Here is a 72,089-nt window from a genome sequence, read left to right as displayed (position 1 = left end):
TTGGTCTTTTCTTTTGCCATATAAAATTACTCAAATCCCTTTGCCATAGTTTAAAAAAATTGTCTTTGATTATAATTGGGAGAGTCTGAAATAGAAATAGAAGTTTGGGAGAACCACCATTTTTATAGCTGCCACTTTCCCTAGTAGGGACAGATTACATTTTTTCCATTTTTCCAATTTTGCTTTGATTTCTTTCCATACTTTTTTGTAGTTGTTATCAAATAGTTCACCCAACTTACTGGAAATTGTTATTCCTAAATATTTCGCTTTCCTCTCCACTTTTATTTCTAACTTTTTCTGCAGTATTTTTTCTTTATTTACTGACATATTTTTTGTTAACATCGTAGATTTTTCTTTATTCAATTTGCATCCTGATATTTCTCCAAATTTTTCTAATGTTTCCAATAAGTCTTTTGCACTGTTACAAGGATCATTTAAGAAAACAACTAAGTCGTCAGCAAAGGCTCTGACTTTGTAGGTGCATCTCTTTATTCTTACGCCTTGTATGGCATTGTTATTTTTGATCCTTTTAATCAGTCTCTCGATCGTGATAATAAATAATAGGGGGGAAAGCGGGCAGCCCTGTCTAGTTCCTCTGTTAATTTTAATAAAATTTGTTTTTTCCCCATTTATTATAATTTTGGCTTTTTGCTCACTATAAATTTGTTTAATCCATCCTATGAAGTTTGCACCCAATTTCATTTTTTCTAGAATTTCAAAGATTGTTTTCCAATTTACCGTATCAAATGCTTTTTCCAGGTCTAATAGAAGAAGGCCTAATTCTCTTTCATTATGTTTTTCATAGAATTCAATTACATTCAAAACCAATCTTGTGTTGTCTCTTAATTGTCTTTGGGGTAGGAATCCTTTTTGATCTTTATCAATACAGTCCTTTAGAAAAATTTTTAATCTGGTTGCCAAAATAGCTGAGAAAATTTTATAATCTATATTAAGAAGTGAAATCGGTCTATAATTTTTAACTACATTTGCATCTTTCCCTTCTTTCGGAATTAGTGTTATATCTGCCTTCTTCCATGTTTCAGGTACACCTTCTTTTATGATAGAATTTAACAATTTTTGCAGGGGTCCACTTAATTCTTCTTTAAATGTTTTGTAAAAAAGGGGAGTAAATCCATCAGGTCCTGGTGCTTTGCCATTTTTTAAGTTATCGATTGCAGTCCTAACTTCCATATTACTAATTGGTTTGTTTAAATCTTCTAATTGATTTTTACTTAATTTTATAAATTCATCTTTTTCATCATCTAAGTAGATTTGGATTTTATTAGTATCTATTTCCTGTTCTTTATACAGTTCTGAAAAGAATTGAAGAAAAACATTTTTATATCCTCTTGTTTAGATACTATTTCACCTTCTACTTTTAATTCAGTTATTATTTTCTTATTTTGCTTCTTTCTTAGCATTTCTGCTAATCCCTTGCCTATTTTATTAGCTTGATCAAAGCTTCTTTGTTTTAGAGTTTTTAGTTTTTTACTGATTTCAATTGTGTCTCCGCTTATTTTCTGTTTCTTTAATAAATTTATTTCCTCTAGTATTTTCAAATCCCCTAAATGCAATTCAAGTTCCTTTTCTTTAATGGCTAATAGGTTTGATATTCTCTGTTCTTTTTCTTTTTCTTTTTTATTCAGATAAGCTTCCTGATTTATTAAAAAGCCCCTCGCTACTGCTTTTCCCGCGTCCCAAACAGTTTTGATTTTCATATCTTGAGTAATATTTTCTTTGAAGTAGTTAATTAGCACTTCCTTTGTTTTTTCTATAACTTCCCTGTTCTGTATTACAAAATCTTTCATTCTCCAATTGCGTGTTATAATTTTTGGTGAAAGGGTTGCTAACACTGAGTTGTGGTCAGAGATCGTTCTCGGTTGGGTTTCTACTGTTTTGATAAGGCTACATAGTGAGACTGGCATCCATATCATATCTATACGGGAGAGGGATTGGTGTCTATTTCAGTAGAATGTGAATCCGTGTTCCTTATTTTCTCCTATTCTCCATACATCTTTCAAATCATAGCTTTTTATCAAATCGAAGAAGGATTGTGGGAGTGTACCTTGATTACTTTTTATTTCTTTTTCAGATTTTTTGTCCATGGAGGAATTTACTACTCCATTAAAATCTCCCATTAATATTACTTTATCATATTGTAGTTTCTCTATTTCATTATGTATTTTGTAATAGAACAATCCTTTTTTATCTTGGGGACCATAGACTCCAAGGATTAAACATTTCTCATCATTTAGTTTAATTTCTACACCTACATAATGTCCCGCTGGGTCGTTTATTACTTCCTTTGAATAAATATAATTTTTAATATAGATCACTACTCCTTTTTTCCTGTTTTTTAGCTGCCGAAATATAATCTTTCCCTAACTTTCTAGTTCGTAATAATCTTTTCTCTATAAATTTGATATGGGTTTCCTGTAGACATATTACGTCACATTTTAGTTTTTCCAAATTGTGAATTACTTTTTCCCTCTTTTTAGGTGAATTTAATCCTTTTACGTTCCAGGTTATTAGTTTCATTTACTTTATCTAGTTTGCTTCTAAAAGGGAAAAAAAAAAGAAAAAAAAAGAAAAAAAACAATAAACAAACCAAAACACCTTACCCTTTATTTTCCTTAGTCTTCTTTCACAGTTCTTCCCTACTTTCTCCTTCTGATGTGTTTCCTTTCTCTTTTTCCTCTTCTTCCTGTCTTGCTTCACTTTCCTCTTTTCCCGTTGCAAGCTCTGATGGTATTAAGTCTTCTTTTTCTTCTCTCGCGTCTCTATCTTTCTTCTCTCCTGTCGTAGATCGTTTCATCATTTCTTTTTTGAATTCCTTCCGGAAATTTCCTGCTTTCTCCAGCGAATTTAATTTGTATCTTTTCTGATTCCATGTTAGGGAGAGTCCCTCTAGTTCTTCCCATCTAAATGGTATTTTGTATCTCTTCAATTGTTCTGTAAGGAATTGGTCATCCTTCCGTCTTCTGAGAACCTCTGCGGGGATATCTTTGAACACTTGGATCTCTGTTCCGCGAATCACAAATCTCATCTTGAAGTTTTTTTGAAGGAAAGCATCTTTCGTTTGTTTACGTACCCAATATGGGACCACATCTTTTGGGAGTTTCTTCGTTCTCGCAGCACTTGAGCTTATTCTATACATCCTATCGATTTCCCCATGCATTTGTTGCACAGGCATGTCCAAATATTTTGCTAAATATGGTGTTAGGAATTCATATAAATTTTCGTGTGTTTGTTCCGGGAGACCCCTCAGTTTAATACATTTTTCTCTTTGCTTAATTTCTAACTTCAAAAGAGCATCTTGGTCTTCTTGTTGATATTTATTTAAATCCTCTATTTTTTCTTCCATTTTTCTCGTTTTTATGTCTAACTTCTCTATATTTCCTGTTATTTTTTCAATATCTTTGTTGAGCTTGTCCAAATCCTGTCTTATCCTGTTTGCCTCATATTTCAGTTCTTTCTTTGTCTCTTCCCTTGATTCCCTGATTTCCCGTCTCGTTTCTTCTTTTGAATCCCAAATCTCGTTTTTTAACTCCGCATGTAGCCTTTTCATTTCTTCCAACAAATTTAGATTTGAGTCTGAGCTTGAAAGTCTTCTTTGGCTGGACATCGCCGCTGCTTGCATTTGTCTCTCCTTTTCCCTTCGGGTTGTGGCCATTTTCAGGTCCTGCAAAGATCTAGCTCTCCGTTTATACTATTTTATAGTACCTTTATGTCTATATTCCCTCACTCTATTTTAGTTTTTGGATCTGTTTTAATGTTATTTAACTTTTATCAATGAACAATTTTTTTTCTTTCTCCCTTTTTCTAATCAATATGTGGTCAAGATGAGGAAAGTTATTAATGAAAAAAACACACATGCTATGAGAGGCTGCAGCAGTTTGCATTTTCCCAAGCCCACTGGGAAGGCCAAGATTCCACTCTTTCTCCTCTGTTCTCCTCTCTTGCTGAGTTAATTGACTGCAAACTACTTTTTCACTTTGAATTCAGACTGCAGCAATTGAAATAAGCTGTGAACAAAAGGGGAAAGGAAAGACAAAAAAGAAATTGAGACATTTTTAAAGCAACTGAAAATGTGGGATGAGAGAGGATTCATGGGGACTTTTCCCTGCCAAAAAGGGATAGTTGGAGGATAGACATTTCACCACTGGATATATATGTAATATAGTCAGTATTTATTTTAAGAGTCATTGCCACCCTGAAACTCCAAACTTCAGCTTTGATCTAGAAATGTGGTGCCCAACCTTACCATGTTTAGGAAGACAAACCTCTCCCTTCTTGGATCCCAGTCTCTGCTTTTGTGAATGTGGCATTCTGATCCCCAAGACAGATTAATGATGTTATTGAGCAGTTACACAAAACACATTTTCAAGGTTGGTCTCAAGGTGGGCTGCCTATTAGTGAAGCAATCTTGTCTGGCATAATTAGAGATCCAAATAAAAATAGATCATGACCAACATTGAATGAAAGCTATAATTTGGTCTCCAGCCTCTTTTTCACACATGCAGAGTGAGGTCAATCTGGTGTTACAATGTGGAAGCAAGGGTAGATATTTAAATATTCCTTTTATTACACATCATTTGGCTCAGCCAGCATTATTAACATACCTCAGGGACTGCATCAATGTTTTTAAGTAATTATAATAGGTTGTTTGGTGGTAGCAGTTTCTTCCTTGTGAAAAGATCCTGAACCAAAGCAATTGCTTATCAGTCCTTACAAAAAGAGAATGTTTGTATGAGTATGTATGTATTAATAATAGAGAGAAAAAATGTACCTTTAAATTTACCAATATAGGTAAAGGATTTGTATACCTTTGATCTTTTCATTTAATTACCATCAAAACAGAAATGCAGTTGAAAGGAGTGGATAGTTTAAGCAGCAAAATATAGTGGTGAAGAACTTGGTAGCCTAATGGAAATTTCATCAGTCTTTCATGTATAATGATCAAAGTGATCTGCCTTGACCTAGATGATGTTGAATCCTGCTCAGACTCCTGGATGAAGGACTTTGTTCTTTTCTTTTTCTTATTGTTATCAGGATTGCAAGGAACTTCACAGCTGGTTCTCAAAGCACTCATTCTTCACTCGCTTTTGCTAAACTGGATTTAAACCTTAAGTCCTGAAGTGTAGCCAAATAGACTCCACATCCATCTGTGAATGCTCTAAGGCTACCAAGGGGACAGGTAGGTGGGTAACACAGAGAGTTGAAAGCACTTTGAAAAGAGGAATACAGCTTTGAGCATGTACATCCCATTCCCCCCCCCCCCCCCGGTAAATAGGATGCAAGGTTTTTGTGTTGTTTCAAAAACTTGCACAACCTGTCTGACCACTGGGACAGGGGCATAAAAGGTATATATGAACCCATATGTGAGCAATGACGCATTTCACAAAATACTTTCAATCATCTCTATACAAACTACTTTTAATCAGCTCTATACATATGTCCAAGTCTTCTAGACTTATTTTTCCTTATGCCAGCTGATATTTACTTCTGGTATCTCAAGGGTCACTCCCTGTTAAATCAAGATTTTGCCATGCAAAAAGTTCTAAAAGGAGGCACTTCAAGTCATGCGCTGTTCAACCTCCAAGAGTATTATTTCTATCACTGTATCCCATTGACCACACACATGCTGAATGCCCATCCAACAAACTGGACTGCCCTGCACCCAGGTGGAGACTGCAAAAACCAGCTGGAAACCCTGGCATCTACCCTGTCTGCAAGGAACTGCATTCCATACAACCACAATAGCAACAGGGCAGTGGCTCTACCACAAAACCTATATTTGGGGCGGCCTTTCCCCAACGGATCGGGGCCTCAGCTGCCACCACGGCAGCCATGAGGCCCCAATCCGCCACTTTTCCAGGCCGCGGAGAAGTGGCAAAAGGCCGCTTCCCCGTAGCCTGGAAAGGGGTGTCCTTGGGGCTTCAAGCCCCAAGGACATCCCCAACATGGTGGGGAAAGGAAGAAAGGGGCCACTCGGCTGTAAAGGCTGTGCCAGCGACACAAACCCAGAAGGAGCTCCAAAATAGAGCTCCTTCCGGCGCCATGGAAAGGGCGCCACAAGCGCCCTTCCACGGCACCAGGACGTCACGTCTGCACTGCTCCGTTTGGAGGCGGCGCAGACGTGATGTCCTAATGGTGGCACCCATGTAGAATGGGTGTCGCAATTTTTTACGTATCCTGTATGTACTAGGGTTGGGGGCGTCTGAAAGAGACGCCCCTGGGCAACCCTAGTATGTACGGAGTACGTACTAGGGTGCCCATCTATAAAGGGCCCATGTTACCAATTTCAAGCTTTCAAAGGCTGTGAGATACTTTCATCACATTCCTACAACCGGGGCTTGGAAATGTTACAGTACTATCAGAATAGTTGTCAGAGATACAGCCAAAACCTAACTTCTCCAAGCTCTGGTTGCTATCTATCTATATATTTAAAAAGCCTGCATGAGCCTATTTGGGCCCATTCCAAAAGTGTCCATAATAGTGTCTCCATTGCGCATGTGGAAACTGGCATGCAGATTAGAGAAGATGGGCTATACAGACTGCCCCTAAGGCAGCCTCATGCTGCATCCCCAATCTGGCCTCTAGAGAGTCCAAAAAGGAGCCACAAAAAGCTGCTCCTTCTTGTGCCCTCCAAAGGGCACTAAAGCTATGGCAGTGTGACTGCATGGCACCCTTTGGGTGCTTCATCATGTGGATGCAGCGCCGGAGTCGCGCCATGATGCCACACACTGTCTGAAATGGTGCATGGCATCATGATGCCCTGGGGGCAGAGTCAGGGCATCCAGCATCAGGACACTGCTCCTTGACTCTGCCCACAGGCCAGCATAAAGTGTCAGCCTTTACAGGGCCAGAGTTCACAAATTCATCCAACATATCTTGAAACTACAATTCTCCCAGAAAAATATTCTCATCATTTAGAAACCCACCAACCTATCACAAGAACTATAGTCCTTCATCCTGATTCAACTTCATGAAACCAGTATTTTGAATTTTGCTTTTATAGGCCTATATCCAGTTGTTTTTCCCAGCTAAAGGAGATCCTTTGCTGAATTGCTTGCCACATATAAAAAGTTAATTACATCAACAAGTTGACTAATTGGGATTAGAAATTTGATGTAGGCCAGCATCAGCATCAATGTTTTGCCTCCCCCCCCCCTTTTTAAAATGATCAAATCATTGAATGCTGGTAACCGGAAAGAATTCCAACTGGTCCACATTTTAAAGCAACCTAACCAAATTCATACTTCCCAAGTTGGAATGCAGTCATCCTTTATACTGTACTTTGTATTGTGAAAGTTGCAATACAGTTCTCAGTTCAAATTAATTGACTAGAAAAGGTTCATAAAAGGGAAAACATGTAAATTCCCATGCAGTTAAAAAAAAACCTCAAACTGATGTCTGATGGCATATACTTGTGACTGATCACAGGCAAAAACAACACCAATCAGAAATAAACTTATTCATCCATGTGGTGATGGTGTGTACCTTCAAGTCGATTCCAATGTATGGCAACCTAAGGTGAACCTCTCATCGGTTTTTCTTAGCATGATTTGTTCAGAGGAGGTTTGCCATTGCCTTCCCCTGAGAGCATGTGACTTGCCCAAGGTCATTGGTTTCATGGCCAAGCTGGGAATCGGACCCTGGTCTCCAGAGTCAGCCCAACATTCAAACCACTATGCCACACTGGCTTTACTTGTAAAATACCTCTGTCCAGATATTTACCTATTTCAAGCAAATATCAGCAGAGGAAACTGAGTTTCACATTAAGCAAACAGTTCACATTTGTGAAATTGTTTTGTGGACAAAGCTAGAAAACCATATTCACTTCAGCTCTAGCACTAATCTCTGCTTTCATGTGCCTGTAATTGCCACTGAGCTGGTTAAATGGTATTTCCATAAAGCATATCACTGAAGCCAGTGGTTCTCATCATTAGGCAATTTTCATTAATTGTAGGTTTGCCGCTTCACTTTGCTCAGGGTATATTGCTAGCTTCTTCCTGCAAACAAGCAAAAAAGGGGAAAAAAAACCTTTGTAAAATAAAAGGCAGGTACCTCATAGGGATTCAGATGTATCTATTTCCCAGGCAAGTACCCTGCCTAACACTGACATGGCTGTTCAGACTGCTCTGTAAAATATCTTGTTTTCAGATGGTTGAAATAGTTTGCCACTCTAAACAGACTTGCCCATTTTTCAAAAAATGTCATGTGCGTTTATTATTAGATTAGGCTTGAGAAGGTTTAATTTTAGATCTGATGATTTAAGTAGTGCAGTGAAGATTAAATGTGTGGCTTAATTAAAGATGCTGATGTAGTTCAAGTGAATTATAAATCTCATTAAGTGCAATGTCTTGGACAAGTTCAGGAGATGAGCTACAAAGGAACTCCCTCTCTTGATCCTGAAATTATTAGAAAGTGAGTTGAATAACACAGAGAGGCACAGCAATTGGATGAAATTTTACCAACTTTTATTGCAAGATAGCCTACTTTGGGGGTACCTGAATCTGCATTTGTAAATTATTAAATTTAGTTTTACACTGAGAAGTGCACGAGAACAACATACAGTAGGACAGTGCCCTGCAGCTTTGTGGGATTCCAATTCCCATTATCAACAACAAATATGGTCAATGGCCACTTGGCACCCCTGCAGGGTACTGGGCTGGAAAAGAATGCTGTAGTCTGTGGCTAAAGCAATTGGACATGATCTAGATCTCTGGATAGGAGCAGCAACATTATTCAGAATAAAAAAATAAAATAAAAAAATAATAGAAAAGCAATACCTTTATTGACCAGCCAAAGTGCACAAAACACATCATGCAAGCTGAAGAAGCTTCACTGGCTTCTTCATCGGGCAAAAGATGTTTTTAAAAAAATTATACAGGAGAAAGAAAAAAATAAAAACTGATGGTATAGAGTCACAAGCCTATATTTTGTATCAGACAAACTGTAATTCAGTTGGTCTGGAGGGATCTCGATGCAGGAAAAGCTAATCCCTTTTTGGCAATGTGGAAACCAAGACAAAGGACATTAAAATTAAATTCCAGATTAACTGAACTACAAAATGTAGGCCTGTTACTCCAACAGAGTCACCTTTTTTTCTTTCTACTGTATGATTTTTTAGCATCTTTTGGCTGATGGAGAAGCCAGAGGAGCTTCAAAAAACTTGCATGATGTGTTTTGTGCATTTTGGTTGACCAATAAAGATATCACTCTTTTGTGGATTTTTTATTTTGTTTTATTTATTTCATATGGTATGACCAGCCTGGCTACCCCTGAATATATTATTCATAACAGAAACACTTAGAGAACTGGACATCAACTTGAAGGACATTTCCTTCTGATCACCATATCTTTCTTTGCTGCCAACACCACTTTCAAGGAGGAACAAAGCTAGCAGCTACAATAGCTGGACATCAGCTTTTGTGAGGAAACCTTCTCTCTTCTAGGGATTAAGAACATCTAACTGCCAAGTCAGGGTAGCTATTTTCCCATTGCTCCCACTCCAGAGCTAGGGTGCTTCTAGATATTTCTATCCTGCTGATGTATCCAAACACATACCCTTGACTTTCACTACATTTTGTTTCATTACAAACTGGAATTGATATGGATTTCATTGGCATTGTTCCCACTTGATATACACAAGATACTCTATGCTGCGAAAATGCAGTGTTTTTATTCTGTCAGCAAAGTTAAACAAACAAAAAACAATCTGGGCAGCATGGTACCATTCCCAACAGTTAATGGAAACAAAGTGTAAAGGACTGAAAAAGAAGAAATTTTTACTCTGTATTTGTGTGTGTTGAATGACTGTTCTCTTCTCCTGCCCGACATATACCTCAAGGACACTTTTCCAACAGAAAATCAGAATGGGAGAGCAGGTGCTACAGCTCTCTTTTTAATAAAAAAAAAATGAAATAATATTTCAAGAGGTGAAAAATGAATTCATCAGATTTTAACTGGAAAACCCAGCACTGTGTGTGCATTTGCACACCTGCTTTTTTGGAATTTGCTTTAGTAGATTGCAAAGTGAAACTTCAACATGTTTAATTTATTGCCACCTTATTTTTACCCTTTCATATCAGTTTAGTTATTATTATTATTAGTTCTTCTTTTTATTCCTGCAGTATGTACGTTTGCACCCAATCAGACTGCATTTGAGCAAAGAAGATCTTCAGTCATGTGATTTGTGCTCAGGCATGTCCCTTTGGAATGTAGCCTTTGCTCTCTGGACTTTTCTGGCTTACAGTCTTATTACCGTCACCTTGGTAACCCTTAATGAAACTGAGATCACACCATTTGTTACCTCTCCAGTATTTGTTGCAGCATAAATCATAGGGAATCAGTGTCAAGCATATTTCTTACATGCTCTTCTGATGGTGGGGGAAACAAAGGTGCCACTATCTCAACACCTATGTGGACAGTTTTGGCTTTTGGAGCATTCAAAATTCAGAATTTTGGATATGAGATACTCAACCTGTATCAGGATGCTTCAGTAAAATGAGAAAGTTATGTTTCAGTAAATCCATCTTTGGGATAAAAAAGGATAAGCCAAAGAAGTTGAGCTGTATTTAATAACAAGAGCTGCTAAAGATGGCATTTATTGGGGGGGGGGGGGGGGTTTAAACTAGCAACCATTATTGGGGTTGTAATCCTAAGGTTGCTGCTTCCCTAGACAAAGAAAACTAAGGCACGTTACAGACTGCCGGTATGGTTACCTCTTTGATTCTAACTTGCTAAGGTGTCCTTTACTGAAAATGAGGAGACAGGGAGAAGCAGAGGCTGATACAGAAGGTACAGTATGTCTTACATTCCTCAACTTCTGGAAGTGTTAATGCCAGGGAGCATAGGAAATGGGGCTCCCAGTGCCTCCTGGTTGAATCTTTTGATGGTCCAAGAGACACTGGAAATTATGTTTCCTCCAATCCTCAGCTTTAGAGAATGTTCAGTTTGAGCATTTTCTGAACAAAAGTAGGGCCTTGACTGCTCAGCCATTCCTTTTTATCATTAATCCCAAACTTGCAAAGTTAAGTTGGGGAGGAGGGCAAATAGGCCAACAAATTTGCTGCTCTGCAAGATTTTTATATTAATTTTATGGCGCCATACAGACAGGCCAAAATAAAGCTGCTTCGGGTCATTTTGGAGGTATGCTGTTTAAATGATGCATGCATTCTAAGTGTCTAGAAGCCATGCCAAAGCCACACTCCAGTCCTAAGGACTGGAGCGCAGCTTTGGCGCAGCTTCCAGCCTCTTAAGATGTGTGTGCTATTTAAACAGCATACTTCCAAAGTGACCCGATGCAGCTCTATTTTGGCCTGTCTGTATGGGCCCTATATTACAAAGTCTTGGGCCATCCCTACTCATGGAATGAGTGACAGGTTAGTAATCAGTCACCTACCTCAACTGGGATGATTTCAAGAAACTTCTTGGAAGAACGGTCTTTGCCAGTGTACCTTCTGCATCTTATGGATGGATGGAGAGACCATCCATGATTGTTGTTTTTTCTGAGGTTTAAAAAAAAAAGGGGGGGGGTCCTGACAGTTGGAAAATACCATCTGGAAGAATAATAGACCAGTGGGAAATTTACACAGTATCCTCCTTGTGTTTGAATATCCCAAAGTGTTGATGAATTATTATTTTGAAAAGAAAGATGTGAGGCGGGGGGGGGGGGGGGCAAAAAAAAAACTTTTTGGGGTTTCTTGTGTAAGAAACCTGTTTTCTGTCATTTCGCACTTTTAAAAATGTGCTTTTCTCCCCAGAATAATTCCTCCACAACCATAGGCTGCTGGCATACAGGAAGAATTTTGTAGAATATTCATTTTCTTCCCAAAGTGGGAAAAAACTACCATAATTATTTGCCCTCATATGCAAGGATGAAATAATTGAGGATGTGCATCACTACAGCAAAGCAAAAGAAGACTGAGAAAGACAAACGCAGCTCAGGGAGAAGGACATCAGGGTCCTTGAGGAAAAGTCCTTGTTTTTTGAGTCAGTGTCTGTTCATAGTCCTCTAGCTTCTAATACATCCTATGGCAAACAACAGAACCAAGTTGTAGCTCTAAAATACTCTGCAGAAGAAGCTCAGCATAGCCTTTCTTCTTCCTCTGGTTGTTGAAGCAAAACTGAAAGGATTCCAGACTATTTAAACTTGATCTATTGAACTACAGCTCCCTTTCTGGAATGCGCCTATTGAATGTCTACAGCTAGATACGTAAATGAGATCTGCTGGGTTACATTGATCAGATGATGTTACATACCTCTAATTTTGCAAGTATTGATTTTTTTCTTTCACTAGATGGCAGCATTTAGGACATTTGATTTATTTTACACTATATTATTTTAAACGCTTATCTTAATGTTAGATTGAAAAGATTTAAGACACCATTAATGGCATATCAGTATTTTCAGCCTAAACCCTATATACAATCAGCAACCAAGGGATTAAAAAATAGTTCTCAGGGAGAAAAAAAGTTTGGAATATTTTATATCTTATATTTCTCTTTCATAGCCCAAAAGCCCAAAGGAACTAATGTGGGAGTTTAAATATGAAACCACCAACCTATAAGGTTCTTTAAATCCCTGGAAGCATCAACCTTTGTATACTTTCAAACCAGCAAAAACTCCAACCTTTGAAGCTCAACTCAGAAGCCCGAGTCTTTAAATATCTTTAAATACCCAGAAGTAGCAAGACAAGACACAGTTATAATGCGTTTCACCCAGTTTATTCTCTGATCTCACCTACTTTGCTCCTGATTTGCTCTGCTAGAGCTTTAGTTTTGTTACAGAGCACCAAAGGAGCCTTGGTGTGCCTTTAAGAGGAGAAGTCTCAAATGTACACCTGTTTTAGGACTTGAGACAAAATGTAGGAATTCTTGCAGCATGTGAAAATGCTTGTGCATAGCTCCTAATTGCCTTGGGAACAAGATTGTTCCCATCAAAAGGAGAGCTAAGCAGGGAGAGCTTGCCTAAGAGACAGGTTACTAAAGCAACATGACATTAACAGTTTGCAAGCAAAGTATTTATTAAATGTATATTACAAAGTAAGGAACTAAAATGAGAAGTGCAAAATCACTTCTGTATTTAGATGCAAATGGAGGGAATTGGGGAAATAGATTCACCTTTTTTGAGGTTGCCTGGTTATTTATGTGAAATGAGATGAAGCACAGGCAAGCTGTCCTGGGAACAGTAGAGCAGTGGAAGCTAATGACTCTGATCACAGGGGTGTAGCTACAGGAGGACAAAATGAGGGCATTGACCCTCCCCCCAATAAAAATTCTGCCCCAAATGAAATTCTCCTTCTGTCTCCAATTTTCTAATATTGCAGAAAGGGACATCTTGACAATAATTAAACCCTAGAAATTCTTCTGTTTGCTGCATTCACATTCCCTTGGTAATTTTGTCTACCCCTTTTCTTTGGAGGTCTAAACTGTATTTCGAAATCTTCAGCTGAAGTTTTAAGTTACTGCAATACTTGCAATTGTGGGCTGAATGAAAATTTCACTCAGGGAAGACAGAATTCTTATGGGAGGGCAATGCCAACTTCCCACCTCCCTGTAGCTACACCACTGCTTCTGATGCAAGTAGAGCAGGGAATCCACTCCTGGGTTTAGTGCAGATTTGAAAGCAGCTGCTTCCTGTACCCCAGCTTGGTCCAGAAACTAACATAGGCGGGATACACACCGCCATATAGTACGTATAGGATACGTAATAGGGTTAGGAAGGGGCAGTGCTTCCGCACCCCCCTAACCCTAGTACGTATCCTATACGTACAAGATGGCGGCGCACCTTCTACATGGGCGCCGCCATCTTTACGTACTGGACGCACAGCGTCCAGACGTGGCGCGGCGCCTATGACGTCGCGAGTCCGCGCCAGGCGCCTCGCGACGTCATAGAGGCGCCGCAAGAAGAAGCTCCGAAATGGAGCTTCTTTTTTGCTCCGCGCGGGAGTCGCGCGGTTTGGCTGCTGCGGCTCCCGCATGGAGCAAATGGCGGCGGCGGGGGAGCGCCGCAAAGCGGCGGTTTGTACCCCGCCATAGTTCCATTACGATACCACACTACTCTGTTACAGTGCTATTATTCCACTTTAATTGCTATGGCTGCCTCCTGTGGAATTCTGGGGCTGGTAGTTTAATAAAGCCTAAGAGCTCTCAGCTGAGAGTGTCCCTCCCTAAACTGCAAATCCCAGGATTCCACAAGCAGCAGCCATAGCAGGTAAAGTGGAATAATAGCCCTATAACAGTATAATGTGATATTGTCCTCAGAGCAAATTCACAGCATCTGTATGACAAAATCTGTATCACAAATCTCCAAAACATTGTACTCAACAGTTCTAGCAATAGCAATATGCTCAATGAAAACTGTTTCTTGCTTTCATGGATGTAAAGTCATAGGAAATAAAATATGGGTGCTTGATTTCGAAGGACTGAGCAAATTGCCCTAACACTCTTACTCTTTTGTACACACACAAGCACCCAGACTGCCTGGGTCAATGCAATGTAGCATAGATTTTGAATTTAATATGCAACAAAAGACCACTGTAACTTGTGTTCAAGTACAGTGCGCCCATGCCATACGCGGGCGTGCCATACGCGGCTTGAGCATACACACTCAAGCCATGCGGGGCGGCACGTCCCATTCATTTGAATGGGCCTGCGCGCCCGTTGCACCCCACGCGCCGCCACGCCGCCATGCACGAGCCCCATTGGAAACAATGGGGCTCGAGCATAGGCGGAATTCGCCTTACGCGGCGGGATCCGGAACGGATCCCCCGCGTAAGGTGAGGACCGACTGTAATGGACTATTGCAGCTACGAATATCTCAAAACTGGACTCTGCACTATGTGATATTTTTGGACATAGATGAGATCATATATCCTGCTTTTTGCTGAAATACCATAAGAGCCCTTTGCCTAACTAAGGCCCGATACACTGCTTGCAGCATACTAGGGTTAAGGGACCGTGCGGCAACCACACGCTCCCTAACTCTAGTACGGTGAGGCACCATAACAATGGCAGTGCCCCATGTATATAGGCACCACCATTGTTACGTGATGGACGCATAGCATCCACATATCATGCCACGCTTATGATGTCACAATGGCAGTGTAAAAAGAACTTGCTTTCCGCAGGTTCTTTTTCCTCTGCAGGAAAGCTGTGCAGTTTGGTGGCTGCAGCTTCCCTGCGGTGGGGGGGAGGTGCCAGCAGGCCTCCCTTTATGGGAGGTCTGTACCATGCCAATATCTTCTTTTTGGCCAGACAACCACAACATCAGTGTCACTTACCAGATTCTCTAACCACAATGTCTCTATGCTATCTCTAGAAGTATAGGTAATTTGCCCCTGAATACCAGCTGCACAGGAACAATAATGTATGGCAGGGAAAGTCTTCTTACTCCATTCTTACAGACTTCTCATAGGTATCTCACAACTATGGAAAAGAGGAAAATGGACTGAATAGGCCTTTAGTTTGATCTGGAAATGGTCTTCTTGGTTCCCATACATTAAAAGAAGGCTAGTTTTCATAGAAATTAAACAGTAACATGTTTTCTGCCTTGCTCCTAAAATTAGGTGGAAGAGTTAGAATCACAGATTCATAAAATTTTAGAGTAGGAAGAGGTCCAAGAGCCATCTATTCCAGCCTCATTCAGAAAGGCACAACTAAGCACTCCTCAAATATGTCCATCCAAATTCTCTCAAAAGACATAAAAGGAAGGAAAGACTGTCCATTTCACTGTCTAACAGTTCTTTCAGTAAATAAATTCTTTCTGGTGTTTAGATGGAATCTCCTGTAATTTGAATTGGCTGGTTCTTGTTCTAGGGGGCTCTTCTATCACATGGGGCTCTTCTCCTACTAATACAGCCTTGTTTCTATAAATGCTATAATTCAGTGTTTTCATTGTCTATTTTAAAGTTCTATAAATAATCTGTGGTCATTATTTTTGTTTTCTTAATGTTCAGCTGTAAGTCTGCCTTTGTGCTTCCTTTTTTGACTTTCTTCAGTAATTGCTCCAAATTTCTGCAATAGTATGATGTCATCTGCATGTATTAATTATTGATGTTCCTTTCTCCAATCTTATTCCTCCTTTATTTATTGATTTTATGTTCAACCATACTTTTAGAATAAATCTTTACTAAATATTTCCATTTTTAAACCATAAACATTTCAGCCCACCTCATCTATCTCCAAAGGCTATAACAGATATTTTAGTATCCTGCACCTATAATGTGGACTATCTTATAAATAGTTTCTCTCACTTCACATTTCATGTTGCTATAATATGTATTGTACCAGGGACGTAGCCAAGGGGGCGTTCTTGGGGTCCAGACCCCCCCTTCCGTTAGATAAAATGAATGGTGTGTGCTGCTGTGCCGCCACACCCAAGCCCAATTATAATGGTGGCACTTAGTCTGGAACCCCCCCCCCTTCCCTAAATCCTGGCTACGTCCCTGGTTGTACAGTTTCAGCTTTCCTTTCATCTCTGAGCATGTGAACAGCTCAGCATCCTTTTGGCTTGAGCCACAATGCTGCTCCTAGTTGTTCTCTGCTGTACTCCTGTAGCTCATTGAGTGTCTTCTGAGCTGAAAGTATCATCTTCTAACACTATCTCTTGTTTCATTTTGGATTGTCTCATAGAAGACATTCAAAAGGGGTGTGACATGCCTCCTTCTGTGCAGTACTAACAAGTGTAAGCTATGATGCCACTGCCATTGTTTCTGAGAGATCCTCTGCCAGGGTCACCCTCCACTACTGCTGCTGTTCACATTTAATGTAACTTCTCAGCAAAACCCTATTTGATATAGGAAACCCTACCAGCAGCACTGCTACCAGCAGCATAACCTCCTGCCTCACAGAAGCATGCAATTTCACTATCATAGAAAGGTAGTACCATGGTGGATTGGACATGTTTCAACTTGTCAATATCCTTCTTGCACTGTAGTGTCTAGAACTGGACACAACAGGTGAGGTCTGACCAAAGCAGAATAGAGTGTTATGACTACTTCTCTTGATCTGGCCACCATGCTCATGTTGATGCAGAATTTCATTGTCTCTGCTGGCTAACACATCATATTGCTGACTGATTTTGTTCCTTGTTACTATGAGTTCCTTCTTACTATTAAACCTTGCTGCCTATCCCAACAGCTGACATCACTGAAGTAAGAGAAATATTCTTCTTTTCCTTGGCCCAGCTGAGGGGAGAAAATGATGTGGTTCACCTAAGATGTTCTCTTTTCTTTCCAAATCACTATGAACTAAGTGTTATGGTCTAGTTTTTTCCCCTAAGGGTGGAAAACTTTGAAATCAGAGGTGCTAAAGATAAGCATAGCTTGACATATTGCTATCCATTTGGGGAATCAGCACAATGTACCACATGATTCAATACATCTTACATATTCAGATGGGATACCTTGCTTATTAATAGCAACATTCCAGCTGCCAAAAAAGTTCCCAGACATTCCAAAAGGTCACTGGTAGGAGTTTCTGTAAAATCTTGTCAAATATCTGCTTGTCAAACGACATACAACAGAGCAACCTCACTGGGCAATGTTAAGAGTGTTTCATCTCAGGGAAAGAAAGTCAGAATTTTCAATTAGCATCACCATCACCAAGTCATGTGAAAAATAATACAGTGAGACTCAACTTCCTGCCAAGTTTCCCAGACTTTGCCTTTCTCTTGTCATTGCAAAACAGTGCTGCTTTAAGCAAACCTAATGAACTTACATTCCTCTGCTGAGCAGTTCCCAGCATGGGAGTAATGGTTGGGATTTTGCTGATGAAGTCCCTTCCTAAGGAAGCCAAGTTTATGAACAATGAACAGACCAAATTCTCCCTACCATCCCTGTATGGTGTATATAGGCAGCAGCGGGAGGGGGAGAGAGAATGCATTGTAGCCATTTATGTGTCTATGTTTTTGTCATCACATTCTTCAAAGAATATAGGTATTGCTCTGCAGCATAAGTGAACATTTGCATTATATCTCTTGCTTTTAAAGAATGGGAAAACTTCATAACACTATCTGCACTATGGCCCTGTCTGCATGGGCCAAAAGGCCCATCTCCCCACCCCACCCCGTTCTGGCATCACCTACTTGGATGTTGCATGGCCCAAACCTCAGTTCTGGTGTTATTTTAAATATACTTGTTAATCCAGTTCTTCTGGGAAGATCCAGAGCTCTCCTTTCTTGGACCATTGTGGTTGTCTGCATGAGTGTTCCACTGAGCTGCCCAATGTATCTGCCACCACCATGGGTTGTGCACTCTGAGGCCAGAATAAAGCACCCAGCTGGAGACTGGGCACCTTGTTCTGACATCAGAAGCAAGCAACAGTGGTGGATGTAACAGGTGGCTCAGCAGGACACCTATGCAAGCAACCACCATGGTGCAGGAGTGGAGGGCCAGATAACAGGAGGAGGTCAGACCAGCTAGAGGGCTAAGATACTCCGGGCTGCAAGTATCCTTGCCCATGCAGACATGGCCTATGTTGCAACCACAGACATGTCTTGTAGTGTCACAAAGGCAAGTCACAAATCCAATGACATTTCATACACTGAGATATACATTGTCTAAAAGGCCCAAGGATGCAGACTGAAGTAAGAGAGTCTGGTTACAGAAATCAGCAGAAACGTGAGCTGAAATCCTTGCATTAGACTGTTCAAGTCTTATGGACATCTACAGTCAAACTGCACAGGAATGCAGCTAAGAAGGGTACAAAGCAAGCAGCTGAACTGTTATATTGACTGGAGAACAGAACCTGAAAATATTTGAGGGAGTTGTGGTGGAGTAATGCAAATCCCACAATTTACTCACAGTTTAATGCGTATAACCACTGGGCCATTCTGGGATTGTTACAATCCCAGATTGTTAGATTCTGGGAGTTATAATCCAAAAAGTAACTCTTCCAATCTCTGCTGGAGCATAAAGTAGCATGTGAGCAGGATCTCAATACACCAAAGAAAACCAGGGATAGAATATGGCCTGAGATTGCCACAAAAGAAGAGCCATAAAACATAGGAACACAAAGGTGGAAAACATAGAAATCTGATTTGAATCCCTGGAGAGATTAGAGACAATGGTCACTTTGCAAAACTGATCTGATGAAGTGGACTGGACTCCACAAAAGCTTATCAGTTAGTCTTAAAAGTGCTACTGGATGACCTCTTGCCCCAACCCTTCTTTGGCAAAACATTCATTGTCAACACACTGTGTTGTAGGTCATTTTATTTCTTCTTTTTTCAAATCATGTTTTAAGGAAGGAAGGAAGGAAGGAAGGATATAGTTTAAGGGCACAGTTTGCTCAAATAAGTCCTGAAGAAACCATTTGAAGAAGAATCACACACACACATATATAACATTAATAGAGTATTAATAAATATCCATAACATTAATAGAAGGGGAGAAAGAGCTGGGCAGGTGTTGCATGTAAGTTACATTATGTTGACTCACCATTCACTATCTATATAAATCTGACTGATTCAAGACATCTCATCAGAAATCTCAGTCACTTGTGTGTCCTGCCCATCATAATAATCTTTTATTAATGTTCTGAATATTTGATTTAGTGGGTCTGCTCTAGTGGGATTGTTGATAGATTTCCAGGCTTGGTGAGAAGCACCAGAAGCCTATGATCCAACTAGGTGAAGTCCTATTCCATGGTGATGGAATAAAGACTTTATGAACCTTCGTAACACAAGCCACCAGTGGCAGGAATACATTTAAAACAGGGTTGGGAATCATGTAACCCTCCAGATATTGTTGGGCTGCCATTTGTAGCATTCCTCAGGCTTGGCTATGTTGGGTAAGTCTATGGGTGCTTCCTGGAAGATCTGGAGCCCTCTGTTCTGATCCAGACCCAGTGCATCTGCCACTGTTGCAAGTCATTGACTGAGGCCAGAACGAGGCAATCAGCCATGTCATCAAGGCTGTGTAGCTGTTTCTAATCTCAGAGCAAAGTAACCTGTGCTGGGGATGAACACACTGGATAGCTCAAAGGGATGTGCGTGAGATCAGCTGTCTAGCGTCAGAACAAAGGCCTTTGCAACAAGGGAAAGTTGAGGCAACTCCAAGGCCAGAATACTCTGGATTGCCCCTGCCAGCACAGAAAAGACACTCTATGACCATGCCCCTTAGGGACTAGTTCTGTCTTTCACTCGGCTTAGGTTAGCAGAACAGGCTGTTGATTTGATTTTGTATAACTTGTTTTATACCAACAGGATAATTTCACAGTAAACCATGAACTCATGCCTCTGAACAACAGTGCCTTTTAGATGATACACATGTTTACAAGTTTGATCTCTGAAGTTTGATTTACATGGAAAACATATTGTTTGGGACTGCAGTTATCAAGTTATCATTATGCATGTGTGATCCAGATTTTAATAACATAGTGTAACAGCAGGATATGTTGAGGTTGTTGTTTTTTTAAAAAAATAAATTAACTCAAATATGATCTTGTGTTTATGAGGTACAGCAAAACAGCTCTAGGCTATAACTTCCAACTATAGGCAACAGTGGAATTATCAGTAATTAGGGGCATGCTAGGATTTAATTGAAGATTAATATGTAATAAAACATCCTTTTTCAAAACTAAATGGTAAGCAGGTGGTGAGCTGTGATTATACTCATTACTGGCACTTATTAGCTATGAAATATAGTAGGCGATTGACTGTGAAAAGTGCCAAAATGTCTCACTACTTGTGTTTCCAACCTCCATTCCTACTCCAACACCTGTTTGTTTTATTGACCTCTTAAATTCTGCTCTTCTGTTTGAAAGCCTGCTGAGCCAAAAACTGGCAAATCATTTTAAATCACTAGAGGATCATAGCATGTGTTCTATTTAAATCTATGTCCAGGTAAACTATCCAATTTTACTGTGAAAGCAGTATTTATTTCTTTATCAACTGACTGCTTACAAAACCCACATTCATAATGTTTAACTTATTTTGATATAGTTGTCCAGTTCCTATTTAAGATAATGAGATGTCTCCAAATTTTGGTAAAGGGATGCTAAAGATTTCATCTATGCCCCCTCAAAGAGCTCTTCACTCTACATTTTCAAGGATGGGATTAGGTGACCACAGTTATAGCCACCATTATAACTAGTGGTTATATAATCCCATATTGAGCACATGCTGAGTGGCACTACTACAGTGCCATAACCACAGAAGACTGGAGTGTGACTCATAGCAGGTAACCAGCTTTCTACATGCTTCCATTGTCACATGGCAGCATTTTGTGTTACTTAACTCTGTACTAAAAAGGTTGACCTCTCAAAATTACATGAAAGGTAGAAGCACTTCAGGTAACATCATGGGCCTGGGGTTGAAAGAGAAACTCATGCCTAGATTGCATCCCATTTGCCTTACTGTAATGCATTCTATATGGGGCTGTGTTTGAAAACTGTTTAGAAACATCAGTGGGTCCAAAATGCTATTCAGGTGCTGAGTAGGGCAGGTTATAGGGATCAAATAATCCCCATGCTGAAACCACTCCACTACCTGGCACTCTGTTTCCAGGCAGAATCCAAAGTGCTGGTTATGACCCTTAAAGCCCTACATGGCTTGGATCCAGTATTTGAAAATCCCTTATATCCCTATATGAGCCTACCCAAGCTCTAAGATCTGCAGGAGAAAGCTTTCTCTCAGTCCCACCATCATGCCAGCCATGCCTGTTGAAGACATGGGAGAGAGCCTTCTCAGTGGCAACTCCCAAATTGGAAAACTCTCTTCCTCAAGAGGTCTGGGTGGCTCCCTCCCTGCTGTGTTTCTACTGGCAGGTACGTAAAGACCTTTTCATTTAAAGAGGCATTTGGTTTTTAATGTATTACAGCAGATAGAGCTTTTAATGGGGATTGTTTTATATGAGGTTTTTTTAATTGATTCTAATTTTCATTTTTAAATTGTCATTGTTTTTTAAAATAAAATTTTGGTTTAATTGTGTTTTAACTTTTGTATAAAGAGTTTTTAGTTGTATTGTGGTTTTAAAAGGTCTCATGCCACCTTGGATCTTATACTGGGGAAAAGGTGACGTATAAATAATATAAAATAAAATATTTTAATTTAGTCTTTTTCTGCACCATCTGAAGCAACGTCCATCATGTGGTGGGCATGCAGACCTTGGTACCCCTAAGTATGGTTTGTAAAGACCAACAAATCCCTCAGATCCTCCCAAAAAGAGAATTTTAAATTGGGGAGGGCAATTTATGGGCACTTTTCACCTGAAAACCAAGTCAGCTCCCCACTACGTTACATGCAAATGTAGCTGCCTGCAAATGTTTTCCCCAGGCCCTCAGAGCCCCCACAACTCCAGCTCAAAAAATTTCCAAAAGAAAAAATTGCCAAAAGGGTGACTAGAAGTGATGTTTATGTCACTTCTAGTGTGCATAAAAGGCACCGTTGTGGCCTACCAGATAGGCATTGAGGGAGAATTCAACAGACCCCTCCACAATTGCCTATTCCCACAGTTGCTTTCTATCTGTGCTAATAAGTTTCTGAGATGTTCCTCAGACTTTGTGTGGTCTGCCTAAAGGCTTAATCTATGGGTGCCTTTTCTTTGTTCCCTTTCCTTTTGTGCCCTTGGACCCTTTCTGCTTTGTGTCTGGGCCTTGTCCAATTTGCAAAGTCATATATTCATCCTTTAACATGGATTCTTCTGGGACATTCGGTGACAGATGTCTTTATTACCCTGTAATGCCATTTCTTGATGCTGTGACCTATAGGCAGCAAGTTATTGTGACAGTTAGTGGCTTTAACAAAGTGACTTAGAGGTGGAGCTATAGATTTTGAAGTGCCTGATTGATGACTATGTATTGTATATGTATTATCCTACTTGAGAGTATGTATTTTCCCTGGATGAAGATTAACCTTCCATTTTGAAGCCAAGCCCTCCCTCCAGTCCATCTGCCTTGGTCCAGGCCTCGGAGGTAGAGAGGAACTGCTGGACCTCTTACCCTTTCCCTCCACCACTCCCTTCTCCTTCTGTGTCATGTCTTTTTAGATTGTAAGCCCGAGGGCAGGGAACCGTCTAACTAAAAGATTGCATGTACAGCACTGTGTAAATTTACAGCACTTCATTAATAATAATAATAATAATAATAATAATAATAATAATAATGACTTCTGCTGTGAACCCACCAGATATCCTCAGGCAAGGCATCTACTCTCTCTAAGATGTAGACTCTCTTCCCTATATGCAACACAGAGGACAATAATACTGACTGACCTCACCGCAAGTGGGGTTTGGGGGCAGTAGGTGCAATGCTGTCAGAGTAGTACAACAACACTGGACTTTACTGCTACACCTCCCACAGGCTGAACCAGAGTCCAAGACCAGCATCATTCACATGCAATTCAGAGCAACTGAAGGAAGAGGAGGAGTAAAATCCACAGTGGATGCACTGCCCCCTTGGCAGCACATCCATTAGCTGTCCCTAAGCAAAAAATTAAGATATTTTCTCAGTCTGAGCTGACCTCAGACAACCATGTAAGTCCACTTCATAAAGTAGATGGTGCCATCCCTACTGTTGACATCTGGCTTCAATATGCCCATTTGGAGTCAATTCACACGTGTGTCTTCAAGTTGCCTGTCGACTTATGGTTACCCCGTGATTTTCATAGGGTTTTCTTAGGCAATGAATACTCAGAAGTGGAGCATCTTTGTCAGTTCCTTCTTCTGAAATACACCCTGCAGCACCTGGTATTCACACATGCACAAACATTAATGCATACACCTTCTCCATACACAAATGAACACACACGTGTGTGTGTGCTCACACTGTTTAATTAAGCTTGGGAAAATAATATTTTGCTCTGCCTCCTTCTCTCTCTCTCTCTCTCTCTCTCTCTCTTTCTCTTTCTCTCTCTCAAAGTTTTGCCTACCTTTGCCCAAAAGAAGATCTGGCAATTCTACAGAAGTTAATTCAGGTTCATGAGAGATTGTGCCAGAATGAATTTCTTGTTCTTAAAGGTTCCACAAAACTCTACTTTGTTTCAACTACATGTTGTATGTAAAACACGCTGAACACCTTGAAGTGCCATACTAACGGTGAAGTATTGTCTTCTCAGGGATGCAACATCAAAGCCCTCTTGAATGTGAATATTTTTCTTCAGAAGCTATATTTCATTTCAGGTAAAGATAGATTCTAACTGATAAAATAGCTGCCTTCTTCACTAGTCTCCCTTTCTTTAAAACTTTATAGAGTTTAAGTATGACTGGCAAATCCCATAAATATAGGCATGTGGATTTTGTGCTGCTGAGTACAAAGAAGATGGATACTAATATACAGAATACTGTTACCTGATAATAATGAAAAGAAATTAAAATCTTTCAGATTCTGACTACTGTGGAAAATGCAGTTGTACAAGAACATAAATTGCAGGAATTAAAGTGTGTATCTTTATACTCCCACAAATCTTTTGTAGGTAATGAATTGTTTAGAAAATTCAGTTATAGAAAAGGTTTTTGAAAGAGTGCCTGATAGTCTTTTGGAATGTTCTTTAGAGGTTATCGCTGCAAGGCAGGTGGAAGAAAAACAGATGAGTTTAACCCTGTAAGAATAATTATGATGTATTATTAGCAACTAATGGCAATCTAATGAAGTCTTTTCACCAGCAGCACTTCAGACTGCAATCTTTCTCTGTCAGAAGCATGAGGAAAGATATTTGATATGTCTTCTGGAAATTACTTAAGCTAAAGTTAGAGAACACTTTGTGTGCTAGATACAAACTTAGCTGAGCTTACTTTTCATTGAAATAATAGGACTTAAGGCATGTGCCTCTTCATTTTACCCGAACCAAAGATCAACTGTCTTAATTTGGATCCAAGCCTTTGGGATTTCCTAGAATTTAGATGTTAAAACAATCAAAATAGCTCTGATACACAGAACAGGGTTTCTGACAAGCCAACACACCAAATACATGCAAGGGACAATTCACATCTAATTTCTCCAGAGAGATGAGAACTGAAGCTACTAGTTCTAGAATCCTCACTGGAAAATTACTACATACATCACAGTTTAAGGATGCTCCTGTATTGAACTCTGAGGCCCAAATCTCAGGAATGACCAGGAGTGCTTTTGCACAGTTAAAGTTAGTGCACCAACTACTCCCATTCCTGGAGAAGTCAGATCTGGCCACCAGTGGTACATGCCTTGGTTACATCCTGTTTGGATTATTGTAATGTGCTTTACATGTTACTGCCTTTGAAAGGTACTCAGAAACTTCAGTTGGCTCAAAGAGCTGCAGCCAGGTTGTTAACTGGAGCTGGTTACAGAGAGCATACAATTCCCCTGTTGCAACAGATCCATGGCTACCGGTCTGTTTCCAAGCACAATTCAAAGTACTAATTTTGACCTCTAAAGCCCTATAGCTTTAGCCCTATCATCATCATCATCATCATCATCATCATCATCACCACCACATCCATTGGTGAAATGACCATTAGAGCAACAATGGACAGTGAGTCAATAGGTTTCTCAGTGGGGATTGTGGAATAGCTTTTTCCAGTCCATTTTTTAAACCATTCAACCTTACAAATATAACAGATTGAAATGGGAAATAAAAATTGTTAAATACATATCTTTTTCGGCTAATTTTTAATAAAAGAGAGGAAACCTCCAAATACACAGAAATTAGATTATCCAGCCCAAGACACTGTGAGTCATAGCCAACTTCTTTTAAATAGAGTTTGCAAAAGTTACTTTTTGAACCACAGCTCCCACAACTTCCTATTCTCACAACTGAAGGATCCTTGGAGTTGTAATTTAAAAAAAAACATTTCAAGGCTCTGATTTTTTTCCGATTTTAATTAATTTTTAATTAGCATCCAGTGTTTTTCCCTGTTTTTTAATTAAAGAAAAAGAGAATGGCAACATCCAGAGAAGGTTAGACAATGTCATTTAACATTTATTCATATTGTCCATATTTTTCATTTAGATGAAAATCATTAAACATGATAGGGAAATGTGTGTTAAGCATCCATGCATCAGTTTATATGGCCCACTGTTAAAGCATCTCTTTTTTATTGTTGGAAATGTTACACAGAATAGAGCATCCAGCTCAATAGGGTGTCCACTCAAGTATGTGTTTGCTACAAGCATACAGAACAGGAATCAAAGGACTATGTCACACCAGACTTCTAAGGTGCCAAAATCCCATTAGTATAGCTAAGGCAAACATATCTGCTTGGGGACAATTTTTATTGCACAGCTCTTCCAAAGTGCATTGGTGCGGCTTCTGTTCCTGCCTACATCTCCTGCCCACTGGTCCCCATAGCCCTGCCTCCATGCCCTCATCCCTCTCCAGCACACCTTTTAGTCTGTATTTATTTTTAGCACAATTGCAGGATTGTGACAATCCATTAGGTTTTAAGAAAAGAAAAGAAAAGCAGGTGGGAAACAGCCTGCTTGGAAGTAGCAAAGGGGAACAGGAGAGGGAGAAAGGAACATAATCACACCACATGATTACATTCAGAACTGCTTCAGAAGAAACTTATCACACACTCTCAATAGTGAAGAAGAAGCTCAGTTGGAGGACATTGATGGGCTTTGCACTCCAGCAGCTGATGGACTACAAACCAGCAAATCAAAAGGTAAGCCACAGACACTACTATTCTGCTCTAATTCCACATTTGAAACCTGGTGTAATAAAGTCCAAATTCTCAAATCTGTTGTTATTCAAGGGTGTGTTTTAATACAGAATAATCTTTTCATCCTAAAGATGGTTTCTGGGTTCTCTGAGGCACTTGAAGAGACACAAGATGCCTTTCAGCAAAGCAGTAACTAAGGATATTGTGTTTGGAATCTACTTATGGTCTGAGTGAATTAAGTTACATTAGGTTCAAGAGAAAGACTCTTCTCTGTCATTAAAGCAGCTGTACTCTGTCTTCCAGTATCAAAGAAATGCTTTGAATAATGATGGTCCAGTTCCCACAAAGGAAAGCCATTATACACTCGCTTTCACAAAAATTGAACAAGCGATGGGGGAGGATTTCCAGATATTTCTACGCCACAATTTTTTAAGCAAAACAAAAGAATGCATGAAAAGCTTCTACTGTGAATAACAACAAGAAAAACATGTTTCATCTTGTAGCTCCTGCTTCTGTCCAGTTTAGCATAGCCCAGTTATCTGTAGGAAGGAGCAGGAAACAAATCCAAAGCATTAAAGTCTGGATTTTCTTTTTGAACATCATTTTAAAAAATCATATTCCAGATTCAATATATTATGAATTATATTATGGAGACATAAATATACTGGTGTGTTTAAGTATTATTATCTAGACTAGTAAGTCTTCTTGGAATGAATCACCTTTTTCCCCCCCACCTTGCCTGTGTCAACTGAATGTTCACTGTTCACTTCAATACCATGGGACACACACAAACACACAAAACCAAACATACAGACACATGGCAAAAATCACTTAGAGGAAAGCCCACCTCCATCAAGGACTTTCCTGTTCATCCCTGTAAGGAGTGAGCTTAAAGAAATAGAAAAACCATAGCCAGCAGGTAGCTAAGACAGTGCTGTTTTGCAAGGCCTTGAAATTACTTTGGGTCTTTTAACTATCTGGCTTTAAATTATTTTTAAGGAATATTTGTAGTCAATTTTTAAGGGGTTTTTAATGCCTCTCTCTCTCTCTCTCTCTCTCTCCATGTGTTTTCTCTTTTATACATTGCCTTAGCAGCCCTACCAGGCTGAGAGCGATACATAAAGGCTTCAAAAAATAAAAATTAATAAAAAAAATTTGGTCACTTTTGGTTAAGATGCATAATTATTTAGTACAAACATGGCTCCTTTACATTTACTGGAAAGATTACTCAAATGTACACCCCAAGTGAAAAGATTTGAAAGCATTTTGCCATCATTTCCTCAAACTTATTCCCCCTTTTGGCAAAAAAAAAAAAGAGTATTGGGGAGGAGGGGAATAATCATATGTTTAAAAAGTATATTAACACCAAATGGCCAAGATCTTATGTAATCAGGCTTAGTGTAAGAGCTCTGTATGCAGGGCTGTACTACAGCTCCCCTGACACAACCCACAGGACTCACTATTGCATAGTAATACAGTCAGCCCTTCTTATATACAATTTTTTATACATGGATTCAAGCATACACGGTTTGAAAATGTTAAAAAAGGTAGAAATTTCAAATATCAAACCTTGATTTTCCATTTTTTATAAGGGACACCATTTTTCTAGGTCATTATGTTTAATGGGACTTGAGCATACACGGATTTTGTTATATGTGAGGGATCTTGGAACCAAACCCCAGCGTATAACAAGGGTCCAATGTAATTCCCTCTCCTTGACCATTCCATTATGGGTGAAGAGTAAAGGGAATAAGAGAAGTATCTGGCTATGTTCCCATTGCCAGATACAAATCTTTAATTTAACCACCTTAGATTTCCAAGGAACCCTAGTGGATCTTAGCAACAGATATCCCTGGTCTGCATCTGGCCATGTTTCTAATAGCCAGTTACTTCTAGAGTCCCCTCCACTCTCCATCAGCAATGGCATGACCAAGGGGGCAGGGGGGCTACCACAGGACAATGGTGAGTCAGAGTGTTTTGGTCACTGCAATGGCCCAAAAAGACACAGAACTTTATCACATGGGGAAAATCAGAGGTTTAAACAGGCATTATCCAGCAATATTTGTGCGATCACTGGATAATGAATGATTTATTGCTGGTTATTCCTGGGATAAGTCATCTTTAATTATGATCATGTGTGAAAATCTTCACCACAATTGCACCAATATTGCTGGATAATGCCTGTTTGAGCCCTTGATTTTCCCTACATGTGATAAACTCCACATACAAGCTTCAGATGCACTTTTGCCTATGCATATGGCAGCAGATTTTGGATTTTTAAAATGTGTTTGTTTGATCCTACTTTCATTCATTTTGTTGTGTCTAAGACTATGGGAGAAGCTTGGGGCACAGTGCAGTAAGACAGGCCATATGTTACAGCATCTAGGAAAACTTCAAGTAAACAATTTGATTCAACAAGCTCTGAGACAAGACTTAAAGTTTTTATACTCCAGTGCTGAAGCTCCATCATGGACTCTAGCAACTGCTTCCTGAAAAGTCTTAAAGGAAGAACCATCTAGTTTGAATTCTAACACTCTTCTATTTCTCTGAGACCTCATACCAAACATGGTGTTGTCACATGCCTCCTTGGCATGAGTTCCATGGACTGTGGAGCTCTTGCCTACAGGAGTTCTTGTCCAATGCTGTAACTAAACTCAGAATCGATTAATGTTGATCCAAGCTCAAGAGTCTTCCACTCAGAATTCAACTTAGTGGAGTATGACTGCAGGACACATCCCAAAGGTGGGCAGAGCCAAAAGCAAAAGGATGGGACAAAAAATATCATCATCATCATCATCATCATCATCATCATCATCATCATCATTTATTTTTATCCCATCTCTCCACCAGGAACAAGGTGGCTTACAGCAGTGATAAACTATAACAATACAAAGTAAAACCCATTATCCTTCCTCCCAACAATGCATTAAAATTCTTATAGAACAATAATAAAATAACATCTAATCATTAAAATAATCAATTGGTCATATTTTAACATAAAGCCTTTACTGCTAAGCTTTAGGAGAGGTATTTCAACATTTTTAAAATTGGGTAGGGGAGCTAGGAAAAAGCTGGGGGAACCTGGCAAATCACCAAATGATGGTATGAAGAAGGTGCCATGACCATCTGGGGAAACACAGGCATTCCGATTCAGTCTCAAGGCCTGAAGCCTCCCCCACTTCCCATTTTAATAGGAGCACCGATGAGTACTTTAATGTTATTAGTTGGTGCTATATGTCTTCAAGTAAGCTCTGAGTTATGGTGGGTTTTCCTCCATAGGAAGAAAGGGCAAGATTTAGTCAGAGAAGGTTTGCCATTGGCTTCCATTTAGGCTAAGGGAGGGTGACTTGCCCAAGGGGACCCAGTAGGTTTACATGGTTAAGTGGGAATTCAGTCTCTGGTCTCTCAGAGTCCAAGTCCAGCACTCAGACCACTGGCTGTAGTGGTGTGATGGTTCTAGTACTTTGATACTTGTTTGCTATAGTAACAAATATGCTGTCTGAAATAATTATAGTACCAATGTATTCTGTTCTGTTAAGGTGTGCCCGTATGATGGAAAATTCTCGTCCAAGGTATGCATTTGAATCCCATTTTCTCCAGTCACTTTGCATCTTTTAGCAGCAGTTTCATTCACGTTCATCTGTCAAGTCGCTCCAGAAGAGCTGACATGTACTATTTCATTTTCCTATAACATGCTGAATAACACCTGTCTTCCTACTAAATAACCAAAAATACCTGTTTGCAGCAAGCTCAAGAGAGCTCACACTTTCCCTGTCTCTTTTTTTCAAAATGCTAGTCAAGCAATAAGCAAAAGGACAGCATACCAAATATTTAATTTAGCTAGGCAGTAACTCTTGCCTAATGACAGCTCATCTTTATATCCAAGTAACTAATCCAGGTGACACATTCATAATGCAAAGAGAGGCAAACACCTCTGCCTTTAGAAAATGACTCCAACACGGGTATGCATTTATGTATTTATTTATTTTGTCATAGCATATCTTTCTCAGTCTATCCGTCTCTCCCTCTCTCCATCCCCTCCCTCCATTTTTATTTAAAACATCAGAGGAGAGTAATTATGGGTTTTGTTCCAACTGACAACTGACTATTCCCCTTGTGTATTTTGCTGTCATCTGATGGCAACCATGAGTCAAATTTGTTCTCCAAGTGTTCAGTCACTTTTATCAGTGAAACCCATAGTCAGGAAAATGTCACCAAGGATCATTGTATTTTCATAGAGTTCTGGGGAGAGAACTATCATTATAGCATCTAGCATAGATGGCATGGGCATAGGATGCTTTCATTTACAGGGCTGGCACTTAGGTGAAACATCCATACCTAGGTGTAGTTGCGTATCCAGTATCTGATATCTAGGACTATCAAGTCAGTTACTGCCTAGCTAAATTAACTATCTTGGGTGCTGTGATTTCAAGGCCAAAATCTAATACTTAGGGACTTTTCACAGAGGATGAACCTTGGTGATGTTACAAGGAATGGAAACTGCTGAAGTCATTATGCAGGCTACAATAACTGTCAAATACGGTGGCTCAAAGCATGCCATTTAAATCAAAAACACCATGATAACAAATGAGGAAAATACATATACACTGATACTTTTGAAGACAGTTCTCTCACCTTGACATTCCTCCCTTTTGCCTGGGAAGAGGGGGCAGTGGGGAAGAGGGGGATAGACTGTGGTATCTGGGCACCCTGCATAATATCTGTTTCAAGGATGTACCTAATATAGTCTGGTGAGAACAACGTTCCTGGCCCACCAGCCAAAAAGGGGCATTATATCTCAGTCTGCCCCATCCATCCCCACTCCATCAGAAAACAAGAAGCCATCATATGTGTGTAAAGAAGAATCTCTTTTTTCTCTGTGTGGTATTGTGGGGCCCATTTGATTCCTGCCATGGCTGTTTTCCCCTCTTATTTTCATGGTAGGTATGGGAGATCGCCACTGTGTGTGTGTGTGTCAATGAGTGAGTGAGCACTTCAGGGAGGCAGGATCATCAGCCTGGAAGAGCAGTCAGAACAACTACTCTTTTTTTAAAAAAGTGAACAGTGGCAATGCACAGCACTGTTTGTGCTCTTTGCCCCAGGCTATGTCCTTGGTCTATTTTAGGTGGTTAATGACTCACTGCCTTAGTGTGGTCAGGGTTTACAGGGCCAAAATACCAGGATTTTTTGATTAGCAAATGTGATGACACCATCTGCCATCTCTCTCAGGCTTCCATGTTCTCTCTGGCCTGGATGTAAGTGTTAGTCCCAGTGAATAATAGAATTTAAACAAATCTTGACTTGCCAAGTTTCCATTCAGTCAATGGGTCATTTTAGTTGGGACTCAATTTGAATTTAGACTGCTCAGATTCATGTCAGTCCTTATAGTAGCTGGGGTGGGAAATTGATTTTTTCCAACGACGGTATATTGTTCTAGAATTCAAACATATAGCTGTGTTAGTCTGTAGAATCATTATGTAGAGAGATCTTGTGGCACCTTTGAGACTAATTGAAATAAAGAAATTGGTAGCATGAGCTTTCGTAGACCAGTCTACTTCCTCAGATGAAACCTATAAAAGCTCATGCTGCCAACTTCTTTATTTCAGTTAAGGGTGAAACAGATGTTCCCAAAGGGGTGGTGTGATGCTGCCCCAAGAGAACCAGATTGGGCCGCGGCAATGGCACACCGCCACCCCAATCTGGCCAATTTCCACCCCAAATAGGAGCAGGAAAAGGCCACTCCTATTTGAGGCCTTCACTGGCTTTTCACTGGCTTTGGGGCAAGTGGCATCTGAACACCATGCCCCCAAGTCACCCAGAAGCCACCTGGTGTGTAATCACTGGTGTAGCTCCTGGGCAACTTGGGGATGTGGTGTGTCTAAACACCATGCCCCCAAGCCGGCTAGAAGCTGGCTTTACTGGGCCAACTGTTTCAGCACTTAGATTCAAAGGTGCTGCAAGATCTCTTTACATAGAGTAAATTGTTCTGAGTATATTGTAATGGGAGGAATCAGACAGCAGCATCTTGAATGGAAAATGAAAAGCCCTTATCTTTACAAAAGATCTCCTTCTGGTGCAGATGAAGGCTAGAATCCTGATGTAGCACTCAAGTTTTTCAAGGGCCACACAAGAGAAGTAGGAAAGGCAGGCAAACAAATGCCAGCTTGTACCAGCCTCTTTTTCCAATGCCTTCCTTCCTCTCAGCTACTGCATCTGGGGCTATTTCCTCCTGTCACCATTACGTACACTGGCATAGTTATATTAGCATAACCCATAAATAACATTCCAGCCTATAACTGCTAGAACTGAGTTGTTGATATGAGTCAAGACAGTTGATATGCAAACTGTCAAGTTGATATGAGCACTGTCAAGATGGCAACCTACATGCCAGAATTTACCATTATACTACTTCTTAGCAGGACAATAGAAAACTGAAAAAGTATGAAAGAAAGGAGAGAGGTAAGAATTTAATAAATAATTAAGAAGAGACCAAGTTAGGAGATTTAAGGAGCCAGACAAATCAGGATAAAGAGAGTCCAGCATAAAAAATCCTGTTCTTTTCTGTTTAGTATATATAAACTATAATTCAAATCTACCAACACAAGGCAATACTAGTTTCATGTATTCAGCATAATTCCAGCATTGGTAAAAGAGATTATTAAATGGATAATTTTTTTGTCTTTCAGAAATGTGTTATGGATTTATGTAAATAGATGTATAGCTTTATATTTAAAATGCTTCCCAATTAAAGCATTTGTACTGAAGGTGGTCCTTATTCAAAGCATTTGCGTTTTGTATTTGCATAGAAATGCATCATGATTAAACTTTTTGCATTATGCATCCACATTGCTCAGATGGATCTACCCATTTGACTCAGCTCTGTCAATTTGATCAAGCATCCATTTTCAGAAGCAGGGGTAACATAACGGGTAGGGCTGCTGTCTCCATACTAGGAGTCCCAGTCAGCCTGAAGAAAGTTTGAAGTCAAGCGTTTGCAAATTTCTGCTACAAAATAAATGCATGAAAGTCATAATTTTGTGTAAATGCATACTTAAGTATCAGGAGAGGAACAATTCCACAGCATACCATCAATCTGGCTTCATGGTTGTGAGGAAAGGAGATCTCTTTCTGGTTAATCCTAAATTACAGCAGAGCTGAAGGTGGGTTCCACCCTTAGCTACTGTTTTTGAAGCCTAAGGAGGGACCACAACATGGCTGAAATTAAAGGGAGCCAAGCATGAGGCTTGTGGGTTTCATCTGGAGCCAGTGAAATGATAGAACACCTTTCTCACTCCCCCACCCCACCCCACCCAGATAATCCAAGCCCTATTTATCTCCATATATAAATGAATTAGATCTTGAGAGATAGTAGTGACAAGTAATACTGAAGGAACATTCTAAGGGGGCATTCCCACTTGGCAGATAAAACTGATTATATTGGAGTGATTCTGATTCAGATTATGTTCCGGGAATAATTCGAATTTTTACCATTGTTTCCATTACCAAAAGGGGTAAATTACCTTGATTCATTTAAACCTTGTTTTCGTTCCCATTTATTTTAAATCGCTTTATTTTAAAGCGGATTAACTTGCTCCCTGTTCCCATTTGTGTCCACAAGCTGTCAATCAAGTGTGTAGGCTTCAGACATCACAAGTCTTGGGGTTTTGGGGGGGGCAGCCAACGAAAATTGACTGCATCCAAGGCTCTTCTGTTGTGTCTCCCCAGACTAGAAGGAGGCTTGGCAAATCAGATCAAGGAGGAGAAGGCAGCGGGCTTCATTAATGGGGAGAGAATCTTTGGGGAAGAGAGAAGATAAGGCTCGATCCCCTTCCTCAGATCCCTGGGCATCCAGGCTCTCAATTCCCCAAAATCACTTTTCCTCCCCCCTTGCTCCTTGGGCTGTTTGGAGGACAATCAAGCAGGGATGTCCTGCTATGCCCATCCCATAGTTCCTCTGGAATGAGCCTCCTTTCCCAAAATCGCTTTGCCTCCCCCATTGCTCTCTGGGCTGTCTGAGGGGCGTTCAAGCAGGCATGTACTGCAAAGTCCATCTGCTGCTCAGGCAGAGGTGAAAAAAGAAAAAAGAATAGTTTAAAATGGTGTTCAATGGCTCTCCTCACACATTGGTCTATGAATGAGGAGCAGAGGGGAGGTTGCAATCCACCAGCGGAAAGTCTATGCGAATTGAAGAAAATGGCACTGGCGATGCAGAAAGAGAGCAAAGAGGGTGACACCCCCAAGCCAGCCCCTTTAGCACTGCTCCTCCCATCTCCAGGTTCCCGAATCAGACACCCTTTAATTCCCATTCAGATACAGCGAATTGTACCCCGCTTTCAAAAATAACTCGCATTATAAACTACTATTTTTTAAAACCGAATTATAGGCTGATAATCTGGTTTAAACATTTTAATTCAATTCTAATTCGAGATGCTGTGGGAACGAATGAGGGGTAATGGAGATTAAATTTGAGCTTCAGTGGGAACGATGCACCCTAAATTCGGATCATGACCCGCTTTATTGGTAAGTGGGAACGACCCCTAAGGGTACATTGACACTATAGAAATAATGTAGTTTGACAACACTTTAAGTGCTGTAGCTCCATCCTAGGGAATCCTGGGATCTGTCATTTTACAAGGTCTTTAGCCTTCATTGCCAAAGTGTGCTGATGCTTCACAAAACTACAAATCTCAGGATTTTGTAAGATGGTACCATGGCAGTTAAAGTGGCATCAAACACCATTACTTCTACAGTGTAGGTAAGCCCTCAGAGGTAACATTGTTAGAGCACTAAAACCAAATTTGAAAGACAGACTGGGCAAGGTAAGGGCCAGTATCAAAGAGGTCAGCTGTGCCAAACAGCAAAAAGGTTTTCAGAAGATTAGAGCCAGAAGGGTGCCTTCCTTTGAATCCATTTTGCAAACAGTCATCCAAGATCACCTTACTCTTCATATGAGCCAGAGAACATTTACACTTACCTCCTCCCACTCCACATGCAACACAATTATTTGACTCTTTGATATTTGATTCTGTCTTAATATTTTTAATAGTTTGTAGGAGGAAAGGGAAGAAAGGGAAATGGGAAACCTAGTGCTGACCAAGCAGGAATGTGCAACATGTAGTCCTCCAGCCTTACCAAGCACACTATGCAGTGAAAGACATGTGAATTTCAGTACAATAAAATCTGGAGGGCAATAGATGCCCCAACCCCTTGGATATCTCTTATGTCCTTAATATGTTTTGTTATTTGTTTGTTTATTTTATTTTCATATAGTGAGGTTTGTCAAATCATAACATCCTGACCATCTGAGAAGGTAATGCTTGCTACATTGTTTGTTTCTGACCTTATCTTTATTTATCTTATATTTGTTGGGCTGTTTAGTACTCATGTAACACATGAAGTAATAATACTCACACAGACATATAAACTGGAGAAGGAGAGTGTGTCCCTCCAGATACTGCAACTTACAGTATATCAGCCACAGTCAATGGTGAGGGATGATGGGAGTTGCAATCCAACATGTGGAGGGACACATGTTCCCCATCCCTGGCCATCTGTCCGCTTCCCTGCCCCCCTGCAAAGAATTGATATTTGGCTCCCTTTCTAAAATTTACAGCAGATCCATTTCTGCCACATTAGGGTTTCCTAATTTAGGATTAGCATTCTGTGCTTTATGTGTGTGCATGTTCCTTCAAGTCACCTGATGCCTTATGGCGAACTCATGAATTTCATAGTGCTTTAATTAACAAACAAACAAAATCCCTTGGGGTAATCTTACCATGTGAAAGCAACAGTCATCAAAAAGGTATAATGTTAATACTTCATCTGTTTACACATTGTATACATAGAGCCGTTTTAGACGCTCAGTCTCTTCAAGCACTACTTTCCTCATTCCTCAAAGGTCAGTGATTAGTCATGGGCTTCATCCATCATAACCTGCTTCCTATTAGCAAGTGTTGCATCTCACCAACAGTGAAGCAATACAATCCCTTATTTGGCTATGCTTGCCTCTAAAACACGATTTCCTTCCATTGTGTCATTTAAGAGCCAAGAAAGGCAAGCGGGAGTGGGTGGGGGTTGGGGAGGATATGACTTACCAAGTCCAATTGATTCAGTGGGTCTATTGTATTTGAGACTAATAATTGGTTTTAGGCTCAAGTAAGTCCTTCCACTTTCCCCCTTCATTCTCAGTTGTTTGCACTCAGTTAACTCAGACCTTGTCTGTTCTGAACAGAATAGTTTAGGGGCAGCCCAGAGTAACCGTGGAATAAGCACTGGTAAAATGCCGGTAAAACACCAGGGAAATGCATGTGTATAAAAGCCTGATGTGCTTCCCAAAGGGCAGGGAATCATCCCCTCGCCTCTAGTGTCCTTGAATCATTCACTGAACAGCAGTTTCCTATACAGTGAGCCCTTTCTTTACATGGGGGATCCATTCCGGACCTCCCCCCCCCCCCCCATAAAAGAAAAAATGTGTAAGCTCGAGCTCTATTGGAAGTAATGGGGCTTGTGTCCACTGCAGTCAAGCCCCCTCCCCATTACTTCTTCCGGGATGCGTGAGGCTTTTTTCCAGAGCAGCTTCCAGTGTATGAGGGGATGATTCCCTGCCATTTGGGAAGTGTGTTAGGCTTTCATATACATGCACTTCCATGACATTTTAACTGCATTTTACCAGCTGACATGATGTCTGACATGTTCAGCACCAGAACATGGTATGAAAATCTTCTCAGTGGGATGCCTATGCAGACAGCTACGCTGGTACAGAATCAGAGGGCTCCAGGTCTTCCTGGAAGATCTGGAGTAAGAGGTACGTTTTCTAAAATCATTTTAAGAGTGTCATTCCCTGGTTCTGGTGCTGAACATGTCAAACATCATCCGGACTGTTTGCACCAGAATGAGGCCATGCATCATCTGAACCAGAAGGGGAGGGAATGGGCCTTTTGGCCCATGAAGACAAAGCCTCATGAGGGAGAGGGAAGATGACAGCTAGAAGCAGAGTCTTACCCAAAAGCAAAAGGATGAAACTAAAAATACCAGGCTATTTTAGCTTAAGCTCTTACTGCTAAGACCTAGGATAGTGGACTCACACAAAAGCGAACTGCTGCAACCATTCCCAGCTTGTGTGTTATTTCTTGGTGATAATTGTTGCCATCTTGACTACACTCTGAGGTTGGTTGGCTACATGGGCCTCAGTTTTCATCAATGAAATGTTGGAGATTTGCTATTGGCTAGTGGGGGAGGAACAATATGGGAGCCAGTACTATTGAGTGGGGGAATATTGGTGCATCACCCTCACCATCACCCTCACCCTAATATCATCACACTGTTATGACACATAGCCAGATGCATAGAAATCCCTAGTGCATCTACTGGAAATACATAGTTGGTTTGGCGAACTACAGCACATTAACTGAATTCCACAAAGTACAGTGGACCCTTGTTATACGCTGGCTGGGGTTTGGTTCCAAGATCCCCCGTGGATAACAAAAATCTGTGTTTGCTCAAGTCCCATTAAATATAATGACATAGCAAAATGGTGTTCCTTATAAAAAAAATGGAAAATCAAGGTTTAATATTTGAAATTTCTACTTTTTTTAACATTTTCAAACTGTGGATGCTTGAATCTGTATATAAAAAATCCGTGTATAAGAAAGGTTGACTGTATTAAATGTTCTAGGCTCTCTCCAGACAGGCCTTTTAGCACATACCAAGTATGTGCTAGGGTTGCCCCGGAGTATCCTTTACAGACGCTCCTTAACCCTAGCACGTACTCCGTACGTCAAAATGGTGGCACTCTGTACAGATGGGCACCGCCATTTTGATGTGACAGCTGCACCGCATCCAAACAGCATGGTGCGGCTGTGATGTGCTCACACCGCTACAGGGCGCATAGGGCACCCTATTTGCGGCGCTGTAGTAGCTGGGGAGCGCCGCATTCCCGCAGCCACCAAACGGCTACAGGAATGAAGCCAGGGGGAAAGAGGCCGAGCAGCCCCTTTCTCTTCTGGCAGCGGCTCCCTGGGGTGTCCTGGGGCATGAAGTCCCAAGGACACACCTTTCCAGGCTGGGGGGAAGCGGCATTTTGCCGCTTTCCCGAGGCCTGGAAAAGCGACAGATTGGGGCCTCTGGGGCTGCCACTGGGGCTGCTCAGGCCCCGATCCGGTCAGTAAAGAGGCGGGTACAGGCCGCCCCAAAGGGGTGGTTTGTATCCTGCCATGTTTAGCCTTAATTTTAACCTTTCTTTCATCATTTTCTTTGTTCTTCAATAGTTTTCATTTGCATGGATGGGAGAAATGCAGCTCATGAGCCATATGTAACCCCCAGGCCATTTTTGGCATTCTTTAAGAACCACTTCAGAACAACCCCTCCATTGCTTCCCCCAAAATTGCCATTAAAAAAAAAACTAAAAATGGCCCCAGGAATTGATAGTTAGCTATTTTGTCATGATGGGAAAGGGTCCTGTCCTGTTTTAACCACCAGACTCTTGTTCTAACAATGATGCGAACAGCAAGTTGACTTCTTGTTTACTTCCCAGTTGAAAGACAGCCTCCCCTGGACCTGGTGAAAAATTTTAAGGGGTGGGGGCACAGTGAAGAATGCAGGCTTCTGACACCCGCTTTTGCCAGAATATTCTGGAATATTCCATGTGAATGCAGCCCTAGCCTCATCTCCTCCAGTGCCATGGAGGACACACACAATAGTATGGCCTCCTCCAATATTGAAGTTAGAGTTAACTATTCTCCAGTTAGCTTCTATATGGATAAGATGGAGAAATGCCATCTTATCTTACATCTCAGGCAGCCAAATCCTTTTGGTCAGCTTTGATAGACAGTTTTACATTTTTGGACATTTAGATTTATTGCCCTGTGTAAAACATACACAGAGAGATTGATGTCTTTCATCTCTTCTGGGAGAGATGGCAATTCTACAGTGAATTGGTGGAAGGCAAGGGGACCACAGGGAAAGAAAGGGGAGCCTGATGGTTGGCAAAGAAGAAAGGGTTTAGGAAACTGCTGTGGAAGGAACAGATCAGCTCAATTTCAAAGAAGGTTGTTTCACAGATTAAACTAATAACATGTCCCCAGGCTCCACATAACAATAGTAGCCTGCTTTGTTTTAAGAACAAGTTAACTTCTATATGATAGGGTGCTTATTAAGAGGTACTTATTCATTCTCCCTTTGTTTGCAGCACAGCTCAGGGTGGGGAAAAGGTCAAGTGGAGTTCTGGACAGAGCAAATACAATAGTGTCTTGCAGAGAAAGCACTCTTCTAACATGAATAGCCAGGAGATTAACCATTCATTTTGCTCAGAAGGAGAGGTGGCCTTGAATTAAAGGTGACTGTCATTTCTCCTGACTTTCATACTGCATGGATGCTGCTGTGAGGCACTGAGATGGCAACTCCATTTCTTTTACAAAATATTGTTTTCCTAAAGCTACTGTGGTGATTGGCAGTCAGCAGAATATAATCGTAGTTGACATTTCAGGTCAATAGGAATGCAGGTTTGGAGCCAGCCATTTTGGAAGCAATCCAGCCTGTTGTTTCAGGCCTAATGAAGACGGTGCTGTAACACATTCTATACAATGAAACCTAGCATAGTTTTATTATTTTAAGAGGGAGACTGAAAGAGAGAGAAAAGGGAATTTGCTTTGCAATGAGTGAATTTGCTCTGCAGTTCTTTGAACAGAACTGTTCTGTCTTTAAAGTTCATGTGTTATTGTTTCGCTGAATCAGACACATAGCTTTCCTCCCACTCTTGCATCAAAAATAGAAAAGTACTCTGTTCAGGTTTCCTATAAGTGAGTTGAATGTGCAACTTTCCCAAGGATCAGTCCCACTTGTGGTGGAGATTACATGGATTATTTCAGGTGTGGGCCTAGTTTTACCACTCAGGGCTTGGAAGAGTTTCTTTTTAGACTAGAAATCCCAGAATCCCAATCCAGCATGAACTGGCTGGGGATTCCTGGAGCTGTAGTCTAAAAACATAACTTTTCCAGGCTCTACTGCCATGTGACTATAGGCTAGATCAGATTATCTTTTGGTTTTTCTCCCAGTCTAATGATTTAATTAAAGGGGCATTAACAAAGATATGCCTCCTCCCTCCCCATTAAATGGAGTGGCACAGAAAATCGTCTAGTTTCACACAAAAATACACAAATTTGCAGACAGAGTTTTATAAGAAGTACAGGCACAGGTATGAAATCGATATTCACATTAGCATAAAAAGATACCTGAAAGATCTTGTTTTCTCCACCTCTTCATTTTGCTCAGTAATTTCAATGGAATGATGCTCAAGCATTCTATAACATTTACAGCCCTCAGGCAATTTGAACCTTGTGCAAAATATTGTTTTTTCCAAGCTCTACTGAAGAAATGTTTATCTTTCTGTTGTTGTTGTTGTTGTGTGTGTGTGTGTGTGTGTATTAAAAGCTATACAATGGTCCCAAGATCAGGTGCCATTTTTTCCAGAAAGGCATTTAGAATAAGAAATATTATGCTTTGAATTTATGATCCATTTTTTGCAGCCAATGTTCAGCTGTTATATAGATATTTATCTTTTGCTTTGAACTAATAGCTATGTTTACCAACAAAAGACTGATTAATGTGAATACTGCTGGTAAGCCAAAACCTGAAAACACAAGACTGTAGGGAATGATATACAACTTGGAACATTAGTTACAATTAAATAATTAACAGGATAAGGGAATAAGAAGAAGATTATGTGTGAATGCCAGACATTTACACAAAAAAAGGCCCCAGGGTTTAGAGACAAGTATATCTGTTTGATACCCAGCTTCTGAACAGCTTTGGTGGTGTAGGGAGGAGAGGTAGTTTCAGAAAATTGACAAGGACAGAAGAGAAGTGAACTGAGTTTTGTGAACACTGACATTCCATGTGGAACACCAAGCAGCAGCAGAATTCCACAACAGGAAAGAAAATCATCTGTTAATGCCACGTTAGAAGCCATTGTGATTTCAGCAGCCAAGAAGGAGTCCAAACATCATTTTCGATGTATAAAAAAGTTCAAAATCCAAAAAACAATGATACATTTATTGGGCCAACCAAAATGTACAATATGTATGTTGCAAGCTTTTACAGCTCCACTGGCTTCTTCATCATGTTTAGGCAGGCATTTTCTTCCCTTTTTTCCTGTATGATTTTAAAACCTTTGCTTTAAAAGCTTGCAAGATGTATATTGTACATTTTGGCTCTCTTGGGTATCATTTTCTATGTCATCCCAAGTACAAGCTGCTGTGCAATAGGCTTCAAACTTTCTCCTTCAATCCACTGAGCAACATAGTTGCAATAATAATAATAATAATAATAATAATAATAATAATAATAATAATAGATTTTATTTGTATACCGTTTTTCTGTAAAATTGTACCATTACAGAGCAGCCTTTAAAGCCTTAAAACCCTTGGGTCCAGGCTATTGAAAGACCATATTTTCTTATATAAACCAGCACAAGCCTTAAGATCTACAATGCAGGGCTCACTCTGAATCTCACCACCTCCTTTGACATGGTTGGTAAAGATTTGAGAGAGATTCTTCTCCATGGCTGCTCCCACACTATGGAACTCCCTTCCATGGGAGGCTTGGTTGGTCCCCTTGTTCTTTTTCCGTCAGCTTGTGAAGATGTTTTAATTTGGCAGGCTTTTGAATTGTGAATTTTACAAAACTATAATGTATGTAAATGGTGTGCTATTTTCTAATCTTTTTATTTTATTTTATTTTATTTTATTTTACTGAAACCACATTTTGAATATATTGTAGTGTTTTCACTGTTTTTTAGCATGTTTTAGTAATAGAAATATTTAATTCCTTTTTAAGTTTTGCACACTGATGTCTTAGCTGTTCCTTTTATATTGGAGAAAGTTGGGATGTACAATACATTAATTAATAAAAAATCTTCTTCTAAAAGTAATTTTGACCTCAAAGGGGGAAACAAACACTGCTGCTTAGTGACATGCAACTTTGATTCGAAACAGTTTGTTGCCTGAGGCAGAGCATCACATGGTGCCCTCCAGTTATATAAACGGAGGTGCACAATATCCCAAGCCAGCCATGTTATTTGGGCACATGAGGCAGAAAACCCAACAAGTCCCTTTCCTCCCTTCTTGGAAATAAAAGTACAAAAATAAAAGATTAAAGAACATTTGCAGTCTTTCCTTGAAACCTAGTTCAGTTCATCTTTATTACGGCCATAGACCAGCACAGGTAAAAAGGGGATACAGAATAAAAGAAGGTGAAAACAAGGTGAAAACAAGATGAAAAGACAGATTAAAACAGTATTTAATATATCCTTTTAAAATCCAATGTGGCAGGGCAAGATTGGTACTAGCCTACTGTGGAGGTCATTCTCTGACCAATTTTAACCACAGCTGCACAGAATCTGGCAATATGTGATATCAGGGTTGGTGTCTGAAAGCAAGGAACAAGTATAAAATTGACTGCTGTGTCCTTGATGTTTATACAATAAAGGTGAAATAAGGCTGAGGCAGATGCCCCTGTAATATGAGCACTGGAGTAATGTGTGCTCTGTTGTCTCTATTTGGCCAGAGTCTCAGGGGCATAATCTGTCTGAGAAGGGGAACGGCTGAGGGAAGGGCATAGCAACATACCAAAGTAAAGGTTCTTCAGTGTTTCAGTACTTCAAGTTTTGCTAAGTTTGCCATAGGTGATGCCAAGTATCTGTTGGAGTAATTAACAGTAAAGCTTGGGGTGCTAGCTAGGTGCTAGCTCTGTATCTATCGTCCGTTGTTTGATGGTTGCTTTAAGCCTTTTCATATCCCATGCTGAGCAAAAGATCAGGAGAGAAGACCAGTGAAGACATTTTAGGCATCACCGTCTGTTTCCATGTAGTCTGGAATTTATCAGTCAGGGTAATTGGAGCAAGGACGGTGGGGAAAAAAGATAATCTAAGCCATAGTATGGTCACCCACACTCTGGCCTCCATTTTCATAAAGCGTGACTCTAGTCTCATTGTTGCATTAGAGACACATTTTGGAGCTTGCAATGCTGAACTTAGAAATTTGGATTACACAAGTTCTAATGGCGCAGAGTTGGAGAGAGGTCGCAGTTGGGATCCATAAAGCAGTTATGCAACCGATTTGACTTTGAAGAGTTTGAGTGCTGCTGGTAAATAGTGGCCTTCTCTTGTTATAAGAAATTTGAGGATGGCTGTTGAAGTCCTCTGTGCTTTCCTAGTCCCATGTGCTTTCCTACTACCAGTAGCATGAAATATTTGAAGCAGGAAACCTTGAAACCTAAAATATGCTGCCTCAGATTCTTGTCTCTTCGTGGCCAGTAGTACAGCCAATCCTAACAGCATGATATATACTTATTATGATGCTGAATTCAAATTGTGTACCTCATGAAAAATAATGTTCTTTGGGTTTTATTGGAGGGGGAAGCTTGCAATCACATTTAAATGACTTATCATTCCCTCCTCTGTTTCTAATCTTCTCTGTTCTGCTTTTAATCTTTCCCTGACTTCTTACAAATAATTTCTCATACAAATATCAAGATCAAGGATCATACCTCAGTTGTGGTGGTTAGTCCCTGTCTTTTGATAATGTGATACCTTCTTTCTCATGGAACTGAGTAAAAATTTCCCCTGACTGGGATAGATTAAAATAAAGTGACTTACTTGAAGCCAAAACCCATAAATTGCTCCACTGAGGCTTTAAGATTTTGTTTTGCTCTGTTTTAATTCAATTTCCTTCCATGTTTACATTCTATTTAAAATTCTCTATAGGGGCAATTAAAAATGCATTCTTTTACCTACTCTCATCTGTTTACCCAATGGACCCAGTCCGCCCAGCTACAAGACGTCCTCAGTGCAAAAGAATTTGGGGTAAATGTCTGCACAGAGTTTTGCCTCACCAGTTGCAATCTGGCACTGACAGTCTTCCAGGAGGTAAAGCTAAGCTCTTGCTTTTTATGGAGCAGAATAGACATTAGGACACACAGAACAAGCAAGTGTTGATCATGTTGAATTCATACAAAGCCAATGGGCAGGAAATTTAAAGTACAGCCTGAGGGAGGGAAGAGCTAAGCCAGTCTTGCTTCCCTTCCCCAAATCCAAATCTCCAGCTTTAATCCTTCTGGTAGAGTTACTTCCAGTGTTTAAGATGAAGAAAATCAAGTTTGAGAGAGACCTGAAAACAAAAACTTTATGGGTGAGCACTCTCTTATTTTAATGGATACCTCATGCTAATTTGGCTATAGCAACAAAATTCTGAGAATGGCTGGGTGCTGCTATATTCCTTTTCCAATATTCCTTTAATTCTTAGATGATGTCAGACTAGGACAGTACAGGAAATTAAAATGGAGCCTTGCAGACCCACTTACCCAATATGAAGAACCCAGGGCAATGTGAGTGATAGTGAGCTCTGCTAGGGTACTGGTTCTGCAGGATCAGCCCAATGATGCCACCTGCCACCATCAAAATTCAGTACAATAAAGTATTCCAAAGGTAGGTAGGTAGGGATATAAGTAGGTAAATGGTTTCTGCGGCAAACCAACTAAAATATTTATAGAATACTTCATCCCAGTGAAGACATAGAATTACAGAGTTGGAAGAGACTACAGGGGCCATCCAGTCCAACTCCCTGCCATACAGGAACTCTCAATCAAAGCATCCCCGACAGATGACCATCCAACCTCCAGGGAAGGAGACTCCACTACACTCCGAGGGAGTTTATTCCACTGTCAAACAGCTCTTACTGTCAGGATGTTCCTCCTAATATTGAGGTGGAATCTCGTTTCCTGTAGTTTGCATCCATTGCTCCAGGTCCTAGTCTCTGGTGCATAAGTGTGTATGTGTGTGCATTCAGTAAAAATCAGATAAAGCATTCTGTGTGTGAGTGAGAGAGAGAGAGAGAGAATATGTGCCAACTCTTTATACATGGGTTTGCTACCATAATGTCATGATTGGCCCTGTTGCTATTTAGAAATCTTAATGTATAGCAACCACTTATTAAAATAAGTGCCTTTCTCATTAAATCATCTGCAGGACAAGTACTGTGGGTGAGGTGGTATTTATCAAACTAATGTGTGTATTCTGTTTTGCATTCTAAATAATTCTGTTGTAGGAAATCCCTTCACATTTCACCATACCCAAAGTGGCTTTCTAAAAAAATAAAATTAAGACTGTTCATGATTGTTTGCTTAAGCTATTAGCAGAAGTATTGTAGTCTCTCAAAGAGAAGTATTAACAGTAAGCAAAAAGGCAGGAAACTTTGGATTCACTTTGAATTTGAGTCCTGTTGGTCTCAAGCAAATGAAAAAAAACCCAAAAACAATAAGTGTGCTGTGTTGTAGCACAACTTCTGCCCTCCATAGGGTTTGGACTTCAACTGGCATAATTCCCAGCCAGAACTTACATATAAGCCATGGGAGTATCTAGCACATCTGAAAAGCACTAAGTTGAGGAAAACTAGTTTACTACTAGCAGCAGAACTTGTGGTTTACCTCATAGTGTGTGAGGTTAAAGAGAGAGAAAAGGCAGACCTTTCATCAGAGGGAGGTGTACCATCATGAGGATAGATCACAACAGTTTGAAGTTTGAGAGAAGATGGCTAGTTCCATGGAAAATTTCCATAAATTCAAACTAGATGATGAGGAAATTGGAACAGTTCAGGATTTTCCATACCTTGGATCAATCATTGATCAGAACTGAGATTGCAGTCAAGAAATCAGAAGAACACTAGGATTGAGAAAAGCAGCTATGAAAGAACTAGACAAGATCCTAAAGTGTAAAGATATATCATTGAATACTAAGGTTAGGATTATCCAAGCCATTGTATTTCCCATCACTATGTATGAATCTGAGAGCTGGACAATGAAGAAAGCTGATAGAACTAAAATCAACTAATCTGAGATGTGGTGCTGGAGAAAAGTGCTGAGGATCTAATGGATGACCACGAGGACAAGCAAATGGGACCTAGAACAGATCAAGCCTGAAGCCAAGATGACTAAACTGAGGCTGTTGTATTTCAGCCACACCATGAGAAGGTGAAATTCACTAAAAATAACAATAATGCTAGGAAAGGTAGAGGGCAGTAGAAGGAGAGGAAGGAAACCATTGCAGGATTTGTAGGATTACATTTGGAAAGCTTTGCCAAAATAGCACCTAATATTTTCCTAATGCAAAAGCATGGTGGCTTCTCTTGACAGATTCAGTGTTCTCTGCCTAACAAAGTAGACTGTGACCTCTCAAGGAACGAAGACATCTTGAATCTCAGAGGAAACATCTGGGAAATCCAGAGTGAACTGAGAGGTTTTTAAAAAAGATTAAAGACCAGAAGGGATGGATTCACTGTGAATCAAGCCATATGTTTTGTGAACAAGTTGTAGGTGATATGGGGCAAATCTACAATTTTTGATAAGTGTAGACAAGCTCTAAGATATGGAAGGGCAGCTAGTGTCAAGATGAAAGTTAGGGTTGTCCATGCCATTCTCTTTCTAGGGTTTTGTTTTGTTTTGTTTTGGTATGGTTGTGAAAGCTGGAGAATGAAGAAAGCAGTTAGGAACAAAATCAACCCATTTGAAATGTGGTGCAGAAGAAGAGGTCTCCCAGTATCATGAACTGCTAAAAAGACAAATGGCTTCTAAAGCAAATCAAGCCTGAATTCTCCATAGAAGCCAAGATGACTAAACTGAGACTGTCATACTTGAGACCCATCATAGTATGACTTACTAAGAAAAACAATAATGCTTGGTAAAATAGAAGGCAATAAAAAAAGAAGACCGCATTACCAGTGGTAGACCCAACCAAGGAAGGAATCTGTGAGACCTCAGCAAGGGCATTGATGACAGGGTGACTTGGAGTCTCAAATCATAAACCAAAGTTGACTGGATGGCCGTTAACAACAAATCAAAATTGTGCTAACTATGGTTGAACTGTTGGTTAGTACTGTTGCCTTCAGTGCATAAAAATATGTTCTATTTTTCTACATTATCTAAAACTACTGATTGTGTGCCTCTGGTTTTAAGGCTTGTGTCTTGGATGGAATACTGATGTTGATACAGATAGCTGTGTGCTCTCTTGAACTCCATTTTTCTCTCTATTTAATTCCACAAGCCAGTTGGGAGTTGTTATATTTTCTAGAGTTTAGCTTACAAAAGAGCTAAAAATAAACCAAATTCCATGAAAGGTTTTGGCCTCTAAGTATCATATTTCAGAGAGAGGGATATGTCTGGTCTTGGCTTTAAGCTGCCACGAGGTTCAAAGCAACAATAAAAGAGTCACATTAGAGCAAGTTGGGAAAAGACGAGAAGATAAACTGAATTCAGCTCAAGTTAACAAAGAGTCTATTGAAAAATTTAGTTTCAACTCTCAAGGCAGTGAAGGAAAAGAAAGATGTATTTAGACACATGGATCCATTCCCCAAACAACTATTTGACTTTGGCATCATTGTTATTCCAATGAATACATATATTCTGTACCCGAATGAAAATATTATCTCAAAATCTAGTAAAATCCAATGAGTAGGTTCAATTATTTTTAACTATGAAGTCATACAAGTATATTCTTAGTGGTTAGCTATAGATTAGATATAGTGGTTAGATATAGATGCCATGTTAAAAAAGTTTCCCTTCTGCATGAGCTCATAATGGCTGTAATTTTGTTCTTACATGCAATGCCCATCCTCTTGTTATGGGCGGGGAATATCATGTTCAAATAATTTCATGTTTATAGATATACAAGTCATCTATTGTTATGTCAGAGAGGGCAAGAATGTTGTTTTTGTAGTTATTTGCCTCTTGACAGCTTCAGTTTGGTTACTGAGTAACTGAATATCTCATACAATGGCAAACTTGTCACAAAAGCATGTTAATCACTGCACAACTGATACTTGATGTTCACCGGTGAAAGGCATTTTTTGCAGTGTTTCATTAAAACTAAGAGGAGGATTAAGAGGCCTGTTTCTTGATTAATGCCTTCTGTAACTGAGAGATGAGAGTTATAGATATGATAACAACAGTGCAGAAATAAAATTAAATTTCTGCCAGTGGGTCATTCTCAGAACATACTTTAGTAAGCATTAAAATAATTAGTTTCTCCACCTTATATTAAGCAAGACATAAAAATGCTTCCTTAAAGCACAGCTATGGCACCATTATCTAACAGTGCTGGACTAAGGGGCTGGATTGGGCTGTGGCAACTACATGCTGGGGCCCCAATCTCACCTTTCATGGTAGGAGCCACAAAAAGCAGCTCTTTTTTGCACCCTGGAAAGGATGCCACAGCTGCTGGCGCGTGGCTTTTCTGTGCTCCTTTGGTGCTGCATCATGGAGACACAGTGCCAGAGGAGTGCCATGATGCTGCGCCATGTGGTGTGGTGAACAGCGTCATACCTCCTGGGGGTGGAGTCAGGGTGTGCGTCATGCAGATGCCACACCCTGACTCTGCCCCCTGGCGGGCCTTAATAGCCGGTCTGTACAGCCTCTAAGACATTTTGCTCATACATATGCACACACCACACACACATTTAACAATGTCTCTGATGATGCAAAGCCTAAGATGTTTTCTCCAGCTTAGGGCCACATATTTAGTACAGATCTACTACTATCCAAATGTTTAAATTTAATTATTTCATATACCCTTAAACTAACAAAGCTTCCAATGCAGTTTGCAAAGACAAGCATCATAGTTCCTGTCCTTTGACTCACAATCTGAATTCAGGGTACAGCACACAAAGAATTAATAAAGGGGATGTTGTTCTGTGCCTTCAAATCATTTTAATTTATGATGACCCTAAGGCACACCTATCATGGGATTTCAGAGGAGGTTTGCCATTGCCTTCCCCCTGAGCATGTGACTTGCCCAAGATCACCCAGTGGGTTTCTATGGTTAAGTGGGAATCAAACCATGTTCTCCAGAGTTGAAGTTCAACACTCAAACCACTATGCCTTGTTGGTTCTTATGGAAGAGAGAAAACTTGAGTTCAGTTTGTATAATAAGCAGCTTGATGGAAACGGTCCAGTTAGTCTGATGAAACAATTTCTGTTATGTGACAATGGAAAAATGATAGAATACACCCAGTGTCAACAGAGCTGGAAGAATAGCTATCAGTTGACCTGTGGTCTAACTGCTGGGAATATTTCACTCTGGAATCGGAAGATAAACCCACAAACACACACACACACATTTGGAATATGGGCTGCTCATTAGAACAGCCCTGCTTATGTGCTCAACAAATACAACAAATACTTTAGCAAATACTGTTCCACTTATCAAAGATTAAACATAGACATCCAATTGGAATGAAGCAGGCTCCAACATTATTGGTTACAAATGCAAATAGGCATGGCACCCACATGGATCCAGATCTAGGCACTGACTACCACCACCCCAACTTCTCTCCAGTGAGCTGCATGATCTAGCCCGCTTGCCTGCCATCCATCTAGCATCACAGATATGGGATTCTACATGGGTGGAGATCTCTGTGTGTTCCCCTGCCACTTGGGAGTAGGCCAAAGCTATCTGTTCCGAAGCTGGACACAACCTTTTGGAACTAAATGATAATGGAGATGGAGAGGTGGCATAAATAGCCAAGCACCCAAACAGAGTGCAGTCTGCAGCCAGGCTTCTCTGATCCCACCAGCTAGCCATTGGGTAGTGTTCTTGTTTCTTTCTAAACCACCACAAACCTCACAGACTTCTTGGAAGGTAAAGCTCAGCAGCCACACCATCTAAAATGGTGCCCACTGCTCCACTTCACCATAACCAGCAAATTTATCCTGCAGTAAATTGCAGAATGTCTTTCTTTGCTCAGTTTACTCTGCAGCCTGCTGGAATGGTTGCTACTTGATGATGTGCTCTCTGTAAGATATGATCACTCAGAAACTGCAACTGCACTGCAAAATTAATGCAGCCTGACACCACTTTAACTGCCATGGCTCAATACTATGGAATCCTGGGATTGGTAGTTTGTTGTGGGCCCAGAGCTCTCTGACAGAGTAGGCTAAATATTTCACAGAACTACAAATCTCATTATTCCATTGCACTGAGCCTTGGCAGTTAAAGTACAAGAAATAAGGCCTAAATAACCTAAAGGTACCAGATCCTGATGATCTTGGAAGCTAAAGATCCTAGTCAAAATGAAACAAAACTGGTGACATCAACATATTGATGACATTTTATTCCATACCATATCCCCAGCAATTTCATATAAATGTTAAAAAACATAAGGTACAAGTATCACAGGACAGGGCAACCATGATGCTGACCCTAATAATAACACTTATCACCATATATGTTGTGTCAGTCCAGATGGTCTGTACATAAGGATATTACTGTTTTTTCCCCACAGAGATAATTTGTACAAGCATCTGAAGTTGCTTTAGTGCCCAAACTAAAAGAACAAAACAAAATGTCTGTGGTGATGTTGTTGCATAAAGATCTTGTAAACATATTTTGAAACATTCAGGGGTAGCTATGTTGGCCACTTAACAAATGCAAACAAAAAATCCATCAGTGATTGGCCAATCGAAATGCACAATATACTTGTTGCAAGATTTCGAAGCTCCATGGACTTCCTCATCAGACAAGATGTTACAAACCAAACAGGAGGAAAAAAAAGTCAGATGCCTGTATGTTAGCAAAGATGGTATACTGGGGAGGATACATTCTGTGCAGGCAGCCCCTCCTCCTTGTCCTCAGTATATCATCTTTACTAAAGACTGAAACAACATGCAAGCATCTGACTAACATCTCCAATTTTTTTTTCTCCTGTTTGATTTGTAACATCTTGCCTGATGAAGAAGCTCATGGAACTTCGAAATCCTGTAACGAGTATATTGTGCATTTTGGTTGGTCAATAAAGGTATCACTGATGGGTTTTTGTTTCCATTTTAAAACACTGTTAGACAATGGGGGATCGTTTTTTCACAAACAGAAGCTGGTCACAACATGCGGAAATCTACCAATTAGAAAGTGTCAGAAACCAGCTTTGATTATTTTACATTTTTATAGGATAAAAGGTGGACATGGTATAATAATAAACTCCACAACTTCTGTATGAGGCTTAGGAGCTTAGCACATGAACTTTAAAACTGTCTCAAGCGTCCCAGGCTGGAGCAGGGACACAGGATGGAGGCGGGATTATTGCATGCTAAATCGCTGCCTAATCACCACCCACCATCAGCCCAGGGCCAAGCTGGGTCCCAGCCTCCCTCCGCCAGCACTTTTTCGAAATCAGAAGTTTTCTGGCTTTGAAAAAGTGCTGTTGGAGCATGGCTGGGACCCGGGCTGATGGCGGGTGGCGATTAGGCAGTGATTTAGAATGCGATAATCCCCACTTACATTCAGCGTCCCGGCTGCATCCCGGAACGCTTGAGATGGTTTTAAAGTTCAAGTGATAAGTTCCTTAGGTGGGTGACTAGAAATAAAAATCTCTTGGTTAAAAATAATATTTTATAGCCATTGTGTGTCCCTATTGTTCCCTTCTGAATTGTGCAAAACTGAACTGGTCCCAAAACCTTACAAACAGTGATGTACAAATGACTGGTTAAAAATTATTCTTAGCAAAATGCATTTCCTCATAGGATAGCCACTGTGGAAATTAATTCTCCTTTGGGAAGAAGTGTGATGACATTTGGCTTCATTGATGACATTTGGCTTTTCTGAAATGCATGTAGACAATTTAAGGTTTATGCACATGACAGATAGAAGAACGTACAGTTTATAAACAGTATCCTTGCACAAGAATTTCCCCAACGCCTGCTTTGTTTCAGCTTGTTATTTAAAGAATTGGCAGAAAGTGTGATATAGGATAGCTTTCACTGAAACTTGGCCTTGGTTCATCTGATGCTCTAAACTCTGTTAGAAGGAAGGTGCTTTTTTGTTTGTTTTTTCTCTCTGTATATTATAGATTCTGAAACGTAGGCACAGATCATATTCTGAAATTTTCTGTCCTTGTAGTTTAAAAGAGGCAGAAGATTTTGTGCATATCATTACATACCAATCTTTGTAAGTGTGCTGAGCAAACAGTATTTGGTCAGGTTTTAGAGAGAGATGTAGAGATGTCCATCTGTGGGACTGTAAGCTATCTGCTTTGTGAGTAATACAGACATCTAACTTAAGGACTCCACATTTTCCATCTATGGTATAGTGATGCTTAGGCAGGAGGAATGTTAAATTCATCATGGATTCAGTATGATATTATACAGATTTGTTTAAATTTTATTTATTTTAACTAGAGATCTAGTATATGGTGCTGTGTTCATTTTCATGCCAATGTGTTTCTGTATAGATTTAATATCTTTCGTCAAATGTTTTGTGATGGTCTGATGAATATATGTAATAAACATATGTAATTTAATCAGTTCTAAAACTAAGCCTAAGGCCAGATTGAAATGAGTCCAGATGACCTGTTTCATTAAAAAAAAAAAAAGAGAGGGGGGGGACATGAACTACCAATACCCATAGAAACACCTTGTTTGTTGTTATTGTTTAAATGCCTCTGGCCAGTAGTTATTACAAATTTTTTCATGTACCAGGCTTTTTTGGAAAGCAAACCAGTGATGGCTATAAGGAATAAGCCATCCCACAATTGATGGCATACTGATGCTTCATCTGAACTTCAGAAATAATGTAGCTTGACAATGCTTTAATTATCATGGCTTTATCCTATGGAATCCTGGAATTTGTAGTTTGTTGTGGCACCTTCACTGACAGAGAAGGCTAAATATCTCACAAAACTACAAATCTCAGGATTCCATAGCACTGAGCCATGGGAGTCAAACTGCATTATTTCTGTATCGCAGATGAGGCCTAAAACATCAAAAGAAAAATTCTTTCAGGTCTTCAGAGTTTACAGTTCTTTATTTCAAGAATAGCATTTTTTTTATTCCTAAAACATATAATCCTGCAGTTCCACACTGTAGAATGGTCAGTCTCAAGAGCAAAATCTCAGTTCCAAGAAACTGAACAGACACCTCTGTCATAACAGCAGAGTCTAGAATGCTATTTTTAAAGCATAGACAAGCCAGTCATTGTTTTTGGGAGGGGGGGGAGTTATTACTTAGTATGTATTACCACTACCTTAAGAAATATGTGTAATTTTCTCTTGGTTTTAAAAAAGGGCTTAAAATACAAAAATGTCCCCCAAATTCCATAAAATGACCACTCCAAACAACACACAAGAGAAACAAGTAACATTACTTGTTGCATATATGCCTATATACATGCAACTAACTTCACCTGTCTTTATGTTGTTTTAAGACAAGCAATGTTGGGATAGACTGTTGTCATAGCCTAATTATCTCAACAATTAAGATGTTACAAATATTAGTGTAATTCAGTATTACAGGTAGCGATGTCTAACATGGAGTTACATATTTGTAACTGAGCCGTATTAATGAACATAACATAGTCACAATCATGACACTATTGCCATCCTCATGAGTGCTCTCCCAAACCTACTTTATCAGGCAGTCATAAGAACAAGTGAAGGTGGACTATTCTGTAGGAAATTAGAGCACCAGGAGGTTTTAAAGGTGGTATCCAGACCGGCGCTTTGCACCGGCCTTGATATGTGCTAGGGTTGCCTCGGGGTGTCCCTTCCAGACACCCCGCAACCCTAGCACGTAACCACAGCATTATAATGGTGATGCCCTTTCTACATGCGTACCGGCATTACAGCGTCACAGCTGCACTGCAGCCAAATGGCGCGGTGTGGACGTGATGTCCTTGCGCAGCTGCAGGGCGCTTGTGGTGCCCTTTCAGCAGCGCCAGAAGGAGCTCCATTTTGGAGCTCCTTCCGCCGCATGTATCGCTGGCATGGCCTTTAAATGTCCGCACCAGCGATACAGAGAGAAAGTGGCAAAGCGGCCCCTTTCTCCCTTTCCCCGCCGCATGAAGCCCCAAGGACACCCCTTTCCAGGCCACAGGGAAGTGGCATTTTGCTGCTTCCCTGAGGCCAGGAAAAGCGGCGGATCGGGGCTTCCGGGGCTGCCGCTGTGGCAGCTGAGGCCCTGATCCGTCGGGGAAAGGGGCAAGTGCAGGTCTGTATACTGCCTACGTCTCTCCCTCCTGCTAGCTAGTGAGGCTGCGACAATCAAAAGCAAAATCTTTGTTGCAAATATGTGTCACAACCTCACTCAGTACCAAGTACCTCCTCCTTGGACCCTGATAACCAATTGAATGAACCTTCCTCATCCAATCTCACAGCTGACTGGTAAAATAAGTGGGGGCAGGCCAGGAGTTGCAAAGGGATGGCGTAGCACCTTTGAGGCTAATTTGAGCAACTTTGAGACAGCTCTCACTAAGATCTCAGATGATCTTTTACTGGCCAAGGCTAATGGCTTTTACTTTGTTCTCATTCTTTTTTATTTGTCGGTGGCCTTTGACACCATTGATCACTGTCTTCTAGTTTATATACTTTCTGACCTTGGGTTCTCGGACTCTGTTCTTGACTGGTTTAGATCTTATTTGTCAGACAGATCTTTTACTTTTTTTTATATAATCTTTATTAAAGTTTACCATACATATATATAAAAAAACATATATGACTACATAAAACATTCATAACAATACCAATATAATACAATACATACATTCAACATTGACCACCCTCTAAACAAACCCACCGCTACAAATACCATAACAACATTACTACAAAAACATAATGACTTCCTCATAGACAGATCTTTTACAGTGGTCACGGGTGGTCAAGCTTCGTCTTCTCTTCTGTTATCTATTGGAGTTCCCAAGGACTCTGTTTTGGGTCCCCTACTGTTTTCTCTCTACACATTATCCCTAGGAAAGCTCATTAGTTCTTCTGGCTTTTCCTATCATTTGTACGCCGATGACACTCAGTTGTAGCTTTCCACCCCTGACCTTTCTCCGGGTCTTGAACAGCAAGTTTCATCTTGTCTTACAGCTGTCTCTCAGTGGATGCGGCATCGACGCTTGAAGCTCAATATGCCCAAAACAGAGCTTCTCTTTTTTCCACCTAAGTCTACTCTTCAATACTCCTTTTCTGTTTCTGTTGATGACATTTCTATTCAACCAGTCCAGGAAGCCCTTAGTCTTGGGTTTATTTTTTATTCTTCTCTGCCGTGTATCCCCCAGATCCAGGCCACAGTCAAGGCCTGTAGCTTCTTTCTCTACAATATTGCTAAAATCTGTCCATTTCTCTCAGCCACTACTGGTGGTCTTGAAATTAGATTATTGTAACCTCCTTCTGGCATGGCTTCCTCTCTCTCTCACCTCCATCCGTTGATTTCTGTCCAGCATTCAGACGCACATGTTATTACATTCACTCACTGCTTTGACCATGTTTCTACTCTATCACTGTCTCCCCTTCTCCTTCCATATTCTGTATAAGCTCCTGTTGTTGACTTTTAAAGCCCTGCATGGGCTGGCCCCTCCTTATTTATCTGAACTTCTTTCTCCTCACATTCCCACTTGTATCCTCCATTCTGGTAGTCAAGGTCTGCTGTCCCTGCCTAGGATTTCCACTGCCCCATCCCGGATTCATCCCTTCATCCCTTTTCACTTGCTGCCTCTCACTCCTGGAACCTTCTTCCCCCACGAGCCACATGGGTCATCACTTCTTTAACCAGTCTCAAAACTGAGTTGAAGACTATATTGTTCAAAAAGTATTCCCAGGCATTGTGTGATTGTTTATCCAATTGTTATCTGAGATCTGATATTTGATTTGATATTTGATATTTTTAATTTGTTGTCTGCTTTTTTATCTAATTCTATCATGTATTATTATCTATTGTTTTATATGTATTTTGTAGAATGTACTCCACTGGCAGGTTTCATTTTGTATCGATTTTATTGTTTGTATGTACAGCACTGTGTAAATCTACAGCGCTATATAAAGTATAATAATAATAATAATAATAATAATAATAAGGAGAAGTTGGTAGCATGAGCTTTTCCTCAGATGCTGAGGAAGTAGACTCAAGTCTACGAAAGCTCATGCTACCAACTTCTGTCTTTCAGTTAGTCTTTGCATATTGATCTGTATTCAGTAATACTATGTGATCTTGCTGTTGACCTATGTAAATGCTACCCCAGCCTACCTCAGGCACTGACTGAAATGGCTGTCTTTAAAAGTGGAGAACCTTCTCTATTCGAGATACTGGAAGCAAACCTTTATTTCATCTCTCAAAGTCTCCCTTGGCTATGGTGAATACTTGATTTTTGATCCTCGGACTGTTCACCGACCCTTCATGGTTTGGACTGTGTTTAAATTTACAGCTGCTGACCTTGGACTGTTTAACATTGGATACCTCTGGCATATTGAACTTTGGACCCTCTGCCTTCTAGTTCAATGTGAGAGCAGGAATGCGAATGCCCTCCCCTTAGAGGCCTGACTGTTGCCAACACTGGCTTCATTTCTGTTCCAAATTTAACCATGGCTATTTTTTAAAGCCTTTGGGGTCTAACAGTTTTATCCAATTTGCATATCTCAATGGTTTTGACTGTTTTAATTTGTTGCAATGTTTTAAATGTAGTTGTATTTATTTATTTATTTTAGACTATGAATTATATTTTACGGCTTGCCATTTTAAGTTGTTTTTACTTGCTTCAATTGATTTTATTGTATACGTCCCTGAGATCTTTTTATATAGGGCAGGATATAAATATTTTAATAAATTAATTCTAAGAAGTACCCCCAACAGGGGACTGAATAGTACAAAGTGGGACATTCTAACAATAAATGATATCCCTGGTCAACTAAGAATGATGTCAATCTCTAGTAAACAGAAGGAAAAAAGCACAGAGGGGGGAAATGGGTTGCTGTCCTTAATAAAATATGGATCCTTTGAAGAATTTTTCAGGACAGCCTAAAGTTCTAAGCCCCATTAAATGTGTAGAATGTACACACTTTGGCTTTTAACTGCCTATTTTTAATTAACAAATTTCATTTTCCTAACAAGAAATAGCCAGCTCTATGGCTGAGAGACACAAAGGAGATATTGAATTATCTCCACTCTAAGGAGTAAAACAGACGGCTGGGAAGAAGTGGCCAGAGGCCACTCTGGCTTGATCGGACCGGGCCCATGGAGACCACACATCCCACTCCTCAAGCCATGCCTCCAGGAGTCAGTTTAAACCGATTCCTTTTTGCTTCGGTCCAAAGGGCCAGAACATGGCATCAGAGTGGCTTCAGGACACTTTGGGAGCGTGCATCATTTAAACTCCATGATTCCAAAGTGGTCAGAAGCCACTTCGTTTGGCCCATGTGTGCCAGGCCTAAGTTTTGTAACTGTTTTCTATCTTACTTTTATTCCCCTCTCTCTTTTGCATATGTATTACAACTTCTCAAAATCAAAAATAAAAGGTTGTTTTAATAAAATAAAAGAAACAGCATCTTCCAAACGTGCCCATCTCAGTAGATCATTTCAAAGCAACTTTACAGAGGGAAAGACATTACATACAAATGACTCAAAATCTTCCCTTGTTACCTAGAGCAGAAAGAGAACAAATCTTTCCAGTACTTTGGAAAGCTTGGTTATTTCCATTCATTATGTTTCATTTTAGAGTTTCAGCAGGCCAGTGATGCAAACAGCAGCAGAGCCAAAACAACAAGCTGGCAAAATCCAAGTGCATTTCAGCTGATAATGTTTTCCTCAGTCAACTGCCATACATGGTTAGAGTGTTGGGAATGGAAGGGGCTTTATTTTTATGTAAAACACATACATTTATCATTTGATTAAAAACATTTATTTATCTCTGCAGAAAAAACATCCATCTTCTAACCAGCGGAGACATTTATAAATAACTTATAGTGCTCCAGCCAACTACTAAACATAATGATTTAGGATGAAAGAAGAAGGCTTCCCAGTCATTGTCCTTTAGAGTTCTAAAGTCCATTTTTCATGTTGATTTGCTGTCGCTGATAAGTGATTGCCTGATGGTATATTGCATTTCCTCTCCTGTGCAAAGTTGTTTTCAGAAGGAACAGAGGACAACTTGTCACATCAAAGAAAAAAGGTTAAAGCCCACTAGCAGGTGAAGCAAGAGTTTATAGTCCTTTGCCCTGAGTTTTGACAGCTAATTAGTTCTCATCCAATTTATGTTCTTGTGACAGCTTGCCTGGGGTCAGCCCAAACAACTTCAAGGTTAGACCAGCACAAAGTAAACCTGAGGGTGCCAGCTTTTCCACCATCCAGACTTACCCAATAGCTCCTTTGTCAGTTCTTTCCTGGGATGAAAAGAACAAATTTGCATATGACAGAAAGGTTGGCTTACAATCAAGGATGGTTATACTGGCACTTATCCTGGGATTGATAATCCCAAGTAAAGAATTTTGCTTCAGACATCTTTCTCGATATTGTGTTTTATGCCTCACATGCTTAGGAAACAAATTTGGAAGCATACTAATAAGGGGTTACTTCTGTTTTCTGTTGTGCAAGGATTACTGGCAGTAATGTTATTTTATTTTATTTTTTCACAACCAAGAGGATGGACACTTGTACTCAGTTTTTATACTTGTTCTTGAGATGTTTGAGGAGCTTTACCTCTGTGAGTTGTAATACAGTGTTACCTGATCTATAATACCCACAATGAAGCAAGGTGATGCTAGTGGTAAGCAAGATTTCGGTCTTTTAAAAAGCTTAAGAAATAGTTTATTTTGTCACAACAAGATTCAATGTGATTTATGGCATTTTTATAGTGACTATGTCATGTCTTTGTTGCAATGTTTTACAATTTCCCCCATTGCCATCCTCTACTGCTTACGTACCTGGTAATTTTCCTTCTGTAGTGGTGGTGGCTACATGTGCAATGGGGCAGCCAGCATGAAGATGACGAAGAAGAAAGAGAACAGGAGGAAGAGAGGAGCAAGAAGAAAAAGGCTGACATGCTGCTGATGTGCTCTCTTGTGGGGTGTGCAACAAACATCAACCTGCAGAGAGAAAGAGCAGAGGAAAGTGTAGATATGATGGAAAAAATGAGAGAAAAGAACAAACAGAAGAAGACATACAGAGATATGGAGGAAATAGTGGACTGAAGAAACAAGAGCTAGACAAATGCCAAGGGGACATGGGAAAAGAAGGGAAATACAGAAAAATAGATAGATGGATGAATGAACACAAAAAGAAAAAAGAATCCAAGAGGAAAAGAGAGGCACAGTGGACAGGTGAGGAGGAAGACATATATGCAGAACTGAAGAAGGAGCAGAGATGATGGAAGAATTTGAAAGTGGTGAGATGATGGGGTGGAGGAGAGAGAGAGATAGACTGAGTAACCAGAAATAAAGAGGAGAGAGGGACAAACTAAGGGGCTATACAGATGAGAAGAAAGGGGCGGCCAGAGGCCACCCCTTTCTCCTCTGGATCATTGCCGCTGAAACTGCACAGGCACAGCAATGATCTGCTCCAAAAAAAAAAAAGCTGCAAAATGCAGGTCCTTTCCACAGCGCTGCCAAGGTGCCATTAGTGCCATTAGTGCCCTGGAGTGGCACAATGACATCCCTTGTGCACCACCCCATTTGGACGTGGCACTCAAGGCACGTCATTGGTGTGCGCACTATCTGAACCCACGCAAGCTGGTACCAATACCAAGCGATCGCGGAGCGTGTAGACGCTCCACTCTCCCAAGCCCTAATTTCAGCCCCAGACCGCCACAAAGTGGCAGTCTGTACAGGCCAATGTTTCAGCATTTTAATAACTGCTCACAGGGTTGCCCACAGGAATTCCCTTCCTAGAGAGGCCAAGATGACCCCATCCTTGCTCTCCATTCTGCAGCCCATAAAACCATTTTTGTGCTATCAAGCTTTTCTAGACTGATGAGGGTTGGCTAGTGTGCAGCTCAGATTTTAAGGTCTGTATAGAGTCTTAAATACATTTTAATATTTCAAATGTTTGATGTTTTTAATTTTATTAAGTGTAAACTTTGTACCTTTTAATGCTTTTGTAGTGCTTTAATTTCTATTGTTTTTAAAATTGTTATTAGTCACTGTGAGTCGACAGAAAGGCAGAAAATTATTATTATTATTATTATTATTATTATTATTACAATAATATACTTAAATGTTGGGATATTTTATTTCTTTAAGCAGTATCTCAGAATAATTCTTGAGTACTGGTGTTCAGGGGTGGGTGGGTGGTGGGCCTGACCCTTGTGGAAAAGATTAGAGATAAAAATTATAAGTAAACTTTTTCCATGCATCTCTCCATGTCAATGTTTTTGTTCTCATTCGTTTCCTTTCTGTGGCTGAGAAAAGGGATTTCAAAAATTCATACAGCTTTTTTCTTCTCTCCTAAGCAAAAAACAGGGATGATCAGGGAGATGAGTAAAAACAGGGATGGGATTGTTCACCATCATTCTGGTAAGGTTTTTAGTGTTGTAACATAATGTAAATTTAAACTTTCTATTATAATTGTCTACCTTTCAATGCAAATATGAGTAACCTAAGTTTTAAAGTGATTAATGAGAAGTAAATAGAGTTCCAACATGATGTAGTGGTTTGAGTGTCAGACAACAGCTCTCGAGACCAGGGCTTGAATCCCTGCTCAGCCACGGGAACCCTCTGGGTGACCTTGAGCAAGTCATACTCTCTCAGCCTCAATGGAAGGCAAAGCAAACCCCCCTCTGAACAAATGTTGCCAAGAAACCCCCATGATAGGTTTGCCTTAAGGTTGTGATAAGTCAGACAACCACTTGAAGGAACACAACAGCAAACAAATCCCATTTGTCTCTAAATTTCTTATCTCTGATTTCACTTAGCCCAATAAACTTCATCTTGCAATATAATCCTTGTTTAAATGGGCCCTTATGCTGCTAGAAGACAGCCATTGCTTAACATCTCATGCTCTTATTATAAACTGATTTTTTACAATAGCTTTTGAGAAACACATCCGCACACAGTGAACTTTTCTTGATCACATGCTGGGAATTTGATAGAAAGCCAGGGACTGTTTCTCATGGATGAAATAAGCTATTTACACTCATCATGAGCTAGACTCTACTGTAGTTCAAAAATGGACTTTATGACAACTCAAAATCAAATCAGAAACATGATATTTCCCCAGTGGCATGGTGTAATTTAGACCCAGCCTTCATGAACCAAGATGGCAGCTTGATGATAATTACAGTAAGGCTTCAAGCAAATGCTGTGGCATTAATTGCCACACTTTTGATCTTTATCGGGTATTAGATTTCAACTCTCTCTTTCATCATCCATATTCTATAATTGGTTAATGGTTTTGTGGTCCCTCTGCCTGACTTATTTAAATTGTCGAATGCAGGGCTGTGACCCTCCCTCCCTTCACCCACACTGCAGCACTCTTTTCTCCTCTTTTTTCTCTTTTACTTGTTAATATCAACAACTGGCTTTCTCTAAAGATGGTTTGTAACAAAACGTGTTTCATTGTTATTCCACCTCTTTCTACAGAAATTTAGGGCATGTCCAGGCCAATCTTATTTAAGGAATTAAATGCAGTGGATCTGACTACCCCATCCCCAGGCTGCTTCAAACTGTGCTGGTCCCCAAGTATAATCCTCCACAGATCAGACATACACCCTACTGAGTTCAAATGGACACACTCCTAAGTAATGTATATATGATTGCAACCTAATATGGGGCCCCATTGAGACTCTACAATCCACATGGCTGCACATACATAAGAAGTACATGAATGGGGAAAATAATTTGATAGGGAGAGGAGTTGGATTTGAAGATTTCTGTGGCACACATACAACAAGTTCTGAGATTTAATTTAAGTTGTCTTTGCTGTTGGATGGCCACTTTCTGCTCTTGATGGGGATGGGTGCGCAACAAATACTTTTCCAACTTTGACCCACACATCCAAGCCACCATAGTTTCCCCATGTGTTTTTTTTTAATTTCCCATAAACAGAAGTGACAAGAAATTCAGTTTTCAGCACTAGCAGGGAGAGCTGCAGGGAGCATGGAAACTTATTTATGTAACTGATCATTTATTTCTCACCTTTTTCCTAGCCTTGGAACACAAGGTGGCTTCCAAATGTTAAAACAGACAGAGTAAAATAAAAAATAAAAAACCCTCATACAAAAAATAAAATATAATTAAACTGTCAGAAGAATGAAAAGCAATTAAAAGAATAAGCACTTTAAAAAACTATGAACACAATCAATGCAGCATGTTATAAAAGGCCTTTCCCCAGAGGCAATTAACCTTCCCACATCCTACCGAAAAAAATTAAAAAAAATCTTCACCTGCCAACAAAGGATAGCTAGGAAGGCTATGTAGCCTCCTGGAAGAACAAGATACTGGGAGCAGCCACCAAGTAGTCATCTTCTATTTTGACACTAGAAGTACCTGTAAGGGTGAAGCAGGGTGAGAAAGAAGGGCTCAATATACTAGTAGGGCCATGTGAGGAGAGACAATCTGTCAGATAGCCTGGAGTTTGGCTATATTGGAGTTTATAGGTCATAACCAATACTTTAAATTTTACCCAGAAACAGCAGAGCTGTTGCAACAAGGGCTCATGTTTTCCCTGCAGCCTTTAAGCTTTACAGTTTAGGCTTTACACTAAAGAAAGGCTCTCTGCCTTGCTTCAGAGGACTCAGAATGTGATTCTCCGCGATCTGAAGCACAAAAATGAAATCTTGCTCACAATGGTGGGGGAAGGCAGCAGGGTCCATGTGCCATATATTGCCTGCATCTGATATATATTTATTATTTTTAGATTAAATAAATGGATACACCAGTGTGGTGTAGTGGTTTGAGCATTGGACTATGGCCTTAGAGACCAGAGTCTGAATCACAGCTTAGCCATGGAAATCCACTGGGTGGCCTTGGGAAAGTCACACTCAGCATCAGAGAGAGGAAACCCTCTCTGAACAAATTTGCCAAGAAAATCCCATGATAGGGTCACCGTACGGTTGGCATACGTCAGAAATTACTTGAAGGCACATAGCAAAAGCAACTTTAAACTCAGTCTTCTTTCACTTTTTTGGTTTTCAGTCTAGCTCTGTCTGGTCTTAGCATCATCATCATCATCATCATCATCATCATCATCATCCTGCATAAGAAAATTTTAAAGCCATCTACATTGTTGGCCATATCTACAGCATGCACTGATGAATTCTATAATTTGATTCCATATAGCATGAAGAAATGCTTCCTTTTGTTTGTGCTAAAAGTCCAGAAAGATTACCTTTTCTTCTTATATTTTGATGGGGAAAAGATGTGGCAATAAAAACTATACACACTATTCCAAGTATGATCACATCACATAAAAATGTTGTGGCATGACTACACTGATGGTTTTATTTTCATTCTCTCAATAATACCTAACATGGAATTTATCTTTTTCACAGATGCTAGATACTACATCAACATTTGACAAATGACACATTTAAAGATCACTATCACACAAATAATATAAAATTTAAAGTGAAGTCGAAGGCTTTCATGGCCGGCATCCATAGATTTTTGTGGGTTTTTCGGGCTATGTGGCCATGTTCTAGAAATTTAAACTTTTTAGAAGCCATGCTGATTCTTCTTCATCAACACTTGTTCTTCTCTATGCTGGATAATTTTAACTGTCATGGCACTTTCCATTAATTTGTCCAGAATATAGGTTAAGCTAACTGGCCAGTAATTTCAAAAACCTACCACTCCCCAGATCCCTTATTTAAAACTGATGTTGTTGGCTACTTTCTAGTAGACAGATGAGTCTGTGGGTAAGGTAAACACAATTAAAATGAATGTTATACCTAGAATTGTTTACATTATTTGTAGAATTCCTCTTCTTATATCTTGCAAGTATTTTCAAAAACTAAACACTTTGTTTAGGAGATGAAGGGGGGCTTATCCCCTCCAAGAATTTCAATGAAATGTAGCAAATTCCAGTCAAAGAGGAAGGGTCCAGCCTTTCAGATTTTCTTACACACCATTTGGCATATCTGTTATTTTATATTAATTTGTTGATATAGCAACTTAAAGTAAATGATCCACCATGGTCAGCTTTGTACTCTTCATTTCTGGCACCGCTATTCAAATAGACAGTACTTAGTTCTTGTTTTATTAAAAAGGGCAGTGTTTTGCCAACAATTTCAGCAGTGAGAAGTGTATGTATGGCAAATATGATCTCATCAATTGCCGTTTGACCCATTTAGTCATGCCAAATTGACTTCAGATTTGAAAAATTGTAAGGAATAATTTTAATGGAAGGTAGACATGGCATTGTTGTTACCTTAAAAAAGATACTTGGTATTGATTATGAGTTTTTGTCTTTTTCAGGTTTGCGAGAGCAGTTTAAACTACCTATATCAGCTAAATGGTAATATCTACAACTAAAATCCTTTTGAATTCCAGATTTGGCCTTGCAGCTTCAAGTCCATCCAGATGTCACTTTATATTCTCTTAAAATTAGATACATTAACTGAGGCCAACCAAGTACCCAAACTAAACACACACACACACACACACATGTTTTTCTACACTTTTGACTACTAAAAGATTGATACTTCATTACTGGAAAGATATCTTTCTCTACTTGTGATGCAATAGACAGAAAAATTAACACTTGCAACATTTGAAAGAATGATTTATAGACAAAATTTCCAAATGGACATATTTAGATATTTGGTCAGTTTTTATAGAAACGTACAACTAATGTTATTTTTCCTCCTTTTGTGTATTTATTTTCCTGCTTTTGTTATACTGGAAGATTATTGCATGTAACAGAGATCTCTTTTAAATGTAAATTTGGAGAAAAAATTAAATAAAAATATATTTTAAAAGTTTGTTCCTTTCCAGGGTTCAGGTAAAACACCAGTTTGAAGAACAAGTTGCAAATATCCGTTGGAAAAACAGTGATTTACCTTGAATTTCTTTAATAACCTTCAGATGAATGTCAACTAGACCCAGCCATTTTTCATTTTTAGTTTTATCAAGAAGCTCTATAACAGGGTGGGCAACAAGGGAGGAGTCAGGGGCCAGTTTTCCCACCTCCATTGTCCACCATGGGCTGCTCCTTTAAGTGCTCACAAATACCTCTAAGCATTGCCTGAGTCCTTCCCAATATGGCACCCAGAAGTGATATCATTCATCATTTAGAGAAGGACTCCAATGAAAATAGAGATATTTGTAGGTGCTGAGGGTTCTAGAGGACTTTTTGTGTGGGACTCGGAGTGGGTTTGCATCTAAAGGGTTTTCTGCATAGCTTTCATGTGAAACCCAAAATTGTGCCAAATTTGTTCTTAAAACATTTTGAGGCCAAATATTAATTTTTGGGGGCTGGGGGCTGGTGGGAAGCTTCAGGTGCTACAGAAATGATGTTCAGGATCCCCAAACAGCTCACCCCTGCCCATAATTTAATTTCTTTGTAGGCCTGACAAGATGTCTCGAGAGGTGTGTTGTCTTCCAGGTGCAAAGATCCGTGATGTGACAGAGAGGCTGACAAGACTGGTCAAGCCTACTGACAAATACCCCTTCCTTTTGGTCCACGTGGGAACTAATGATACTGCAAGACACAGCCTTCAGAATATCAAAAGGGATTACGAGGCGCTTGGTAGGAAGCTGAAAGGAATGGATGTACAGGTTGTCATCTCGTCTCTTCTGCCAGTTGAAGGGCATGGTCCAGGAAGGGAGAGGAAAATAGCAGATGTGAACAACTGGCTTCGCAGATGGTGCCGCCGAGAAGGATTTGGATTCTTCGATCATGGGCTGCGGTTCCATGAGGAGGGACTTCTTGCAACAGACGGGTTGCATCTCACGCCAGTTGGAAGAAATGTTTTTGCCAACAGTCTCAAGAACTTGATCAGGAGGGCTTTAAACTGAGTTCCGAGGGGAAGGGAGACAATATTAAGGAAGGTGAAAGGGATGGCGAAAATAGTCAAACTGACATAGAGGAAACAAGGCAAACAGTGCAAGGACCCAACAGTGGGAGGCAAAAAAACTTGCACAGGCAGCAAGTAAAAGGGAACCATGGTCTGCGATGTCTCTACACTAATGCACAGAGCATGGGAAATAAGCAAGATGAACTCGAACTCCTAGTACAACAAAGCAAATATGATATAATAGGCATCACTGAAACCTGGTGGAATGAGTCTCATGATTGGAATGTGGAAATAGAGGGGTATAACCTTTTTAAGAGAAATAGGCCAAACAGGAAAGGAGGAGGAATAGCACTATATGTCAGAGATATTTACACCAGTGAAGAGATCCTGGACATCAGTCATGGAAGCCAGGTGGAGAGCATCTGGATAAGAATCAAAGGGGAGGAAAACAACAAGGATGTTACGGTGGGAGTCTACTACAGACCCCCAAGTCAGACTGAGGAATTGGATGATATCTTTCTAGAACAGATGACCACACAGTCAGAAAAGAGAGATGTAGTAGTGATAGGCGACTTCAACTATCCTGATATTTGCTGGAAGTCAAACTCAGCAAAATCCTCAAGGCCTAGCAAATTCCTCACTTGCCTGGAAGACAATTTCATGGTCCAAAAGGTGGAAGAGGCAACAAGGGGGTCAGCTATTTTAGATCTGATCCTAACCAACAAGGATGACTTGGTTAATGGGGTGCAAGTAGTGAGATCATTAGGTGGACTCTACGATTCTATGATTCTATGATTCTATGATTCTTGTTATTTCTGTTTGACTCAATTTCTCACTTTCCTTGGAAAATGTTCTTTCATAAATGGAAATAATTCACACAGCTTCTCTGTAATCTCACTTTATCCCCCTCCTAAACAGTCTGCAAGTATTTTAGGCTCCCTTGACTTTCCATTTCAACTAGCCCTCTCAGTTTTCAAATGTTTACTCCTTTGAAGTCAACTGTGAATTGAGTTGGACATCCTTGCAATTGTCCAATTTATGTTCATATGTGTTGCATTTGATAGCAATGTGGTTCTTGTCCAACTCTGTTTATCTTCCATGAGGTACTGAGTAATTTAAATCCAGACTTCTCCATTCTGACTGTTTCCAGGAGCAAGTCTTCTAAGTCAATATAGAAACTAGAAATTTTGCTGCTTTCCCATTACCCAAACATGCATCTACCTAGAGTAATTGGATGCAACTGCCCAGTTAACAGAATATTTGAAATTACATACTGTATTATTACAATACTTTTTGCTTAGGATTCCTCCCTGATTTGTTAATCAGCTCAAGACTTAACACCGAAGGGCCTAAATCCTATTGTTCCTACTAGAGAAGATCTATTGAATTAATTGATTTACCTGTATATTGACTCATGATTTAAAAAATTCATTAATAGATTTAGTTTAGTTGGAACAACAGAATCCCTGCCAAGATCTTTTCCTGCTAAGGAAAGGAAAAACAACTACAAATAACTCAAATCACTCCATAGCTAACCTTGCTACATATTTCATTTCAAAATCTATAAACTTCTCCTTCTGTAAAATAAATAAATAAATAAATAAATAAATCCAAATTGACTCTCAAATCAACCACAAAAATAAAATCAAACTCTGTAAAAAAAATTGACTTACGTGCTTCTGTGTTCCACCTAGATCTAAACTCTACAGTTCATTCACCTTCTATTCCATTTCCTATGCCAGAAACAGACAGCTATTATTTTAGGGGATTAAGAAGATTGGTTGCTGCTTGAGACCAAGAACAAGATGGTGCCTACTACAGTGCCATATTTAACACCAGCTACCTACACACTAGCCAGCGTGGTGTAAAGGCTTGAGTGTTGGTTTGTGACTCTGCAGATCAGGGTTCAATTCACAACTCAGCCATGAAACCCACTAGGTGATCTTGGCCAAATCATATACTCTCATTCTCAGGGGAAGGTACTGTAATAGCAAACCTCCTCTGAACAAATTTTGCCAAGAAAACCCCATGATAGGCTTACCTTAGGGTTGCCATAAGTCAAAAATGACTTCAAGGCACACAAGAACAAACCTACACTTTGTCTGAAGGCGGTAGGCAAGCTTGGAAATATGAAGGCCCACCCCCAAAAAACCTGAAAATTTGTAGGAGGAGTCCTTTCAATTTTTTTTCTGAAGCCCTTTTTCTTGAAAAAAAATACTGTATGTTGGAACATTAATAAAATATAAAAGGAAGTTGTTTGTGTATTTCTTAACACACACACACACACATACACCCTGATTTTTCTAAAAGCTATAGAGTAGGTATTCTTTTTCAGTAGTTTCCTGTATTGGAATAGAAATCCGCACATGGATTCTGGTGGCACCAAGGACAAAAGAGGCTTTGGGCTGCAGTCATAATAATTTGTGATAAAGCATTTGATTAAATCTCCTCTGGTAAGGTAAGCAGAATTGTAGCACTGTCTGCTTGTTAAGTGATAATAGAGGCTTAAGTACCCCAATGGCACCACATCCCATCTGATCTTGGAAGATCAACAGGTTAAGCCCTGGTTAGTATTTGCATGGGAGACTGCCAATGGAACCAGGTTCCATAGACAAAACCACCTCTGAGTATTCCTTTCCTAAGAAAACTGTATGAAATTAATGGGATTGCCATAAATTGACAACCTTCTTGAAGGCACATATACACACTTAACTGGTAATAAAATCTGCCACTTAGAAACTGAATAGACTGGCATTATATGAATAGACCGGCATCTACACAACGCATGCCCCAACACTGCCCTAAGTCCGCTATCATGCTGTGCACCTGACCACATGGTGGGTGGCATCACAGTGCTCCTTTGGCAGTTCATCCAGTTGACACATGTTAAAAAGAGCACTGGAAAGTGTTGCCATGGTGGCAAATGTGCCTTTTCCCCAGCACAAAAAGGAACAGCATTTTGCCATTCCTTTTAGTGCTGGGGGAAGTCCAGATCAGGGCCACAGTGTATAGTTACCATGGCCCTGATCCAGCGCTGAAAGGGTTGGTGGCAGACCAACCCAAAGGAGTGGTCTGTTTAGCCCATAACCCACTAAAAAAAAAATCTGTTTGACTCATATCATCCTGTAGCATTTTTAGAAATAGTTCTCAGCTGCTGATGTCATCAATCAAGCAGAAACCAACTCTCAGCAGCTTGCTAAAAAGCTGCAGTTTCCTGCTGTCAAATGTAGTAAAACACAACATTGCTCCAGCAATATTCTTCTAACATACTGTATCTGATTCACATTCTTCTGTGACACATGCATCAATGACAGAAATTGCAGAGTTTTGTTTTGTTTTGTTTTTTAAAGCTTTGCTTTCTAAGCCTAGCCACTTAGACATCATTTGACACACAGGACTGCTAAGTGCTGTTGATGAATCCAAAATATGACAGATTGGCTGTTGTTTCCTTATTTTGCTCTTAAGCTTTTGCAGGGATGCTTTGGATGTTTGAGTATTCCTTGATGAGAAGGGCTTTCTTCTTCTTCTTCTTCTTCTTCTTCTTCTTCTTCGAAGCCAAGCAACAAAACATTACATTAAATTGTGCAACAGATTAACTGTGCTTCTGGGTGCTATAAAAATGAGCAGTATGCTACCCATTGCATTACATGTCAATGGCACTTCATTCACATTTTCTTTTCTTTCCAAATCCTCTTCAACATCACTATTATTATAAAAGCATCTTCACTGGCAGAGCTTTAGCTACCTGTGGAGAGTCTACTTCTCTGCACCACTTATGAGAAGCCCTGGGGATGCTGCCTACATTTGCCCTCTCTGACTGCACATTCCAGTCTTTTAGCAACACAGCTCCATATGGCTTTACCAGATATTTGGGATAGAAAATGAGAAGTTAAATCAGAATAAGAAGCATTCCCAGTTCCCCTCTTTATGCAAAGAGCCCTCCAAGTTAAAACAGACCAAACTGTTGTTATTGTATTTATTTGTGTCATGCCTTTCTCCAAAAATTGGAACTCAAGGCAGTGTACAATTTAAAAAGAAAGATACAATTAAAACATACAAAAATGAACATTAAAATATCTTCCTGGGTTCCTATGATAATCTAAGGTAATAACTGAAAAACCTACCTTTAACTCCTAAATCAGCTGTGAAGTTCATTGGATAACCACTAAGGATCACAGTCAGGCTAAGGTGTTGCTCTAAGTTTTTTAGAGAGATGGTTAAAATACAGATGTCACTAAAAATAAATGAACTCACACTAGGAGGGATAGAACTTCAGACTGTCCCACAATATTTTCTATAAGATTATATCTCCACAAAACTCTGTTGTTCTTGACCTGGAAATGAAATAATTAAATAAATAAACACTTTCTCACCACAGTACTGAGGGCCATCATGGTTTAAGTAGTGATTTGAGAGTTAGACTAGGGGCACATCTACACTGGCCCCTTTAGTCCATTTTGACCTCAACAGAAGGAACAGCAACAGCTTGTGAGGCCGCAATGGAGGCAGTGACAGCACCAAAGAGGATGGGCCAGTGGGGACAATGCAGTGGGTGTGTAGATGTATGGACAGATATGTCACTCCAGATCCAGCCAAATCCAGCTGCCTTCATGTCGGACGCATCTGCGTTCACTCCAGAGTTTCCTGGAAACTCCAGAGTAAAAAGTGTTTTCTGTTAAACTGGATTGAGAGTTTAAAGAAACAGATTTGCTGTGTGCATTGTTAGGACTCACTGCACCACATATGGGGTTAGTCAGGAGGTTTTGGCCAGTGTAGAAAAGTCCTAGGACTCTGGCAGGCCAGGGTTCAAATCCCCACTAGGACATGGAAACTCACTGGGTGAACCTGGGGAAGTCACATTCATTCTACCTCAGAGGAAAGCAATGGCAAACCTCCTTTGAACAACTCTTGCGAGGAAAACCCCATGCTAGAGTCACCTTTGGATCGCCATAAGTCAGAAATGACTTGAAGGCACATTAAAAAAAAATAACAATATTTAGGGTGAGACAGAACAAATGTGACAAACCAAAAGAACATAAAACTAGTGTAACAACAAAAAGATTTTAGCATTGCTGTCACAATTCTCCCCCCGATTCAAAAGTCATCAAAACAACAGCTCAACAAGTCTGTACCTGATTTGCCTGCACTTCCTCTCTTCTGTTCCTCCTCCTTCTTCTTCTAATTCAACCATCAAGGTCAAGCACTACAAATAGAGCAGATAATTAGCGGACAGCTTTTTCCTGTTGCACAAACAGATCAGACCTAGGAAGGCTTTGCATGTCAAAAATCACCCAGTCATTTTTATTAGATTGCATCTGTACACCTTCCCAATGCCAGAAAGCTCCTGGCTGGGATGGTACAACTGTGCAAGCACATTAACCGTGCACATCTATATACTTTTGGCAGGAAGTTTCTTCTTCATTATTCAGGCAGCACAGATGTGAGCAGTGCTTTACATACAGACTTGAATGGCAACACTGGTGTGTTTAGTCTTCCAGGTAATCTTCCAGGCCCTAGTTTTATCAGAAAAGTGCTTGAAACATTAATCTCTTTCAGGATCTCAATGTACATTGTTTTACAATGGGACAATATGTTTTCCATCTAATTACAGGGCAGCCACATGTCCACTTTTACAGAAGACACCCCTCTTTTGGAAAGGCTGCCATAGGACAGTCATTTTTTTTTAAGGTGCCCTCTATTTGAAGGGCTATCTAGCTCATGCCTGGTTTAAAGATGAAGAAACATCAGAAGGGA

Source organism: Sceloporus undulatus, chromosome 3 (assembly GCF_019175285.1).
Source record: "Sceloporus undulatus isolate JIND9_A2432 ecotype Alabama chromosome 3, SceUnd_v1.1, whole genome shotgun sequence".
Classification (NCBI taxonomy): Eukaryota; Metazoa; Chordata; class Lepidosauria; order Squamata; family Phrynosomatidae; genus Sceloporus; species Sceloporus undulatus.
This window is presented reverse-complemented; position numbering follows the sequence as displayed.